Here is a 72089-nt window from a genome sequence, read left to right as displayed (position 1 = left end):
AAATGCTATTAAAGTACCGGTTTTTAATAGCTTTTTTTCTAAAGCGCTATTGAAGTATGCATTTTGTGTGTGTTTTGATTCGATTTTGACAGCACTTTCAAACTAAGTGCTATTAAAGGGCACATGTTTGATAGCAATTTTAAAGAAAGCGCTAATATATGACTCATGTTTGATAGCACTTTTAAAGAAAGCGCTAATATATGACTCCTGTTTGATAGCACTTTTAAAAAAATCGCTAATATATGACTCATGTTTGATAGCCCTTTCAAAGAAAGTGCTAATATATGGTACACTTTTTTTTTTCTTCATAAAATCATTCTATTAATCGAAAAGCTACATTTAATTATATTCAATACCAAATAACACTTTAAGTTACTCATTGCATACATATTATGATCCATCAATACCAAATAATATTTTAAACCAAATCCTCTTGTTTACAAATATCATATGTATTTAGTGTACTTAAAAAAAAGAGTGCATTTGCATAGCCAAATTTGTAGATGCATGCATTCCATCTAAGAGTACTTTAATCCAAATTCCAAAACAAAAAGTCATATTCTCTAAATAAAACACCTAAAAAACAAGAAACGACAACAAAACAACACCAAGTAGTAACCACACTTCAAGAACCAAAAACGTTGATCCCATAGGTACAATCATTTAGCTAGGCAAAATAACCGCTTCTTGTTTTCCTGTATCATAGAAGAAATATTGATTATGTATTGTAAAATAAAAACCAATTCAAGATATATAAAATAATCAAACAGTTAATGTGTATCTAACAAGTCTTCTTCGAATTATTTAACCAAACAAAAAAAATATATTTATAATGTGGTGATAAGATTGAAAGAAAGTTCTTGTCTCTCTTCTTCAGTTAGAGCTTCTGTTAACTTCTCCTGAGATTGATAAGAATGAAAGAAACAACCAAAGTTTAGGATATGAAATTAATAATAATTGAAAATAATATTGAGACTAATGATGTAGTATCAAGGTCTCTTAGATTGTGAACTTTAGCTTAATGACACTTCCAACACTTCGTGAACTTCCGAACATTTACATTCTCCTTTCTAATTTCACACATATTAATATTAATTTACAAACTTCCATGTCTTTTGTGTTTAGGTGATATAAGTGGTTGTAAATATGCGTGTACTTCATTGTCAAGATAAGATATATTTTGTTGTACATATGGTTAGATTTAATGATGTCACACAAGACACTACAAGACTTTGGTTTGTTATAACTAATTAATCATTCAGTTTCAAAACATAAGGATTAAGGTTTTTCACGTAGACTAAGAACACCCATTAATGAATAAATAAGAGAAATAGTTTATTAGAATGGTTCTTAATAGTTATTGACTATTAAAAATTTATTTTTAAATCCTAGCATCTGTGTGTGACCCACAAACATGTATTATTTCTAATTGCAGTTTGTTTTGGTGCAGGCAATCAACACTCATAGTCAATGAACCTTCCCTAACAAAGTGACAGTATTATAGATGATCCTACCAGCCCAACTTTAGAGGCTCATTTAATGCAATGTTAATGAACAACTAGCTCAGCCACAAAAACGGTGCTAAACACAATTATCAGCCACCAATAATCTTGGAAATAATACAGGTATAAGTCACTTATGTACCATTAATTATTATTTACACTAGCTTATAGTATAAATAATGCATGTTTATGAGAATTGCACAAAAAACAAAAAATTGAGAACTAACCAAAATATTAACATTCGACTTACACATTGATCCAAAACTCTTTGAACATTCTCATTATCAATCACCCCATCCTTATAGACGCGGGCAGCCTTCCACACTTGACTACGACTTATCTCATCAACTTCCGACTCTTCTATCTGTATATACAATTTGACAAATTAACATAGCAATTAAAAAAAATTATAATCTTATACAATACAATTAAAAAAAGTAAAATTCCCACTCAATGTTCATTAAAGTATCTATTCAAGTGTTTATTTTTCAATGAATAAAACTAGGAAAAACAAGATAGATTTTTTTGATAAAAATTATCAAATCTGTATGTTCTTTTCTCTGCTAAGTAACAGTTTGCAGAGTCTCATACCAGGAAGAAAATTACTATTGCAGCATCCTAATAGTCCATACTAGTACACAATAATTATCTACACAACTAAGTGAAAGCAAATTCATGAATCTGTATACTACAACTGAGTGCATCCCAATAGACCATTTCAATAAAGTGAGTGTGGATTCAGAAAAGAATATTGTTTTATCAAAATCATACGATACGTCACTAAATAAAGACGAGTATCCAAGGAATAAAAACGTTTGTGATGTTTCTACTGATGAAGGAGCACCTTTCACTTCTGGAAGTGATGTCTGACAAACTGTTGAAATGGCACCACATTCATATTATGACTCTGCTGCAACAAACAAGTATACAGCTAATGTTCCATATCATCCTTTAGTTCTTACGAAAGCCAGAGCCAAGGTGCTACATCAAGAAGAGACAGGTAAAGAGTTGTTACATGGGCATTTGGACAATGGGACCTCCTTCAGTTCTTACGAAAGCCAGAGCCAATGTGCTTTAATTCACTCTCTCTTCAATGGAGAGGGGCTGTTACCATATCATCATGAACAAAAAGGAGCCCCGTTGGATTTTCAGACTTCAAACAACATTATGATGGGAGATGGCCAATGTTCCAGTCATTTCAAGGAGCCCTTGCAAATACCGCTGACGTAAGACCCAGTGCAGAGGAGAGTTACCGAGGTTTACATGCCAGAAAATATGTCGGAGAATATTCATTCCATTGCAGGAGGAAGGTACTTAATCCCTAGGCAAGATCCATTCATCCCCAGGCAAGATTCATTGGTTGTAGCAAATGAAACCGATTGGGTGCCTAATACTGCTTCCATGGAAACACCATCCCAATCGCACTTGAATACGGGTAATTTTATAGGTCGTCATTGCCCCCCAGCTAACCACCACATTCACGGTGGCTGGAACGGATTAGATGGCAGCAGTCTTTCAAGTCAAAGTGTCGGCACTGAATCAAACTCTGATCAGAGCTTAATTAGTATGCTATCACATTGTAACCGACTACAACCCGGTAGCTCTTATGATTCCGTCCGAAATCCAGACCAGTTTCTTACTCCAAGAACTTATGGAGTAGATGCAGGCATTACCTGGGTGAATCCGGATGTTTTACCACAGGCTTCCCATCCACTAGATTACTTCACCGCACGCGAGGCAGCGCCTAGTGTAACTGATTCCCAAGTGACAGTAAAGCTTGGATTGTGAAATGGAAGAATTTTACCAATTATGACAACACCAGATATTCTAACCAATATTAAATTATCTTAAAAAAGGCTTTGTTTCCCCTAATCCACCTCCCCTGCTTTCTCTGTTCTACTTCCTAACATCAAACTCATGCCTCCATGTGTTCATACTCCTCGAATAACAATGAATTCAAATGCAAAATCGAAAATACTCCCTTCCCTAATCAAATATCAACTCCAACTTCATAGATACATCATCAATCTCAATTAAATCTGACCAAAGATTCTAAAGCCCTAGAGCTACCAAATGAAATCAAACAGCATACAATAGCATTTTCAAACAATTGATAGAGGAATTTGAATCAATAATAGCACTTTTAAGGGAAATGCTATCCTAGTTAAAAATATTAAAAGCATTTTTAAAAATAGTGCTATCTTTTTTAAGTTTAATAATAGCATTTTTTCAAAAAGTGCTATCAAAATCGTACAGTTAGCCTTCTATGATAGCGCATGACGTCAAAGTGCTATTACAATATTTTTTTTTCCTTTTCAATAGCACTTTCCACAAAAGTGCTATCTTTTTTAAGTTTAATAATAACATTTTTTCACAAAGTGCTATCAAATTCGTATTGTCAGCATCTTATGATAGCGTTCAACGACAGAGTGCTATTATAAACTTTTGTTTTCCTTTTCAATAGCACTTTCTTCAAAAGTGCTATTAAATTAGGCGATACCAAATATCAAATTTGGCATAGTGTCACGATCTAACACGATGGACTTTGGGACACCATGGAGACGACAAATTTTGATGGAAAAACAGAGAGCTAGGTCTTTCGCTGAGAATTTTGAAGGGAGTACAATGAAGTGAGAAAATTGCGTAAGCCTATGACAGATCACTTAAATAACGCTGTGGCCGAAAAATTTAGGTAAGTGAGTGACAAAATACATGCTTAATATCTTTCATACTTGTGTAGGTGTGGGAGTCATACCCCAATTTTTGACCCTAAGATTATCCATTCATTTGTATTCTTGTCGTTGATCAAGATCACAATATTGAGGGTATTCTTTTGATGTTATGCTCACCTTATCTTTAGGGGGAACCATAAAGAACCTATGTTTTATTTTGTATATATATCACACTAAGCAAAATACCAAAATATGTCTTTTTCTTCAATGTTTTTTTTATGCAAGGTAGGTGTTGAAGCAAGTGCATCAGCATCATTCCTAAATTAGGGTTTTAAAGGTAATCTTCCATTGACTGAGCATTCATTGAAGCTAGATGGATTGAATTCAACAGGGACTTCTTGTCATCAAGTGTCATGTTCTAACTATTTCCACACCTCATTTGCTCAAGCTCATCTCAAGATGTGTGGTTTGATTCATCAAGGAACTTCACAGGTTCATGTGTTTATTTTCATGCCTTCTTCAACAAATTTCATCAAGCTATGAAACTCACAATTAAATGTACTTCAAGATAATATCATTTCAAGTTCTTATGTACCTCCTCATGTTTTATCATGCAAGAAAGCTTCCAAGGATTCCAAGTTGATTTAAAAAGATGGACCTAATAGGACAAGTTCTTGGTTTTATGGTTAGAAGAACTTCTCAATTTTCAACATTTTGTAGTGTTTCTTTTTGAAAAATACTCCCCTTGACATCATCAACAACTTCTCTTCACAAGTAAAGAAGAACTTCTATGAAGAAAGTCCTCAAAAGTTAGAAGACATTACAAGTCTCCTTTGAAAGTTAAAGAATTGGGTACCACGTGCTCCAGGCCGAGAGTAGTTGTGTCATAGACAAATGTATTCATCCAAGTGCTCCGGGCCAAGAGCTTAACAACTGGTATTCCGAAGATGTCATCACGGCCACTCACCTTTAGGAGTAATTTTTTTCCTTGTTTTAATCATGATTAACTCCTACGCTTTGCCCAAGGCGTTAATGAATCATTGTAGGGCTTCTTTGTTTCATCTGCAAGTTTATCATTAATAAAAAGGACGTTTTTGCATTCAAAATTTTTGTTCTTTTTCTTTCTTTATCTCTCATGATTAAAAAAAAATATAAATATAATAATAATAATAGATAATAACAAATGGCAATACAGTTTCCTCTTTGTTTCTATTCATGCTAAAATAAAAACATAAATCATCTATCGTGAAAATATATTTCTACTCCATGATGTGGTACAAGACTTTAAGCATGCTTGGAGACTTTTTTCTAAACATGGAGAACTTGCTTGTTGGATTTTTGTTGCTTTTTCTACATAGGAGACATGGGGGAGGCTCAAGAGAATAGTGGTTGTGATTAAAGTCACTTTACTAGAATGGAAGTGTTAACTTTGTTCCATAAAGTGTGTAATTCAATGGGCAATGGTGAAAGCACTTGGATCATAGCTCAAAAGTAAGTGAAATCAACTTAGTTTGGTGCCTTGACCAAGTTAGAAGGGCTGCAAGAAAGGAATGTTTGCATTTGAAATGGTTTTGCTTCATAACTTCTTCATGTTCATGGAGTTTTTCAAGTGTTATGGTGCCTCCTTCACAAAATCGTACTCCTAGCTAAAGCCATGGAATTTCATGCTAATATTCTCTTTGGAAAGCCCTTGCAACATACTTCAATCCACTTGTTAAAAGTTTTCTCAAACTCTTTTGGGATCATGGAGAAAAATGAACACAAAGTTGGAAAAAATTCAAGTGAAAACACTTAGGGTCCTTTTGGTTGGGAGTAGGTGCAGGGGACGGGAGGGGATAATTATAAAAATATGTGTTTGGTTCCCTTGCAACATACTTCAATCCACTTGTTAAAAGTTTTCTCAAACTCTTTTGGGATCATGGAGAAAAATGGACATAAAATTGGAAAAAATTCAAGTGAAAACACGTAGGGTCCTTTTTGTTGGGAGTAGATGCAGGGGAGGGGAGGGGAGGGGATAATTATAAAAATATGTGTTTGGTTCATTTTTTATAAGGGAAGGGGAGGGGAGGGGAGCAAAATCCCTCCTAGACTCACTTTTTGCTCCCCTCTAAATTAGAGGGATTTGGAGGGGAAGGAAGATTCAATAATCATAATTTTATTATTTTTCCTATTTTAACCTCAATTATTTTTTACCTCGGACGCAAAAAACTTTTAACCATGACTACATAAGTGAGGTAACGAAAGACCTCATGAAAAGTATCAACTCTGCCTCTCGATTTTTAAAACACCAAGGAGAAAATATTTATGCACATGGGTTCGAAATCCACATTCTGCACTTTTAATATTTTCAAAACAAACGAATCATACCTCTCGGTTTATCAATAACATAAGGGGTTAAAATTCATATTTTGTAAATTCGTTACAAACTACAAAATACTAATAAATTAATTATTTACCCATAATACTACATTTTTTACACAATATTTCTGTAAATATACATAAAAAAATTTGAATCTGATTCATCATCATCACTGTTGGGAAAGATCAGACGTTGGATCCTCATTAAACCAAAATGTCGGGGAAGATAAAATGTTGGATGTAATATATTTCAGATCCCTTTTTTATTTATTTTTTTATGATGTAAAACAAAATAAGGGTTAGTTAAATGAATGAATATATGATTATTGAAGAACACCGTAACAAAAAAAGATTATTGAAGAACAGAGTTTTCATGTGTTATATGTTTCATGTTATATGTTTGATTAACAATTATTGATATCAAAGTAATTTTATTAATGTCTGTTAGATTTCACGAAGATCACTAATGGAAGTGTCATACCCGTTGATGTTCATTCTCTCTTGTAATTGTCGCTTGAGGTCAAGCAACGGTTTAAGTTTGGGAGAGTTTGATCAGTGGTTTTTCCACGTGTGGAAGAAAGAAAAACCTCAGTCTGCCAAAACGCATCCCCACACACATGTGCAACAAGAAAAGCACCAGACACTGTTAGGACGCGTCCCAAAACGCCTGCCCAGACTTCACAAGCATTCTAGGACGTGTCTCCTACTCAAACGCGTCCCCAGACATGTCCCAGACCCTGCAAGACGACTTCCTCTGCCCATACGCGTCCCCAGATGCGTGCTTGAGGTACAAAATAACACCAAAATTTCCCCCTCTACCCATACGCGTCCCTAGAAGCGTGTCACTGAGCCAAACGCGCCCCCACACGCGTGTGCACGTGCTGTCATGGGCCTGATGGTCTGAAATCCGAGAAACGCTGAAATAAAAGAAGGAAAACGTGTTGGGCAAGGGTGGGACGATTTTGGAGGCTAAAAACACAGTAGAAGGCTTGAAAACACGCGTGTGCATGAGCTTTTTCCATTGAAGATCTGATTTCCTTCATTTATTTGTAATATCTATAATTCAAACTATGTTTTCTATTATTGTTATGAGTAGCTAAACCACCCATTGCTACGAGTGACCCTGATTATGATTGTAATGAATTTATTCAATTGATGCAATAATAATTTGGTTTTCATTAATGTTGATTTGTTCTACACTATTCTTAATGCTTTAACCGTCAGACAAACAGATTCTGTATGTTGATGAATAATTTGAGCTGGACAATGATTGTTTGTTGATCTGTGTAAGAACATAGGATAATGAATATCACCTAGTGATGGATAGAAAAACACTTAGAAATGGGGGGTTTGAATAAGTGTAGTCTAAAAACTTGAACGATAAAAACAATTTGCACAATTATTTTTATCCTGGTTCGTTGTTAACTAAACTACTCCAGTCCACCCCCACGGAGTGATTTACCTCACCTGAGGATTTAATCCACTAATCGCAACAGATTATAATGGTTTTCCACTTAGCCCACGACTAATCTTCTAGAGTATCCTGATCACAACCTGATCACTCTAGGAACAAATGCTTAGACACAAGCTAAGACTTTCTTAGAGTATCCTGACCACCACGTGATCACTCTAATTACAACTGCTTAGACACAAGCTAAGACTTCCTAGAGTATCCTGATCAACACTTGATCACTCTAGTTACTTACAAATTAATGTAATCAATTCTAAGAGTATTACAAATGCTTTTGAAAAGCTATAATCACAACATTGATATTTCTCTTAACGTTTAAGCTTAATCTCACTAATATATTACAACAGCAATTTAGTGAGCTTTGATGAAGATGAAGTTTATTCCGAGCTTTGAGTTGAACAGCGTTTCAGCAAGTTTTTCAGAATAAGTTCGTTCAGAATCGGTAACCTTGCTTCTCATCAGAACTTCATATTTATAGGCACTCGAGAAGATGACCGTTGGGAGCATTTAATGCTTTGCGTATTCCGTACAGCACTGCATTTAATGTTTCACGCTTTTGTCAACTACCTCAAGCCTTGTTCATGCTGTGTCTACTGACGTTGCCTTTAATAGCTTCCAACGTTCCTTTTGTCAGTCAGCGTAGCCTGCCACTTGTACTTTCTTCTGATCTGATGTTTGTGTATACAACGTTTGAATATCATCAGAGTCAAACAGCTTGGTGCATAACATCTTCTTGTCTTCTGATCTTGAAGTGCTTCTGAGCGTGATACCATGAGAACTTCAGTGCTTCTGCTTCTGAACTCAAGTTCTTCTGATGCTTCCATAGACCCATGTTCTGATTCTGCCTTGACCATCTTCTGATGTCTTGCCAGACCATGTTCTGATGTTGCATGCTGAACCTTCTGAGTCAAAGCTTATGAGCGCTGATTTGTGCATACTCTTTATATATTTCCTGAAAGGGAAATTGCAATGTATTAGAGTACCACATTATCTCACACAAAATTCATATCCTTGTTATCATCAAAACTAAGAATATTGATCATAAAAAATCTTGTTCTAACAATCTCCCCCTTTTTGATGATGACAAAAACATATATAAATGATATGAATTTGCGATCAGAAAAAGCAGACGGCTAAAGACAATTTACACAGCTATAGCATAAGCATGAGAATATGTCTCCCCCTGAGATTAACAATCTCCCCCTAATATGAATAATCTCCCCCTGAAATTAATACTAGAAGAATTTTATAAATAAAAGACTTCCCTGAGTATTTCAATAGAGACGTTCACATATGCTTGATCTTCAGAACATTCATGACTTCTGATTTCTGCTTCCATAGGACAGCTTCAGAACATTGAATTTCTTTAGATCCTCAAAACATTCACAGCTTCTGACTTCTGCTTCCATCGAGGACAGCTTCAGAACATGAATTTCTTTGATCTCCAGAACATTCACAGCTTCTGATTCCTGCTTCCATTGGACAGCTTCAGAACTTGAATTTCTTTGATCTTCAGAACATTCGCAGCTTCTGATTCTTGCTTCCATTGGGACAGCTTCAGAGCTTGAATTTCTTCTTACATCACTTCTTGCTAGATTGTATCAGAACATTGTTGAATGTACCAGAGCATCATCAGAGCATCTATACATCCTGAAATGTTACAGAACAAAACTAAATGACAAAAGTCAGCATGAATGAGTCAGAACATAGAATATGTTTCAGAACACATAATATGTATTAGAGCCATATAAAATGTATCAGATCCATATAAAATGTATCAGAACAAATAGACATAATTTTTCAGATCATATTCTATCATCAGAATATCTGAACATTCTTCCTTCTTGCTTCTTGCTTCTGATTCTGAAGCTTCATAGCACTCAGCTTGCTTCAAGAATCTAAAAGCTTGATTCATCTTGTTGCTTCTTATGTTGATCTTAAATCTTCAATTCCTGCAACAACACAACTTAAAGCATAGAACTTTGCAGTTCTGTTAGTAATGTGGGGCCTTTTTACCCGGGAATTGATAATATTAATCAGATCATTTATCATATATTTTCTCCCCCTTTTTGTCATAACATCAAAAAGAATATAAAAGATTCAGATGTAGAAAACGACAAAGGAAAGAAAAAGAATTAAACTTTTCATTGATTAAGCAAATAGAATTACAAAAGATGTATGCAGAACAAGCAGATGCAACAAGGAAAGAAAACTACAAAGACCAAAGACTAAGACCCTAGCTTAGACAAAATCTGCGCCAGAATGTCATGAACCCCGTCAGTGCTTGCAGTCTGCCTTGCCATGAAGGAGCGAAATTCAGCGTTGGCTGCTTCTTGCGCGTCCAAACGAGAAGCCAGCATAGCTTGATTCTGATGCAGAGCTTCCAAGGTCTCTATCAGAGCTGAGGGTACACCAGAAGAAGAAGCACCAGAACTTCTGCCAACAGGGACAGCAATCTCAGCAGGTCGATCTTCTGGAAGGTCTTCAGCTTTTGTACCTTCCATCTCAACATCTAAGTCTGACTCAGGAGCAGCCTCAGCATATTCTGGTTCAGGCAACTCAGAAGCTCCAACTTCCAACGCCTGAAGAATAGCTGCTAGGTTTGTTGGAGGAGTAGGACCATCAACTTCAGCAGGATAAACCACTTCTGGAAAGACCATGTGAGGAGCACTTTCAGAAGGGTTCATTCTGAACCAATCAAACAACCATTGAAAATCTCCAGTCAGCACAAGATACCTTGGTTTCCATACCACGATGTCTCTGCAGAGATTTTCTTCTACCATCTCATCTGCAGGTATCCTCTCTTCAATAACTCTTCTGTTCCTGATGAGATGGTGATAGCTGCTTTCACCAACTTCCAAGAGAAGACCGCGAGCCCCAGGTGCTTCAGTCATGATCATTCTCTGAACATCCTTAGCCCTAACCAGAAAATCCTGGCGAAAGGCTTCCCAGAGGTTGCAGGTAGCATACTCATCCAGATGATTAAGGTGAGCAGCACCCAAAATCTCCAACCAGCTATTTACATCTGAGTGTAAAAGCTCTAGATAAGCATGGGTGGTAGGTGTAGGAGGGTTGACATTGAATCTGGAGTCAGGAAACACAAAACTGTAGGGGTTAGGTGTTCTGGTGGGAAAAGGGTGTGAGAGCGGTGAGGAGATATCTGTGAAATGGGTTGAGGGGGAAGGGATATCAGATGATGGAGATGGTGGTTCCAGAGAGGTGAATGAAGAGGAAGAGGTGGTGGAAGTCTGTGAAGAGGGAGGTGATTGAGGGATACCATCAAGGGGTTGATACACACGTCTAGAGTAGTTTCCAGACATCATAGCTTCAAAGGGATTCACCTTGAGAGGGTCATAGGTGATCCTTACTCTTTTTGGTTTGTTTTCTGGTTCATCAGTTGCCTTTCTCTTTTGTTTACGATCAGTTTCTTGATTTGCAGAACTTGACAAAGGATTCACCTTGCAGATAGTGAAAACTGCTAGGGTTTATGATATGAATGCAAAGAGAGATAGAGAGCGAAAAAGAAACTGAATGCAAGAGAGAGCAATATAAGAGGGAAAAGAAACGTTTGAAGAGTATTAAAAGAAAAAGAAATAAAAGGAAATGATGGATAGCATTTAATGTTACGTGACGTAAGGAGAGATAATAATGACAAAAGAAGTGATTAGCACAGTTACCTAAGTAGGCGCCCCCTCAACTGCACGCACGCTTGTCCAGAAATAGTGAACACGTGTTTACCATCTGGATAGCCAGTTACAGCTGTTTTACTTTTAAAGAGATTCTGAGTCAACTTAGACAATGAAACGTTAGTAATAACAGACACTACAAGAAAACAACACATTAGCGTCGGCCAAAAGCCGTCGCTAAACTAGGAAAAACCGACGCTACCAACGTTTAGCGTCGGCTTCGCGTCGGTGTCGGGGTTGTCATTAAAACCCTCGAAGCAAACAGTAGCGTCAGGCCGACGCTACCTTAGTGTCGGCTAAAAGCCACGCTAAGTGGGCCACTAATCATGATCCAAAGTTCTACAATTTACATCGTTAGCGTCGGTTATGTGTAACGCTACGGTGTGATACGTGTTCATTTATGATTGGTAAACCTTTTATGCTGATGCCACATCTCATTATTAGCGTCGGCTACGTACGTCGCTACCGCACGCACGTGTTCACTTGCAATTGGCTAACCCAGAAGAAGAAAATTTGTTTTCCTATTAGTGTCGGTTTTAGCCGACGCTAACGTTTTTTTGGTTTTTTTTTTGGGTCTGACCAGTTTATTTTTAAACCTATATATTATAAATTTTAATTACACCTTTAAATTATAAAATGTGATACAATACTATTAATAAATATAATTTAACCGTTTTGAAATAAAAACAATAAATTGAAACAACACATTATAATACTGATAGAAACGGCACATTACAATAAGTCTTCATAGTGATACATTACTTATAACAAAATCCTATAATCATAAGAGTTTACTTAAACATGCCAAGGTGTACCAAAATAAGTCTAACTAAAACAGCACATTACAATGCTGATAAATCTTCATAGTGATACTTTACTTATAACACAATCCTATAATCAGACAAGTTTACTTAAACATATCAAGGTGTACCAAAATAAGTCTATTTATAAGTCAAACTAGACATAAGATTAATCATAACACATCCTCTTGCAACATCTTCCTCATCCTACTGATCATGATCATCAGCAGCAACATCTTCATCCTCCTCCTCATCCTCCTGCAACATTTAAAAAAACATTTAAGGCGGCTTGCACGCCTTCTCTTTAGCCTTTTGCAATATATCACGCAGTCGTGCAGCACATCTTTTATGAAACAAGTCTTCCATTTTAGCATCATCGCAACGGTCCCAGCTTACAAGCGACTGATAAAGATACAAATAATAAATTAAACTCAAATATACATTATAATCAAACTAGTAAGAAAGAAATTACATGTCTTACTTTAAACATATTGAACCATTCCTTTCTCTCCTTTTCTCTTTTCTCGCGTTTAAGCTCACTATAATTAAAAAAAGTACCACGGTAAAGCTTTTCTATAACTTTTCTGCACATTTCGGCAACAAGATCACCTGGACTTAACCTACAAAGTAAAATGTTCGTTAATTAAAACACATATATAACCAATAAACCATGTATTAAATCAACAGGGCATTGAATTAACTGCAATGCTATTTCTTTATAGCTAGGCATCTGTTACATGTTCTTAATAAGACCTCTGAATTGTGTGCTTTAATGTGCAATTGGCTGAACGCAAATTGTGTTATACACAGGAAGATTGGCAATTGAATTGACTGTAATGCTATACATAGGCAGAACACTGTAATGATTTTAACAGATACAAATTAATAAACAGCAGGCAGCCAATAGTATAAATAAGTCCCTAGTATAAGTCCCTAGCAAAACATTGTAATGATTCTAACATATACAAACTAATAAACAGTAGGCAGCCAATAGTATAAATAAGTCCCTATTATAAGTCCCTAGCAAAACACTGTAATGATTCTAACAGATTGTGTCTTATGACATGTCGATTGAACACTTATATAATAAGTCCCTTGTATAAATAAGAGCATAATTGTTCGTAAATAAGCTATAGAATATTTTTACAGCAGGCAGCCAATATTGATAAACTACATAGTTATTAAAGGAATTGGAATTGGATTCCTGTGATATTGAAAGTATAACTTGCTGTGTTTTCTAATCTTCATATCTTATAAAGTGAAATATAATACATGAACACACACAGATGGAATTGGATTCCTGTGATACCAGAATTGCACAAGAAATATATACAATGAATATAAACACAAACTACACACTTATGTAATGATCAACAAAGGTAATTTATTTAAAGCGTGCTTACGCAGTATCTTCCACAATATAGATCTTCGGTCTTTGCCCATCTACTTGTTCTTCTTGTTCCTCATTAGAAAGTGCTTGGTCCCCCTCTTCTTCAACACCCTCTTCTGTGGTGTGATGGGGAGGACTTTGCAAAACACGATGAGTATATCCCGGGGTAGGAATAAATCTGAATTCCTCAGAAGTCGGTATTGATGGTTGAGGATGATCAGTAGGTGGCGGTGTTGGGTTTGTCTGAATCGGTGGTGGTGTTGAGTTTGTCTGAGTCGTTGAAGTAGGATGGGAAGGAGGCGGTGTTGGGTTTGTCTGAATCGGTGGTGGTGTTGGGTTTGTCTGAATCGGTGGTGGTGTTGGGTTTGTCTGAGTAATTGAAGTAGGACGGGAAGGAGGCGGTGTTGGGTTTTTCCGAGTCTTTGATGGAGGCTGCCAAGGTGGTGGTGTTGGATGTGTTTGAATCGGTGGTGGTGTTTTAGTTGTCTGAATTAGTGGTGGATGTTTTCTCTGAGTAGGTGGTGGTGGTGGGTTCTTTGAACCAGGTTTCATATGGACCGTGCGAGAATTCTTTATAGCAATACTTCCAGGTGGAATTTGTCGTTGACGGCATAACCTGTCAACAAAACTTTTGTACACAATAGACATTATCATTAACATTAGCAAAAATGCATCAAAAAATATTAAATTGCAAAGATACCAACTAGTGAAAAGGTTAAGCCATCTTACTTAGTCGTTCCCGATGGTGCTTTTCTCTTTCCGTTTTGTCCAGTCATTTGAGAAGTGGATGAAGATGAGGAGGAGCCTTGGTGTAGCCTTTATCCAGAACTCTTAATCCAGCAGTTAGCGTTTGAAATCTTGAGAACATCTTCTCAATGTTTTCATCATCCTCCATCTTGAAGGCTTCATATTTCTGGATTAGAGCAAGAGCTTTAGTCTCCTTGACTTGAGCATTTCCCTCATGGGTCATTTTCAATGACTCATATATATCATAGGCCGTTTCCCTGTTAGATATCTTCTCATACTCAGCATGAGAGATAGCATTCAGCAAAACAGTTCTACATTTATGATGATTCTTGAAAAGCTTCTTCTGATCATCATTCAGTTCTTGCCTTGTAAGCCTTACGCCACTAGCTTTCACTGGATGTTTGTAACCATCCATCAGAAGATCCCATAGTTCACCATCTAGACCAAGAAAGTAACTTTCCAGTTTATCTTTCCAGTATTCAAAGTTTTCACCATCAAATACTGGTGGTCTAGTATAACCATTGTTTTGCTCAGCAGAGCCAGATGTAGATGCAGGTGGATTTGTTGGAATTTCACCAGCCATCTTTTACTGAAGCGTTTTTCTCTTCCTGAATCTTTTCTAAACACGGTTAAGTGCTTGCACCTTAGAACCGGCGCTCTGATGCCAATTGAAGGATAGAAAAACACTTAGAAAGGGGGGGTTTGAATGAGTGTAGTCTAAAAACTTGAACGATAAAAACAATTTGCACAGTTATTTTTATCCTGGTTCGTTGTTAACTAAACTACTCCAGTCCACCCCCACGGAGTGATTTACCTCACCTGAGGATTTAATCCACTAATCGCAACAGATTACAATGGTTTTCTACTTAGCCCACGACTAAGTCTTCTAGAGTATCCTGATAACAACCTGATCACTCTAGGAACAAATGCTTAGACACAAGCTAAGACTTTCTTAGAGTATCCTGACCACCATGTGATCACTCTAATTACAACTACTTAGACACAAGCTAAGACTTCCTAGAGTATCCTGATAAACACTTGATCAATCTAGTTACTTACTAATTAATGTAATCAATTCTAAGAGTATTACAAATGCTTCTGAAAAGCTATAATCACAACAGTAATATTTCTCTTAACGTTTAAGCTTAATCTCACTAATATATTACAACAGCAATTTAGTGAGCTTTGATGAAGATGAAGTTTCTGAGCTTTGAGTTGAACAGCGTTTCAGCAAGTTTTTCAGAATAAGTTCGTTCAGAATCGGTAACCTTGCTTCTCATCAGAACTTCATATTTATAGGCACTCGAGAAGATGACCGTTGGGAGCATTTAATGCTTTGCGTATTCCGTACAGCACTGCATTTAATGTTTCACGCTTTTGTCAACTACCTCGAGCCTTGTTCACGCTGTGTGTACTGACGTTGCCTTTAATAGCTTCCAACGTTCTTTTTGTCAGTCAGCGTAGCCTGCCACTTGTACTTTCTTCTGATCTGATGTTTGTGTATACAACGTTTGAATATCATTAGAGTCAAACAGCTTGGTGCATAGCATCTTCTTGTCTTCTGACCTTGAAGTGCTTCTGAGCGTGATACCATGAGAACTTCAGTGCTTCTGCTTCTGTACTCAAGTTCTTCTGATGCTTCCATAGACCCATGTTCTGATTCTGCCTTGACCATCTTCTGATGTCTTGCCAGACCATGTTCTGATGTTGCATGCTGAACCTTCTGAGTCAAAGCTTTTGAGCGCTGATTTGTGCATACTCTTTATATATTTCCTGAAAGGGAAATTGCAATGTATTAGAGTACCACATTATCTCACACAAAATTCATATCCTTGTTATCATCAAAACTAAGAATATTGATCAGAACAAATCTTGTTCTAACACCTAGGACTAGGGATACTTTATATTAACCGAAAATTCTCGATATTGGAATGCTTGATCATAACCGTAATTGCCTACGGACATAATACTTAGGTTGTGATGTCAAAGTTATTTTTACTAAGGACTTATGATTAGATACTCTAGAGAACTGGTAATCAACTGATGAAAATAATGTTGTTGCATTGAGAAGGCAAAGTTCTTACAGGAAGAATCATTCACCAAGCCCTAGCAATCTACTCATCTCTGTCATCGTTTCAATATTTTATTCACTTACTTTAATTGGAATTTTTTTCAAAACAACTAAAAACTCTTTGAAACTTTTGTTTAGTTGAAATTATCATATAACTCTGCATCGTCAAGCAGTCCTTGAGATTCGCTACTTGGGATTTTCCCATTACTAATACATAGGCAGAATAGTACACTTGCTATTTTCCCTATCATACGCATACACATTTGATATTGCTTTTTGTAAGCGTGCAATTATAGGCTTTCAACCAAATTAGAAAGAAGAAAAGCGTAAAGTATTTTCATTCCGCACATTTCCCAAAAGTTGCAGCTTTACAAAATAAATAAAAAATGTACTAACTCTATCTTCATCAACTCTTACCTTCACGTACGACTTCTCACCTTGCCATCACTAATATCAAACCGAGCTAAGTTGTTTAAGATTCTTTGAAATGAAAAATTGTAGAGTAAAATTATTGTCTTTGGTTGGAGGATGATTCTAAATAGGCTTTTGACTAGAATAAATTTGGAAAAATGAAGTATTTTTGTGGGGGGACATTATATGATTTTCCCTTTATGTTTTGAGCACTAAGAATATTTGGAGCACCTTTTTGGAGGTTGTTGAGTTTCAAAACTTTGGTGGATCAATTTTTATCATTGACGTCGTGTAGATCTTTTTGACTTTTCCAAGTCGTTTGTTGCTCTATTGCAACCTTTACAGGTATCTTGTCTATCTCTCTTTAATTGCGTTTTAGATTGGTTGTTTGGTTTATCTTTTTGTTGGATGACTTGGAATTGTAAAAATCTGATTCATTTTGAAAGAGGAGTGTTGAGCAAATTCGATAGGATGTGGATGCTTAAATTAACTTCGTGGGAATGGTTTCTTATGGGGAATACCTATTAGGGCCTTTGTATTGTGTAGTTTTTTGGTCATTGTTTTTGTATAGGTGTTTTGTTGTATTGATGGGTCGTGTACCCTTTGTGTCGTGTATTAATTCATCTTTTGATTATAAAAATTAACAAAATAAGGGACACCTAAAAATGGTTGACTAAATGACCATAGTATAATGATGTTACAAAATATATATTTGTAATGGCGTATATAGAAAATTTTATAAATGTGTTGTCTTGAATGCTTCACTTAAGTGAATAATTTAGGGTTGTCTCTATAGTTGACAACACTTATAAACATTGTCTTAGATGCCAGAGAAAATGTCCCCCATTGTTGCACTTTAGTCGATGTTCATATATAGTGTGTCCAAATGAATGTTTTAAAAACTAGATCAGAGATCGAATCGATGAAGCTCTCCATTTAAGGTCTAATTGATTCAACCGGTTAAATCTATGATCGAACTATTTACTAAATAAACTAATAATATGAAACTATTTTTTTATAAATATGTCACACATAATCGTTTATTCACAATTTAATAAAATAAATATTTAAAAAAATCAATTACAAACTTAATACAATAACATCGATAATACATATAATAACACAACGTAGTTGAACACTTCATTTCAACCTTCATTTAAGAATCATTTGAACAAATTAAAGAATTACAACAAAATTTATTAAATTAATTCAAACCAAAAGTAAAATAATAAAACATAATAATTAAAATAAAGTTCAAATAATTAAGAATACCCAAATTAAAAGATAAAAAACAATAAATAAAATATACAATATACTTAATTAAACAATAAAAAACAAATTCGAGTTGAACAACGACAGTCATATGATAAAGTATAAACAAAACTTTGTGACAAAAATTTAAAATTTGTATGTTGGTAAGAAAAACACTAAGTTTTTTTTTTTTATGATTGGAGAATGTTTGTTAAATTTTGATATTTACATATTAATTTTTTTAAAAAAATAAACAAAATGGCCAATTTGAACCAGCCGATTTTACAAAATTGGCTCCGGTGTGAATTGTTTTAGACAGTTCAATCTGACTTTTCCAATTCTACTTCGATTTTGACCCACTAGCAGTTTTGTAAGATTGACTTAACCGAAATCATCTCTGGTTAAACTGTCTGGTTCAGTCTGATTATTAAAACAATTGTTCAAAGAGAAAAAAAGAGGGTTGTTTAAGACAATAAGCAATGTTCGATTAAAAAACATTTGAAAATCGTTAAATCGTTATTTATTCTTTTAGGCAACATTATTTATATTTCCGACAAAAATGTTTAAGTGTTATACGAAGCAATTAATCTTGTAGTGTGGGTTGGTTGTACGAATTCACGTACTAAAGTGAGCCCAATTCATTCAATTTAAAAAACATTAAAAAATATATGTGAGATATTGGATCGAACTCTAGTATTGTCGAAGGGTAGCTTCTTGGTTCGACAGCTCGACAGAGTTAAGCATGAAGTCGAAGGATTGTTCGTATGCTGGTGTCGAAGTGTGCATGCTGTAGTCGAAGATGGGTCTAGCATGCAGATGTCGAAGATGCTAGGGTTGTTAGCATGTTAAATTAGGTTTTAGTGTTTAAACCCTAATTTGTTAAGTTAGCTTGTTTATTAAGTTGGCTTGTGTAATGGGCCTTGTTGAAAAAACCCATTAGTTAGTATGTTAGGTTTTATTATAAATAGCATACTAGTCTCTCATCATTGCTAAGCTGCAAATCCTGATTTAGGGTGAGAGAGGTTATTTGTTATTCTTGTAAACTTGTAATCTTGTTTTAAGAGAAAGTGAAAGAATAGCAGTTATAACCAATTCTTGTGTTCTTCTTCTCTTATCTAATTCCCAATATACTTTGTTATTGGTATCGTTTTTCACAACAAATTGGTGCGGTGAGCGTGGAGAAGATGCCTTCAACAAAGTATGAGATTGAAAAGTTCACTGGAGTGAAGTATTTCGGTCTGTGGCGTTTGAAGATGAAAGTCCTACTGGTTCAGTAGGGTTGTTTGGAAGCGTTGAAGGGAGAGGCAGCCATGAATGCAGAATTGACGGCAGCGGAGAAGACGAATATGATCGAGAAAGCACACAGCGCAATTTTGTTGAGCCTTGGTGATAAGGTTCTCCGGCAGGTATCGAAGGAGACGACGGCATCAGGGTTATGGGTGAAACTTGAAAGTTTGTATATGACCAAATCGCTGGTAAATCGACTCTACCTGAAGCAAGCTTTGTATTCATTCAAGTTGATTGAAGACAAACTATTGGCTGACCAGTTGGATATGTTCAACAAGCTGATTCTTGATCTTGAAAATATTGATGTCAAAATCGATGATGAAGATCAAGCGCTGTTACTATTGTGTTCTTTGCCTCACTCACATGCTCAGTTCTAAGAAACTCTCTTGTATGGAAGGGAGTCCGTGACGTTTGAAGAAGTTCAATCAGCCTTGTACTCTAAGGACTTGAATGAACGAAAGGAGCATAAACCTTCGACTGTTGGCGAAGGGTTGGCCGTTAAAGGAAAACTCTTACGAAAGGATGGTAAGTTCGACAAGAAGAAAGGCAAAAGCCAGTCGAAGTCTTACAGTGGCGAAGCATCTGGCATTCGATGCTACCATTGTAAGAAGGAGGGTCACACAAGAAAGTTGTGCCTTGAACTTCTGAAATATCATGGAGGTAAGGATAATGGCAACGCTGCCATTGTTCAAGATGATTTCGAATCATCTGATGTTCTTGTGGTTTCAAGCAGTGACTCTAACAAGGAGTGGATTATGGATTCAGGTTGCACTTGGCACATGACTCCAAACAAAGACTTGTTCGAGGAATTATGTGATCAAGATGGTGGATCAGTATTGTTGGGAAACAACAAGGCTTGCAAGATTGCAGGTGTTGGATCTGTGAGATTCAAGCTCCATGATGAGTCAATAAGGTTGTTGACTGAAGTCAGGTATGTTCCTGATTTGAAGAGTGTCATACCCCAAAATTTGCCTTCCATATTTCATTCACAATGATTCAAAGTTCAAGATTCAGTCCCAAAGATTACCCATTCAAAGTCTAGATGATCCACAGTCAACTGGTTTGACCTAAAAAGTCAACCATAATCAGAGCATAGTCAAAGCCTCCCAACTTTGGTCAACATCAAGTATGTGAAGTATAACCATCATTTGATCAAAGATTGATCATGATTCCATTAATAGAAACTCAGAGATGAACAAATACAAAAAGGTTCAAATTAGGGTTTCTTTAGGAGAAAGTCAACCCAACTTTGACTGGGCATAACTTTCACATGGAACATCAAAAATTCCCCACTCAAAGCCTATTTTGAAGGAAATTGGATTCTCTACAAGTTTGTCTCTCACAAGCTAGGGCTAGAAATGCTTCATTTGAGAGGTACAGTACAAAAGATTACAGGTCATTTTCAGGCATCATTCAAAAGCAGTTTTTTGTTAAAGAAGATATGATCAAGATAAAAGCTCCAAATGAAAAATATGTTCCAAAGTGGCTTGTAGAGGACACTTTGACGTTCCAAAACCAAGTGCAAAATTTCAAGGAAAATTGAGAATCGGTTTGAAAGATTCAGAAGGTTTCAACAAGATTGGAAAAGTGCAAAGGCTTCTCTGAAGGTTCTTGAACGTATCTGGATCCCTACGCTGCATCAAAACCCCCAGATTACTCTCCAATAAGCCAAAGTAAGTCACTCTGAACTTGGGATCGAATAGCGAGATACGTGCATAATTACGTTGTTTTGATCATATATTTGGCTTTGTTTGATTGTTGTGAATGTTTCTGGAGCGTTAATTAAGCTCTCGTGCCTTCTAGCGTGATCGGCCATTAGAGGCCGAACGAAGGTTTTAGGGTTTGAATTGGGGGCTTCTTGTAGAGGTAAAATTAAGCCAAAATTGGGGTATGGTTAGGTTCGCGTGAGGGAGACGAAGGATCCTGATAGGTCGCGCCCCATTTATATGTGTGTATGAGCAAATCGTTATTTCTCAGGTACGTTTGCTATGAGGCGAACCGCAGCAGATTCATAGCTAAAAAAATACAAGTGTGTTGCAGGTTTGTGAGGAAGACGACGACGTGTCTTCAAGTTACTGGCGTGTTTCAAATTGCGCCCGCGTTTCAAATGTTTGTTTCTTTGTTTTTACATATCTTATATGGTGAGCGATGGTTCAACACACATGTCCCATGGTTGAGTTGGCAAGCGAACGATCTGAATCCTGGGGGCGTGGGTTCGATACCCAGCTCCCACATATATTTTTTCTTGAATTCTGACTTTGATCCTATGAGCGCGTGTCTATAGGGTTCTTCATAAACCCTCCATATCCAACCATGGGATTCCCACTCATCTTAGATCTACGTCCCAGATCTGATCCCTATACCATATACCTTACTAACAACCACACCTAATCATAACCCTAATAACTAAATTAATTTTAATTAATTTATTTGATCTATTTAAATCATTTTAAAAAACATTTGTTTATATAATAATAATAATTTATTTTTATAAATAGGTTAATATATATTATAAAATGTTAAAATTTCAATTTATTGTTCGTGCCGATTAAATCGATTAATCGCTATGGACAATAATAATTTTAATGTTATTAAAATGCAATTAATTTCTATTTGATTAAATGGTTGCAACTATCTTATTAGTTGTGATGATTAATCCTTTCTTTTTTTCTAACTTCAAATTTGTTATTCTTTTTAATCGAATCAATCGATTGCGAGGGGTAACAATGCAAATCAATTCATAAAATTATAAAAAAAAAATACCATAATTCGTTATCAGTAATAATCAAATCAATTGATTAAAATTGGTAACGATACAACTTCAAATCTGTTAACTATGGCGATTGAATCTATTGATCGTTGCGGTTAATAGTGCTAAATCAAATCAGGGTTGTACGCCCAAAACTCTTAAAAAACACTAAACCACGATACTACGGTGTTTCAACACTGCGATGTTCACAACTACGATAAGGTAACTCGAAATACCTTCGAGCATTCGCATTTCAAAAATAATTTCAAAACAAATTCAAACCACATTCAATTCTAAGGCGTACAATCCTGTGCCCGAACTACGTAGACTCTGATCCTCCATAAGGAGGTACGTAGGCACTTGGCAACAAGGCGAGTCCCCTCCCCTATAAATCTCATTTTTCCCTATTTTATTTCCTTAAATCATAAACCTTTAATTTTGATAATATTTGCCTTAACCCTATTAACTGTCTGTCACCTTTCTTTATGTTAGCCATAAACCTTAGCTTTATAATACAAACCTTAGGAAAGGGTTGAGGGTGCCTAACACCTTCCCTCGACCTGAATATAGTATCTTACCCCGATCTCTCGACTACGTAAGGTTTCCAATCGCCTTGGTAGAATAGGTGGCGACTCTCTAAGTTATTAATTTTTTAGGCAGGTTGCTACAGCTGGCGACTCTGCTGGGGATAACTATAATGGTGAATACTATGCTCCTATAGGTTTTGGCAGGGTTTAGGTTTGGCAAGTTTTTTTTAGGGTTTGGCAAACTTGCCATTTTTAGGGTTTGGGGGAGGTTCATCTTTTTTTTTTTTAATAAATATTAAATTATTTATTTATTTGTTTTGTTTTTTTTTGATTAAATGTTTATTTATCTGCCTTAAAATGTTTGATTATATATTATATGCATTACTGGTATTTTTTATGTTGTGTTAAACCCTAAGTGTGGGAGTTAACTTTGAGATCAATAGGGGAGTATGAATCGCCTACGAGTCTCATTGATAACTCCACTCAGAGTGGGTTGAGTATTCAGAAATGTCCAAAACGAGGCTTGACTTTATTGAGGGCAGGACTGGATATTTGACTGATCTCTCCGGGAACCTACCCCAAAAATTCGAACCTCATGGATAAAATGAGTTGTTCTAAAATCCAAAGAGACAAAAAGTCTCGGAGGCTACGAACGACCCCATGAGACCTTCTAGAACCCCCCTATAAAAAGGTTGGCTCCTAAGAGCCGCTACGTCGGACCTATGAACCTGGATTTCTTGAAATATTATGATATGATTTGCTTTTTTGCCTTATATGATGTGTTTTTGTTTTGTTTGTTTGTTGCTATATCTTTGTGTTTGTATGCATCATTCCTCATTTGCATTCTTGCCTCATGTCTTATAAAAAAAAAGAGATTTTTATTACATTTAATCCATAGATGTGGATAAAGACATCAATACAAACAAAGCATATCATGCATGGCATACACATCATTTTCATGGCATTAAGAGAAGATTTCTCTTCTATCTCCAGAGCAAGGGACCATTGGGAAGGATAACCGAACGTCCCGACCGTCTTATCAAACAAGATTTCAGCAAAAGAAATCGATGGAGCAGCTAGAACAGAATCAAACCTCCCTTCGTGAGGACGTGGATCAACTAAAGGTTAGTATGGAAGAGGTTAAAGGAGGTATGGCTCAGATGCTAGAATTCATGAAGGCCCTCATGGACAACAAAGAAAAGGCAAAAGAGGTTCAGTCTAGGGATACCCTGGTTCAGGATGAGATCCCCAATGACGAAAACCCGCTGCTAGGATTTGTTCCAGGATTTGGCCCTGCTAAGGAAAGACCTCAAGCCTGCTCTGTTAGGAGAGCTATCCAATTCCAAGAGAAAGGAGAAACCTCCCAAGAAGGATTTGTCCCCACTCTACAAACGAAAGGGACGACCTGCACAGTTTGCATTCCTGCTGACAATGTCCCTAAGGACGAAGATTACCTGGATCTACAATACGGAGTGCAAGAGGTGGACGATACAAACCAAGCACCTCAGACGCAACAGTCTAATCCCGACTCTAGGGAAGACTCCAAGGATAGTGAACAAATCAAAGCGCTGGAAGAGAGACTAAAAGTGGTAGAAGGATACGATGCCTTCGATGTGGATGCCTTCGAAATGAGTTTGGTCTCAAACTTGACTATCCCTCTCAAATTCAAGATTCCCGATTTCGAGAAATACAAAGGACTCACATGTCCGAGGAATCACTTGCGCATGTATGTGCGGAAAATGGCTGCCTACGCCCACGATCAAAAGCTAATGATACATTTCTTTCAAGAAAGCTTAAGCGGAGCGTCTATTGACTGGTACATGCAACTGGAGAAATCCTATATCAGAAGCTGGAATGATCTAGCTAACACATTCTTGAAGCAATACAAGTACAACTTGGACATGGCACCCAATCGGATGCAATTACAAAACATGTCACAGAAGAAGGATGAATCATTCAAGGAGTATGCCCAAAGGTGGAGGGAAATGGCTTCTCGAGTCCAACCTCCCTTAATGGAAAAAGAACTGGTGGACATATTTATGAGCACCTTGCAAGGACCATACTACGACAAGATGGTCGGAAGCATATCTTCAGGGTTCTCGGACTTGGTAGTCATTGGTGAGAAAATTGAAGATGGAATCAAAAATGGGAAGATACAAGGGGCACCCTCAGGTTCCTATCACACAAAGAAGTCATATGACGGAAAAAAGGAACCCACTACTGTTGGAGCAATCCTGGTTAATCAGACACCGACACTACAACAGAAGGATCAGCAAAAACAACAGGGTGGCCAACGCCCCTGGAGGTCCAAGCCAAAACGATCATTCACCCCGTTGCACATGCCGCTGTCTCAAGCTCTGCAACATCTGCTCAGTCAGAACTTGGTTACTCTTCTGCCTCCATACTCAGCTCCGGCTAACCCCGCTCCCGGGTACAAGCATCATGCTAGGTGCGTTTATCATTCAGACAGTCCTGGTCATGATACAGAGGATTGTGGGCCGTTGAAGCACAAGATACAAGATCTAATTGAAGAAGGGCTCATTGAGTTCGAAGATCCTAGCAAGTCTAAAGCCATAGGTGGTTAGAAGGAGGATTTCTTAGATTATTAGTTTTGTTTTCATTCGCAATTTCTTTCCGTTTGTTTAAACATTAGTCTTATGACATATGCTATGTACTTTCAACAATCATTAATGCATTGCTTACGTTTGTCTTGATTTACTCCTAGTGTTCTCACTATATTTAAAACTGTGTTTTTACTCGGTTTTCTTCTTTGTGATATTCAACTCTCGATTAAAGTCGTACACCTTTTGAGGGAGAATGACGAAAACGATACCACAATTTCATACACTACGCTTTCGAACAGACCGTGTTGACGATGTACAGGCATTTGTTCAATTCCTAAACAACGGAGATATAAGGATGTTAATCCCTCGTCAACCCCTTTGAGCCTAAAGAAGTAGGAGTTTTCCTTCATATAAAATAAAAACCTTTCATATATAACCTGGGGTAGGGTAGCTGCTCAATTAACTTAATCATTCCAAATTGTTCCTTTGAACATAATCACCGATGGTTCCCCATCATCATTAAATCCGGCAGTCAATGTCCACGAAAGCAATACAAGAGCCTGCTAAGTCAAAACCTATTAGGGAGACTTAGGCAAAATTGGGGCATCCCGCTGACTGTAGTTTCAAAATGAACAGTTCAGGAAAAACTTAGGGATAACAAAGTCGAAAAGAGGTCACTATATACCTCGACAAAAAGGAAAACCTTACAAGGAAAATGATTGCCTTCGCAAATAAACTTGTGGTTTTTGAACCATCGTATCACAATTCCCAAAGTCTTTTGGAACTTAAACGCATAGTTAACCGAGCGTAGGACTGGAGAACATCACGAAGATGGGGATGGGTACAAATAAACTTTGAGCCTCTATCTTTTGTTTCTTTAAACCGTGAACCAGGCCACGTTACAACCCTTAAAAGTCCTAATTGAAGCATGGTTAGTTCGAAAGTATACTGTTACCAAAGGGATCCCGACTCCTTAAGGTCTACTATAACTTTTGAGTTGATATCACTTTCTCACAAAAAAAAAAAAAACTTCGTTTTATTCAAAAAATGTTTTTAAACTTTCAAGACAAACATATGCATTTGCATCTTATGAATTTCACTACAAAGTACACTTGTCTATGTGGATGCAGATGTTTAAACATCAGGGAGAAGTTGCATGGGGCATGGCTAATGGCTAAAAATCCTACTGACTGACGAAGTAGCCTTAAAAACTCGTCAAAAGAAGAAATACCCCTTATGCATGACTGGCATGGCTAATGTGTACACATGGCATAACTCGTCATTATAACATTTACATGGGGCAATCTAATCAAGATTCATAAAATCTCTCAAGGACGCTGAATAGCCCATGGGGCAAGTCCATTACCTGGGGGCAGGTTGCAAAGGTCACTTAGTATCAGATGGTGTCAATAACACTCTCACATCCTTTCCAGGAACCTTTACAGGATATTTCTCAATCTGTCCATATAGTCTTCTTTAAGACATGTTCAAATACTTCTCACCCTTTTTAGGAGCCTTTTTCAGACAGTCTTTTAAAGACCCACCTTCCTATCCTTTCTATTTTCAAACCCTTTCAAACAATCTTCTCTAAGACATATTCCTTTCCAAGAACCTTTTCTAAGTAGTCTTCTGTAAGACATCCCTTAATTTTTTTAGTTAGCCTTTTAAGACATATTCAAACTTCTCTTATGCTTTCAAGAACCTTGTCAAACTTTGTTTAAAGTACAAAGTCTTCTCTAAGATAGTTCACCATCCTTTCTAGGGTGATCTTCTTCAAGATATTTTTCCCTAAGTTTTGTTAAAAACGACACATTCCTTAAAAACAGTCTGTATCCTCTATAGGAATATTTTGACCCTCTGCACAAACATACCCCTTTAAGCTTTGTTTAAAGCGCAGTCTTGTTTAAGACAATTTCCCATTTCTTTCAAGGACCTCTTCAGGTAATCTTATAGCAGACATCATCTCATTCTTGAGCACCCAGCAAATCACTGTCCGTCGGGCGTGACCGAAGCGCATGACTCACTCTGAAAAGAATCTGCTTCACATTCAAACCAATACTTACAATCAAGAATCCTATTGACTAGGGCCATATCTTTCAAGAGTTCAAACACTGGGGCAAGGCATATCAGGTTCATGGTGTGACTTGATAAAACTCGAGTTCTAAAGATACTTCCTTCAGGTTAAGGGACACGTCTTTCAAGACTTCCGATTTCAGAGAGATTACTCTAGTACCACACAAGGAGCATGGTTGCGTAATTGGCCTTCTTACGCCTGCATTACTTACAACCTACAATATGGAATCGGCATATATGCATAATTCTCATTTATTTTGGGAATCTCATTACATGACACATGCATCATAACATTGCATAAAACTAACACTACCTTTTCAGGTCACTTCATAATCAAAGGATGTTATCATCCAAATTACAGTACAAGTACGATCGTATCAACGATTCAATCTCAACATATACAAGTCTAATACCTCATTCGAAGTCTTTCTTCAAAGACAATCCAGAAACAACCAAAGAATTTCTTACCTCTCCAGGTAGTCTTGTCCAAGACAATTATCCTAATCTTTCCAAGCAGTCTTGTTTAAGACATATCCTAACCTTTCTAGGTAGTTTTGTTTAAAATATTACATAGTCTTTATAGGAACCTTTTTAGGTAGTTTTGTTTAAAATGATTCGTATCCTTTATAGGAATCTTTCTAGATAGTTTTGTTTAAAATGTATCGTATCCTTTATAGGAATCTTTCTAGATAGTTTTGTTTAAAACGTATCGTATCCTTTATAGGAATCTTTCTAGATAGTTTTGTTTAAAACGTATCGTATCCTTTATAGGAACCTTTATAGGTAGTTTTGTTTAAAACATATCATTCCCTTTATAGGAACCTATATAGGTAGTTTTGTTTAAAACGCTTCATATCCTTTATAGGAACCTTTCTAGGCAATCTTGTTTAAGACGTATAATAATCTTTCTAGGCGATCTTGTTTAAGACGTGTTATAACCTGTATAGGTAATCTTGTTCAAAACATTCCCATATCCTTTCCAGGGACCTTTTTAGGTTAGTCCTCTTTAAGACATTCCATATCCTTTCTATAAAAAGAACCTCTCTATGTGAATCTTGTTTAAGGTGTCTCATATCTTTTTAGGAGCCTTTCTAGGTGAGTCTTATTTAAGACATATCATGCCTTTCTAGGTAGCCTTCTTAAAACGTTTATCCAATCTTTTCTAAGACACACTTAGTTCTTTTAAAGGACCCCTCAATTAGTCTTCTCCAAGACATTCTTCCTAAGCATTGTTCAAAACCTAAGCTTCTTCGCATCAACTTTCGATATACCCTATTCAGGAACCTCTTCAAGTAGTCTTATGTAAGACATTACTTCCTCTCTCCTCAGATATGATCAATATAATCCTGGTATGAAGAGCGTATGCTCTGGACAAGCATCTTGTCAAACAAATAGATGGCATCTATAAGCCCATCTCCCACAGAACTCTTTCCCTACGCAAGCAAATTTCAGGGCATTTCAGTGTCCAATCATCTTCTACCTCTTCAGGTTCAAGAAGATTGAACAGGGGCAGCTGTCATACCCCAAAATTTGCCTTCCATATTTCATTCACAATGATTCAAAGTTCAAGATTCAGTCCCAAAGATTACCCATTCAAAGTCTAGATGATCCACAGTCAACTGGTTTGACCTAAAAAGTCAACCATAATCAGAGCATAGTCAAAGCCTCCCAACTTTGGTCAACATCAAGTATGTGAAGTATAACCATCATTTGATCAAAGATTGATCATGATTCCATTAATAGAAACTCAGAGATGAACAAATACAAAAAGGTTCAAATTAGGGTTTCTTTAGGAGAAAGTCAACCCAACTTTGACTGGGCATAACTTTCACATGGAACATCAAAAATTCCCCACTCAAAGCCTATTTTAAAGGAAATTGGATTCTCTACAACTTTGTCTCTCACAAGCTAGGGCTAGAAATGCTTCATTTGACAGGTAGAGTACAAAAGATTACAGGTCATTTTCAGGCATCATTCAAAAGCAGTTTTTTGTTAAAGAAGATATGATCAAGATAAAAGCTCCAAATGAAAAATATGTTCCAAAGTGGCTTGTAGAGGACACTTTGAGGTTTCCAAAAAGTATTAGAACTCCCTCATAGCTAAAAAATTGAGTGAGATATGCTTGGTCAAAGTAGGGTGATTTTGGAGGACCAAATGTGAAAAAGGAGGTTCAAATTGGATTTCTTGCAAATGGGCCTAACTTTTAAGTCTTAATCTTGATCCACAAGTTATCTAAGTTAGCAAGACCAATCGCCACGAATTAATAATTTTTATTTGATTTTATATGATATTTTATTCATTTAAATAATGATTAAAAGTTATATGAATCAATAAAAATCAAATATTTGGCCATGGGCTTTATAATTATCATTCCAATCAACATATATTTCATATTTTATAATAAAAATTCGTGCATAATTCAATGGGGAATGATTGGAGCATAATTGATCAAATTAAGAAGGATCCATAAACTAAATTTCTCAAATTTGCAATATTGGATTCAAAAAGATTCTTGCAAGTTTTATTAACCTAATAGGCTCTCCTATAAGTAGAAAAGGGAGGGCAATTCGCGGAGGGAGTTTGCTGGCAGTCAAGAACGTTCCAAAACCAAGTGCAAAATTTCAAGGAAAATTGAGAATCGGTTTGAGAGATTCAGAAGGTTTCAACAAGATTGGAAAAGTGCAAAGGCTTCTCTGAAGGTTCTTGAACGTATCTGGATCCCTACGCTGCATCAAAACCCCTAGATTACTCTCCAATAAGCCAAAGTAAGTCACTCTGAACTTGGGATCGAATAGCGAGATACGTGCATAATTACGTTGTTTTGATCATATATTTGGCTTTGTTTGATTGTTGTGAATGTTTCTGGAGCGTTAATTAAGCTCTCGTGCCTTCTAGCGTGATCGGCCATTGGAGGCCGAACGAAGGTTTTAGGGTTTGAATTGGGGGCTTCTTGTAGAGGTAAAATTAAGCCAAAATTGGGGTATGGTTAGGTTCGCGTGAGGGAGACGAAGGATCCTGATAGGTCGCGCCCCATTTATATGTGTGTATGAGCAAATCGTTATTTCTCAGGTACGTTTGCTATGAAGCGAACCGCAGCAGATTCGTAGCTAAAAAAAATACAAGTGTGTTGCAGGTTTGTGAGGAAGACGACGACGTGTCTTCAAGTTACTGGCGTGTTTCGAATTGCGCGCGCGTTTCAAATGTTTTTTCTTTGTTTTTACATATCTTATATGGTGAGCGATGGTTCAACACACATGTCCCATGGTTGAGTTGGCAAGCGAACGATCTGAATCCTGGGGGCGTGGGTTCGATACCCAGCTCCCACATATATTTTTTCTTGAATTCTGACTTTGATCCTATGAGCGCGTGTCTATAGGGTTCTTCATAAACCCTCCATATCCAACCATGGGATTCCCACTCATCTTAGATCTACGTCCCAGATCTGATCCCTATACCATATACCTTACTAACAACCACACCTAATCATAACCCTAATAACTAAATTAATTTTAATTAATTTATTTGATCTATTTAAATCATTTTAAAAAACATTTGTTTATATAATAATAATAATAATAATTTATTTTTATAAATAGGTTAATATATATTATAAAATGTTAAAATTTCAATTTATTGTTCGTGCCGATTAAATTGATTAATCGCTATGGGCAATAATAATTTTAATGTTATTAAAATGCAATTAATTTCTATTTGATTAAATGGTTGCAACTATCTTATTAGTTGTGATGATTAATCCTTTCTTTTTTTCTAACTTCAAATTTGTTATTCTTTTTAATCGAATCAATCGATTGCGAGGGGTAACAATGCAAATCAATTCATAAAATTATAAAAAAAAATACCATAATTCGTTATCAGTAATAATCAAATCAATTGATTAAAATTGGTAACGATACAACTTCAAATCTGTTAACTATGGCGATTGAATCTATTGATCGTTGCGGTTAATAGTGCTAAATCAAATCAGGGTTGTACGCCCAAAACTCTTAAAAAACACTAAACCACGATACTACAGTGTTTCAACACTGCGATGTTCACAACTGCGATAAGGTAACTCGAAATACCTTCGAACATTCTCATTTCAAAAACAATTTCAAAACAAATTCAAACCACATTCAATTCTAAGGCGTACAATCCTGTGCCCGAACTACGTAGACTCTGATCCTCCATAAGGAGGTACGTAGGCACTTGGCAACAAGGCGAGTCCCCTCCCCTATAAATCTCATTTTTCCCTATTTTATTTCCTTAAATCATAAACCTTTAATTTTGATAATATTTGCCTTAACCCTATTAACTGTCTGTCACCTTTCTTTATGTTAGCCATAAACCTTAGCTTTATAATACAAACCTTAGGAAAGGGTTGAGGGTGCCTAACACCTTTCCTCGACCTGAATATAGTATCTTACCCCGATCTCTCAACTACGTAAGGTTTCCTATTCGCCTTGGTAGAATAGGTGGCGACTCTCTAAGTTATTAATTTTTTAGGCAGGTTGCTACAAAGAGAAATCAGCTTTCTCTTGGTGAATTCGACAAGAAAGGATATGTTTTCCAAGGAGAGAAAAGTATCCTAAGAGTCATGAAGGGTTCGAAGGAAGTCTTGAGAGGCGTGAAGAAACAAGGCTTGTATACCCTTGAGGCTGAAGTTATAAGTGGTTCGACAAATGTTGCATCCACGAAACCTTTGTCGAAAACAGAAATCTGGCACATGAGATTGAGCCATGTCAGTGAAAGGGGTCTGGTCGAATTAGGGAAACAAAATCTGCTTGGTGGAGACAAAGTCGAAAAGCTGAAGTTTTGTGAACCCTGTGTACTTGGAAAATCTTGCAGAGTGAAGTTCAACAAAGGCAAACAATGAACACATGGATCCGTTGATTACATCCATGCTGATCTTTGGGGGCCTGCAAGGTGTCTATCATATTCAGGAGCAAGGTATTTTCTATCCATAGTAGATAATTATTCCAGAAAATTATGGGTATTCATCCAGAAGACTAAGGATGAAACTTTTGAGAATTTCAAAAGTTGGAAGACTCTGGTTGAAAATCAGACTGGCAGAAAGGTCAAGAGGTTGAGAACCGACAATGGCCTTGAATTTTGCAATGAGGCATTCGACAGTTTTTGTGTTGCCTCTGGTATTGCAAGGCATATAACTACTGCAGGTACTCCACAGCAAAATGGTTTGGCTGAAAGGTTTAATCGAACTATTTTGGAGAGAGTCAGATTCATGTTGACTAGTGCGGGGTTAACGAAGGTGTTCTGGGCTGGGGCTGTTTCGACAGCAACATATCTGATAAAAAGATGTCCTTCGACAGCGTTAGATATGAAGACACCTGAAGAAGTTTGGTCGGGACATCCACCAGATCTCGACAATCTGAGAGTATTTGGCTGCGTAGCCTATGCTCACATTAGGCAAGACAAGGTCGAACCTAGAGCTCTGAAATGTATGTTCATGGGATACCCTGAAGGAGTCAAAGCTTATAGGCTATGGTGCCTAGAGCCAGGTCACAGGAGGTGTATCACCAGTCGAGATGTAGTTTTTAATGAAGCTGAAATGGCTTTTAAGAAAACTGACGATGTTGGTCGAAGTACAGAAACATCTGACGAAGAGCTGGAACAGGTAGAGATTCCTGTTGAGGTGGAGCATGTTGATGCTGAATTGCATATCCCAGATGAAGTAGAAGAAGAAGCAGAAGATGCTGAAGTTGAGGAAACTGACGATGACTACCTATTGTCGAGAGATAGGTCGAGAAGAGTCATCAAGCCACCTCAGAGACTTGGATATGCAGATCTTATAGCTTATGCCTTAATCTCTGCAAGTGAGGTTCTAAACGAAGAACCTAGAGACTATAAGGAAGTTATGAGGAGTCGAAATAAAACTGAATGGATGAAGGCCATGGATGATGAGATTAAATCTCTTCATGATAATCATACTTGGGAACTGATCAAGAAACCTGCTGGGGAAAGGTTAGTCAGTTGTAAATGGATTTTCAAAGTTAAGGAAGGAATTGAAGGAGTGACGTCGAAAAGATACAAGGCAAGGTTAGATGCAAGGGGTTTCACTCATAAAGAAGGTGTCGACTTCAATGATGTGTTTTCTTTTGTTGTGAAGCATAGGTCCATTCGAATGTTGCTTGCCATGGTGGCACAGTTCGATCTTGAACTGGAACAGATGGATGTGAAGACAACGTTCTTGTATGGTGATCTAGATGAAACGATCCTGATGAGGCAACCTGAAGGGTATGTCGAAAAGGGGAAGGAAGATTATGTGTGCAAGTTAAAGAGATCTTTGTATGGGCTGAAACAATCTCCTCGACAGTGGAATAGGAGATTCGACAAGTACATGGCACGCATAAGTTTCATTAGAAGTCAGTTCGACCACTGCGTTTACATCAGATTTCGACCTGGTAATTCATTTGTTATTTTGTTGCTTTATGTGGATGATATTCTCATAGCAAGCAACAGTGTTGAAGATGTGATGAGGGTGAAGGCTGAACTCAATAAAGAGTTCGATATGAAGGATCTGGGAGCTGCTTCCAGGATTCTTGGAATTGACATTCGAAGAGATAGAAAGAATTCGAAGTTATGCTTATCTCAAGAGGCATATCTACGAAAGACTCTCGAAAAATTTGGTATGTCGAATTCGAAGCCAGTTGTGACTCCAACAAACCCTCAATTCAAGTTGAGTATTGATCAGTGTCCCAGTACTGATGTTGAAAGAGCCTATATGAATAGCATCCCATATGCTAATATAGTTGGTTCTTTGATGTATGCTATGGTCTGTACTAGACCCGACATAGCATATGCAGTAAGTCTTGTAAGCAGGTACATGGAGAACCCTGGAAAGGCTCACTGGCAAGCATTGAAGTGGATTTTAAGGTACATAAATGGGTCTCTGAATAGAGTTGTAATTTATGGTGGAGCCTTGGGTGAAGATAGTAAAGCAGTAATAGAAGGATATGTCGACTCTGATTATGCAGGTTGTATGGATTCCAGAAAATCTATTTCTGGATATGTTTTCACTATGTTTGGCACTGCAATTAGTTGGAAAGCAACACTTCAGAAGGTTGTTGCTCTATCAACCACTGAAGCGGAGTATATTGCCCTAACTGAAGCTGTGAAAGAAGGATTGTGGCTTGAAGGTTTTGCGAAGGAGCTGAAACTTCAAGGTCGAGGTATCACTGTTAAATGTGATAGTCAAAGTGCAATACACCTGTCGAAGAATTCAGCCTATCATGAGCGAACTAAGCACATCGATGTGAGGCTGCATTTTGTCAGAGGAGTAATCGAGCGTGGAGAAGTCCAAGTGCTGAAGGTTTCGACTGAAGACAATGCTGCTGATATGATCACCAAGACATTGCCGAGTTGCAAGTTTTTCCACTGTATGCAGTTGATAAAGCTGCATGAAGAAAGCTAGTTTGTTCCTTGACGTTGTAGAGTTAGGTCTAAGGTGGAGATTTGTGAGATATTGGATCAAACTCTAGTATTGTCGAAGGGTAGCTTCTTGGTTCGACAGTTCGACAGAGTTAAGCATGAAGTCGAAGGATTGTTCACATGCTGGTGTCGAAGTGTGCATGCTGTAGTCGAAGATGGGTCTAGCATGCAGATGTCGAAGATGCTAGGGTTGTTAGCAAGTTAAATTAGGTTTTAGTGTTTAAACCCTAATTTGTTAAGTTACCTTGTTTATTAAGTTAGTATGTTAGGTTTTATTATAAATAGCATACTAGTCTCTCATCATTGCTAAGCTGCAAATCCTGATTTAGGGTGAGAGAGGTTATTTGTTATTCTTGTAAACTTGTAATCTTGTTTTAAGAGAAAGTGAAAGAATAGCAGTTATAACCAATTCTTGTGTTCTTCTTCTCCTCTCTAATTCCCTATTATACTTTGTTATTGGTATCGTTTTTCACAACAATATATATATATTGAGTGCAAAGAGTCTCAAATATATTTAACATATATTATTATATTTCACAAGCCACAAAGACATCATGGAGGATTGCAAGCCCAATTCAAATTTATTCAAGTCAATATATGATATGATTGCTTATTGCTTACACTTAATATAGTGAGCTTTTCATTTTATTATGCAACCAACTGGAGCATATTTAACGATGCAATTATGACTTTAATTCGATTTTAAAACAAGTTTAGCAAGATGTTTAATATCTATTGGAGAAGTTATCTCTGGGTTTTTTGCACTGTCGTACGAAACAGATGCGAAGATTTTGTTCGCAGCAGACGTGGGATGAATTCCATCATAAAAAACGTGTTGATTTCTATTCAGGCATGGTTTTGAATTAGGAACACAGTATCCATCTGACTTCATTGGACAACAAGAAGCACTAAAAACCTTAAAACCTGAAAGCAATAGATCATATGGTATTAATTGAATATTATTGAGAACCTGAATCATATACATTTTCATTTGTTTTATTAGTAATTTAGGAAATGAAATGGTGTTAATTGGAATTTTTACCATCTGAACCGTCTAGTCTGATAGTTGTAGTATTTATAAAAGTAGATTGTGCATCTGGAAATTTGGCACTGAATTGAACTGTTAGAGATCTGTACTTGTGATTAAATATCGCTACAATATCATTGAGATTTTCATCACATGATCCTTTCACGTGACTAGTAGCGAGGACCATTGGAGTGCAGCCTATTTTTCCCAACCCAACTGCAACATATTTTCTTGCTCCAAGATTATACAAAACCTGTCAACCAAACACTAAATAAATCAGATGGTAGGCCTCTGTCACTCGGTTTGACCTATATCAGCCCTAATGCAAATAAGATACATAACTATTAGAGACAAAAGAAGATATATATCTGTACCTCTCCATAAACAAATAACTCGTCAAAAAGAACTTGAGCATACTCCTCGGGGTTATAGGTGTGACTTGTTGAGTATAGTTTGGGTTGGAAATAATTTAAGGAATAATCATTGGTGCCTATATTAAAATAATACAAGCACTTTTTTAGATATTGTGTGGCATGTTTAACACCTCCAAGTTTCTTTGCAATTTGAGCAACAATTGTTTTATGATTTTCTATCTGTTGTCCAAGTGCGATATTAGTACCCTGTACATATTAAGTAAACTAATTTAGTGACAAAGTCATTGAAAATTTTAATGACAATATCATTGAAAATTTTAATATTTATAGTATCACATAAATATTAAAAATTAATTCATTGTAAAGAGATATAAGAATAAGGAAGGATATAATTATATAAAATACCGCTGTACGTTTGCCTGTTTCATTGCGAATTCCGGCTGAAATAGATGCGTAGTTAACTCCTTGAAGTATATCCGAGCCAATAGTATTCGCAAACGGTGGAATGGGTTTGTCAAATCCAAGTAGTTTGGCTACAACGGTAAAATGTTAGCTAATAGTTCAGTTCAACAAATAAACAAATTGTTTTAATTTAAATAAAAATTAATCTATATATACCTGTAAGATGACATATTTAAACCTTTTTATAATCATGATATTGAGCATATTCTCAAAAATATGATATGCAATTTTAATTATGCATGAACTATTAGGTTTTTGGTGAACGTAGTTCCAAATTTACAAACAATTAACAAACGAGCTCATAATAATGTATATAATTCTTACCAACTATGTCAACTGTTGTTTCCCCATTGGTAGTTCTACCGGTCGGCCCTTTGGGAAAGTCGATCCCATATGGCTTATAATTAGCTTTTGCTTTTGTTGGAAGATTGTTGTTATTCCCATTATCAGAGAAGTCATCTCCAAATATAAAAAGACAAGGCACTTGAGGTGAGTTTCCATAGACATAGTGTTGCATGTAGCATGCTACAAAGAGAACAAGAAGTAAAACTAACCATGTTTTAAGCTCACTTGCCATTTTTATATGTATAAAATGAACTAAGATATAGGAAAATGAGACTTTTTTTATGATATGTATATTAACAAGATCAAGGGTTTATATATAGGTTTTTTGCTGACAAATTTGTCTAAACAATTATTATTGAAGGATGAATGAAGGGTTTAACAAGTTATAATTCTAAATTTGTCAAAACTTATATTTATCAAGGACCACAAATGATGACAGATTTGGCAAGTTTTGTAATTTGTGATTTGTCAAATAAATAGTAATAAAGGACCACCGATGATTTCAATTTTGCATGTATAATTATGTAATCTTTAGAGAAATGTTGGTAAATTTATTTTAGGTTTGATTTTGAAAAGATAAATTATTTTAAAAAAAGTTCTATGAACCAATATTATGTAGTTTGATTTCCAATTATATTTTTATATAAATTACAACAATAAAATATTTAATAAATTTGTTATTATTATAAAGACACAATAATATTGCAACCAAACTATATAAAAATTTGATATTATAACATGTTTGATACAAAATATGTTTTATAATATCCTAATAATTATTATTATGGAATGAGAATAGTTGATTAAATTTGAAATATACAAAATAAAATTATAAAATAATACATTAATAAAACATATTATAATAATAAAATATTTATTAATTATTAATGAATCAGAAAATGATTCTAAAATACAATTCAAACTGTTCTCATAAATAAACATCTAAATGAAATTCAATATTATTTTTATGCATGCGGATTTCATTTATTTTTAAAATTGTTTAGATATAAACAATCAAACCAAAAAAATTGTGTCCACTATGTTAGGTCCACTATGCTTTAAATTCTTATTTGTATTTTTCCTCACCTACCTATTTGACACTAGAGAGTTTGGCAGCCAATAATTGATGATATAGTAACACACGCTACATATGGGAGTGTCTTATGATTTGTTATGTTGTGATCGGGCCCATATTAAAATTTCCAAATGATATTATATATGGGGATGAAAATTTTATCATCTTCCATGGATATCCTAAAAAATATCCATAATGGATAGGATGAAAATTCACAAAAATGAATACGTGTAACAATCGTTTTTCTTTTAATTATTTATGTCATTGTGTGTTATGTGAAATATTTGATAATTATGTGTTAATTATGTGATTAATTGGTTTTGTGTTATTTTATTGGGAATTATTAGTAAATAACATGAGTTAGTAAAACTATTAGTAGTTGAGCGTAAGTTAGAATTAGTAATTGAGAGGTGCTAATTAGAGCTCATTAGCATTTTGAGAAGTTAGTAAGGTTTTTCAAAAACAAGGAAATTTAGGGGAAATAGAAATTAGAAGCTCAATTGGTGAAAGAAGAGAAAGGGAGAAGAGTAGAGGAGAAAGCTAGGTCAACCCCAAGATTGAAGATTAGAGTTGTCTTCAATCCAAATCCAATGTAAGGGTGAGATTCTTTCATGATAAGGGATTGTATGATAGTAGTTTATCGTGGGGATTGATTGTATGTTTGTTATCCATGAATGTGTGAATTGAAATTGTTAGGGTTTGTGATAGATTTCCATGAAATTGTGCCTTAATCATGATGTGATGAAGATTATTGATGAATGATGTTAGATGTTGGTTATATGTGCCTTAAATTGTTGTTTTAGAATGGTTTTGGTTAGTGGAATAGTGATTTCGAAGGTCTGATATCGATGTTGTTTTTCTGCAAAATCGCGCGTCCGCTAAGCGGAGCTGCGAAAACTGTTCACTTCTAATTAATGTATATTTCGCTTAGCGAACCTTGAGCGCTTGAGCCCGCTTAGCGAACCTTTGCTGTTGAAAACTTTTTTTGAAACTTCTAATTAATGTATATTTCGATCCGTATATCCTTTTTTAGCGCCGTTTGAACCTCCGTAAAACTGAAATCAATGTCTAACTAATGAATGTGATTGGAATGACTCTTTAGAACCTTCTTGAATTGTATTTTCTAATTTAATGATGTTTTGTCTAAGTTGAATATTTGTGTATAATTGTATATCGTAAAGACGTGATTGAGATTTGATAAATTACTATCATAGTAATGATATGGTTATTGCCATAGAACCTTGGCACTGAGTTGATGTTGTTTAGAAGATGTTGTGACTTGTTGTTTATGTTGTATTTGTGGATGTGCATCATTTGAGTCGCATTCATTGCATGAGTGTTTATTAGCCTGAAAATGGCAACGACTATTAGCACTGCGCCAAAATTGATATTTTGTATCGCCTAATTTAATAGCGCTTTTAAATAAAGTGCTATTAAAAAGGAGACAAGCAGCTTTATAATATCACTTTATGGTCGGGCGCTATTATAAAATGCTGATAATATGATTTTGATAGCACTTTGTGGGAAAACACTATTATTAAACTTTATTAAGATAGCACTTTCTTTAAAACACTTTTAATATTCTTCATTATAATAGTGTTCTGTTTAAAACGCTACTAATATTTCTCAACTTTTTTTTTGTCAAGAAATATTTTTCATTAAATAGCACTTTATAAGAAATGCTATAATTTAGCATCCCAATGTTAGCATTTCTTACTAAATGTTACAGTTAAAGTTAACAAAATAAAAAATTAAATAAGCGAACTTTTGTCATTTTGGCGCATAACATTAGGGGAAATTTTAATGTTGCCTCCAAATCTCCAAACTCTTTTGCTGAACTTTTCATCTCTCCTCCAATAACCTTATCTCCAAACCTTCTCTCTCACGCCGATTTCTCTTTTCTACCAAGCCGTTGAACCCTAGTCACGCCGTCAAACCCAGCAACACACTCTTCTCCAATTGTCAAACCCAACCACACACTCTTCTCCAATGTTTCACCACCAGAAAGAGGATCAAACTACCTGAGACGGTACCGGAGTTGAAGTCTTCGTCGGAATCTTTGAAGGTAGGTTACGAATTCTTCTTTATTTTGAGCTTTTTTCACTTGCAATCATGTTTGGTTTGGTTTGAATCGGAAGTTTAGAAACATACGGAATTTTTATTTGTGCAATTTCTTCGATTTGTGCGAATGGACTATTTTATTCTTGTGTGTTTTCATGTTTTGTTTCATTTGATTCTAACGACATGTGTTTATGATCTTTATTTTCAAAGTTGTGTGCTGTGTTATTGTTACATTGAGAGTTGAACATCTTAATCATTGCAAGTGTTTTTCTTGTAGCTGTTACATTAAGATTCATGTTTTATTAGTTCTTGAAAACATATCAGTAATGGAAACTTGCATTGTGTGATAAAATAATTAAGGGTTGTCTTCTCTTTTTATTCTAAATAGATTATGGCTGATTGTTCTTTTGTTGTAGTCTTATTTGGGTCTATTAACTTTGGTTTTTCATATAAAAGTCAAGGTTGTTCTAATTGTTGTACATTTATATTTCAATTTGTTTTTTCATATTTTATTCTAAAGTGGTCCTTCTTACCTTTCTGTCGTGAAGAATAGGTGTATGTCTGATCCTTTCATATGCATTTTATGTTGTAATTTTTGTACTTACTGATGCAGCATATTGACATTTATATTATGATTAAACTTGTGCATTAACTTATTTTAAGAAAAACCCCACCAACCCCATTCAAACGGCCTATATTTATGACAATAATGAGTTACATCAGTCAACATTTTCATTCATATTCATTTTGAATAATCTCTTTCATGTTCTATCTTTTGGGATTACATTGTATGTTAAGCCTATATCCAGATAATCATCAGAACTGCCAAATATAATTCACTCAACCAAGTTTTTATGAGACTCAGTTTAGTCACGGTTTTGGTAATAATCTGGTTCACACGCCTTCAAAGCATGCTCTCCTTTTGCAATGACACTTTTGTTTGTCCTGTGCATGGTTCCTCTATCACTCAATTACTTTTTGTTTAATTTGAAACCTGGTTCTCTCTTCTGGTAGAGCAGAGCTTAAGATACCAAAGGAAAACAGGTGGATCCTTTTCTTTTCTTACCATTTTCATTTCTTTGGCCTCAGGCTTATAAGACAGTTGCTGGATCCTCTTAAACATATCCATTAAGCTTCAGTGCTCGGTATATATGTTCTTTTTATAACTAATGTGAATATTGATTTTTGTTTGTGTATTTATTAATGAGTACTTTATTAAACTATTGATTATCATTAATGGGTCAAGTCAAAGCTAACTTTACCAACACATGAGTAAAAGCAAGTAATGTTGTGTAAGAAAAAGCATGAGAAAATGAGACTCTTTGTTTTTTGAAATTTGTTTCATATACCAGTGCAGTGTAAGAAAATATATGGAAAAATGACAATACTCTTGGTGTTTCAGTCATTTGACTTAAATTTTATGTTATATCTCTCCACCAGGTTACTAGGTAAAGTGGGTATAGTAACTAGTGGAGCTTGAATACATGATTGCTGTAGGAACTTGAATACCTTTGTGATTTTTATTTTTACACCTTTGCGATTATTTGGAATTGTTCTTAATTTGTGTTGCACCAGATTGGAGTCTAGGAGAGAGATGCATGGATTTTCAAAGTGTTTTGATGTTTGTAGAATTTGTTTCTGAAAGATTAAAGCTGTTGGGCTATCTTAAGTGGATTGCATATCGACTTCTAAGAGAGTTGCCATTTTGGATTTGCTTGGATCTGATTTCCATTGTAGCAAAGTGATTATATATCTGGGTTCGGAAGTGCTTTGGTTCGGGAAGTGATTATTACTTGATGTTGTTTTGTTGTCCTTTCTTATTTTTTTAGATGTTTTTTCTTTAGTTTAGAGAATATTCCTAACTAAGTGATTGTACTTTTGTTTGGAACTTAGTTTGTTGTACTCTTAGTTGGACCAAATTAATAACTTGTGGCAAAAGTTGTAGTTTATTTTCATTAAATCAATGTTGAATATTGTTTTTTAATTTGTTCATTTGCCACTATTATATAGTGTATATTGATCTATATAGTTGGTTAATATTTTTTTAATGAAATCTTATGTCATATATATATATATATATATATATATATATATATATATATATATATATATATATATATATATATATATATATATATATATATATGCACCAAAAGAATAATTTTGTGTAAAAAAAAATACTACAATAGCATTTTGTATAGAGAGTGCTATTAATGAAACATACTATAATAGCAGTTTTATTGAAAAGCTCTATCAAAGACGTGTCTTATAATAGCATTTTGTTTGAAAGTGCTATCAAAATCATAGCAAAATGCGTATTATAAAACCCAATATGTCTATTTCTGTAGCGCTTTTCAAAAAATACTATTAAATACTTGTACTATAATAGCGCTTTTTGGAAAAACGCTATTAATCACCAGTACTATAATAGCTCTTTTAAAGTGCTATCAAACAAAAATATTTACAATAGCAGCGTGTTTAATAGCGCTTTTAAGCGCTATCAAAAACAAAAAACGTTATTAAATAGCTTGTTTGTAGTAGTGTAGCCTGAAAATGGCAACGACTATTAGCCTGAAAAATGCAATGACTATTAGCCTGAAAATGAAAACGACGATGGCCCAAGTGGCAATGTTTGAGACGGGAGTTTTACTCCAAATTGTACCACATGCATGTGCATAATGTCAAGTAGCATTTTGAATTTTTGTGATTATGAAGTGATTGTTATCATGCGTGGACAACATAATTGTGAAATTGGATATGTTATTGTGAATAGTTAATAACATTGTTGTTGTGATGATAGTTGTTCAGAGATGATAAGTGGTGAACGATGTATGATCTTTTCTTTGCTATAAGTATTATCTTACGTTCCTTTATACTATTTGATATCTCACCCCTTATGTTTGAATGTTACCCTTTGTTGGTAACGTGCAGGTATCCTTGTGGAGTATCCGTTTACCTTTGTAGCTCGAGTCGGTGTCTATTACTCTGATACGTAGCACTCGGGGGATTTGTCGCTTGCTTTACCTTATGTTGTTATGTTTTAGTTGGATTTTGATATCGTTGTTTGGAGACAAGTTGTCTAGTTATTGTCATGTTGACACAAATGCTATAACTTGAAGTCTATAAGTTTTGTGAATTTCACTGCGACGTTTAGAAGATATTTTGATTTTGAAAGACTATTGGATTATGATTCCTCAGTTGATTGTGTTATGTATCTTAATTAATGAGCTTGTATGGGATTTTGTTTAAGTTGAAAATATGACGCCTCAAATGTGTTATTGTCTTTGAGATGTTGCACTCTGATTTCTTATTAAATTACGGGGTATATTTGGGGTGACATTAGTGGTAACAGAGCAGGTCGGTCCGTCCGGCCAAGTGTCGTGTCGTAGTGTAGTCTAATAATCGAGTATTATTATTTTGTGCTGATTGCTTTCGCGTTGTAGTGAAGAGTTGTGATGGCTGGAAGGAATGATGCTGCAATTGATGCTTCTTTGGAAGCAATGGCTCAGGCTTTGGAACATCATCTGAACATTGGTGAGAACGCTGCGTCTCGCAATTTGGCTACCTTCAAAAGAGAGAATCCACCTGTCTTGAAGGGCACTCATGATCCTGATGGCGCATTGACATGGCTAAAGGTGATTGAGAGAATCTTCCGTGTGATGGATTGTACTCCGGATCAGAAGGTTAAGTATGGGACTCATATGCTAGCAGTCGAGGCTGATGACTGGTGGCTAGAGACTCGTTAGAGGTTGGAGGTTAATGGCGAGGAAGTCACTTGGGTTGTGTTCCATAGGGAATTCTCGAGGAAGTACTTTCCTGAGGATGTTCGTGGAAAGAAGGAAATCGAGTTCCTTGAGTTGAGACAAGGGAATAAGTCAGTTGTTGAGTATGCTTCTATGTTTGGAGAGTTGGCTAAGTTCTACCAACATTATGATGGACCAACTGGTGAATTTTCGAAGTGCATCAAGTTTGAGAATGAATTGCGCCCGAAAATCAAGAAGGAGATTAGTTATTAGAAGATTCGTGTCTTTTTCAAATTGGTTGATAGTTGTCGAATCTCGGAGGAAGACAATAATGCTCATTATCAGGTTATTAGTGAGAAACAGGGGAAGAGTCAACAAGGTCGTGGCAAGCCTTATGATGCTCCTGTTGGAAAGGGTAAGTAGAAAGCTACTGAGGGTAAGAGAACTAGTAGTGGAGATGCTCCTGTTGGTATTGTGCGCTTCAAGTGTGGCAAAGCTGGTCACATGAGCACTATGAGTACTGCTGGTACCAAGAGGTGTTTCCGTTGTGGTAAGATTGGACATGAGGCGCCTGAATGCAAGCATAAGGGAGATGGTTTGTTTCAACTGTTGTGAAGAGTGGCACATTGGGAGTAAGTTTCAGAAACCCAAGAAGGAGCAAGCTAGTTGGAAGGTGTTCACGTTGTCGGGAACTAAGACCACTAGTGAAGATGCACTCATCATAGGTACATTTTTCATTAATAGCATCCCTTTAATTACTATTATTGATACTGGTGCTACTAATTGCTTTATCTCTGCTGATTGTGTTGAAAGATTGTGTTGAAAGATGGTGTTTTCATTGAATCGTAAGTTATATGTTCATTCATAAGCTTATAAGCATTGAGTGACAGTGTTTTGGAAGTGTGTCTTCTAATATTTTGTAAATGATCATCAAGATTGTGTTTGAGAGGGGTTGAGGAGGGCCTTATACCTAGACGAGTCTTAGGTATAAGTATAGCACGAGTAGTGATTAAGCGAGAAGGCTATAAACGAAAGGTTGTTTATATGTGAACTAAAGGTTGTTTGCATAGTACTTCAAATTGATATTATCATAGTGGACTTATCCTTGGCTTGGTAGCCCCCATAGTAGGTATTGCTGGTATCAAACTAGGTGAACAATTACTTGTGTTATTTAAGTTTCTACACTGCACTTTTATGTACCTTCTCATTGGGTGTTGTTTATAGATGATTTTCTCGACATCTCTTAGGATATCTAAAATATAAACACCTTAATTTCAATAGGTATCCAAGCAGGCATCCTGCTCCGACTCAGGGTGAGATTCAAGGAAGTTACTTTCTGGTACAATGGACAAGGAAGGAGGAGGGTTCTTAAATATACCACCTATGCTTGATGGAACCAATTATGACTATTAGAAAGCTCGCACGTTGGATTTCATTAAGTCCATAGATGGCAAGGCCTGGAGAGCGATCGTCAAAGGTTGGAGTCCTCCTGTGGTTTAAGACAAGGACGGTAACATTACTACCAATGAGGAGGCGGACTGGGATGAAGAAGATGATAAATACGCTCTAGGTAACACAAAAGCATTGAATTCCCTATTCAATGGAGTGGACAAGAATATCTTCAAACTGATAAGTTGATGTACTATTGCCATAGATGCATGGGAAGTCTTAAAAATACACATGAAGGAACCTTTAAGGTAAAGATGTCAAGACTTCAACTTCTTACCACTAAGTTTAAGAACTTAAGAATGAAAGAAGATGAGATTATTCATGACATTCACATGAATATTATGGAAATTTCCAATGCCTTTGGTGCACTTGGACAGAAGATGTCTAATGCCAAGCTGGTTAGAAAAATTATGAATCTCTACCTAAGAGGTTTGACATGAAGGTCACTGCTATTGAGGAAGTCCAAGATATAAACACCATGAAGGTTGACGATCTTATGTGATCTCTTCAAACCTTTGAGTTGGGACTTCATGAAAAGTATGAGAAGAAACAGGGGATAACCATTGTATCCAATGCTGAAAGTTCCGAAGACAAAGGTGAAGATCTATCTGAAGACCTTGTGCTACTTGGTAGACAATTCAATAAGGTGTTTAAAAAGATAAACTAGAAGTCGAGACCAAATGTCAAGAACAAGTCTCTCGACAACCACAAAAATTATGATGCTGATAAAAAGTTTAAGACTGAAGAGAATCCTATCAAGGAAAAGGAGTCCAGTGTCATGAGTGTGAAAGGTATGGACACATAAATGCTGATTGTCCTACTTACCTCAAGAGGCATAAGAAAGGGATGGCTCTATCATGGTCAAAAGATAAGTCTGAAAGCGACTCTAAAACTACCAAACATGTCACTACCCTATCTAGAGTTTGTGATGAAAAATCAGACTATGAAGAGCTTGATTTTAAAGAACTCTCCACAACATACAAGGGATTGTGCCAGAAGTGTGAAAGATGATCAACAAGTTGATGATCAGAATAGGGTTATTGCAGAGCTCTAGAATGAGAAGGGTAAGCAACTATCTACCATCTTTGAACTAAAAGGGGGACGTTATATTGCTCAATTCAAAATTGGACAATATGACTAAGTCTGTTAGAATCCTTAACTGTAGCTCTAATGTGCTAGACAAGATTCTTCAAATTGGAAAGAATGCTGGTAATAGTAAAGGCATTGGGTATATTCATCCAGGAAAGGCCAAGAACAATGTGACAGAAGTGAAATTTGTTCCAGCTGGAGGAAAATAGAAGATGTTAGATCAAAGGCTCCGACATGCACAAAGACATTAGAAGAATTTCTCAAGAAATAAGGATCTAAGATGCCATTATTTTTGAAGATTTGGTCATATAAAATCCTTCTGTTTCATATTGCATGGCTATCCCAGGATGGTTTTGTTAGTGCTTTTATTGGCTGTTTGGCATCTATGTTTGGCTAAAACATAATAGCAGTAAAACATAATACGATGTGTAATCTTGCAAATATAAAAAGAACAAAACAGGTACATGCAAGAAGTTATATGGAATGTCATGACATCAACTCATGACATCGGGCTTGCAGAACTGGAAGGAAGATTCAGTTTGTTACTCAACAGATACAGGATATTCGTGGAATATTTTGTAATCCTATGTGGCGCAAATTTAAAGGTCAAGAATATTGAAGAATCAAATCAGAAGATTGAAGATTTAAGAAGAATCAGATTAGAAGATTGAAGATTCAGGAAGAATCTGATCAGAAGATTGAAGATTCAGCAGTTTTTAATTTAGGGGATAAATTAGGAAACTCGTGATTAAAAAGACCTTGATTGTAGCACAAGATTTCTGCAGATTTGTAACAGCAAGGATTGCTGTGATTTGTAAGCCCAAGTCCAATTGGGAATAAGTTATAAATAGAAACCTTTGTAACCTAGTTTTATATAGAAACCCTTGTTTAGAAAAGATGTAATCAATGGGTTTCTATAGGTAGACCACCCAGGTTGTGGGATGACTGTCATGTCCTTCTCGAAACCTGTAGGTAAGAGAAGTGATTGTTCTCACTCGAAACCTGTACGTAAGAGTTGAGTATTGTGTTCTTGATTGAAACTGTGAAGCAAGATCAAGTTATTGTTCATTGTTAATTGTGTAAATAGTTGTTGCAGGGTTGTAACAGTTAGGTATCAATAGGGAGTGAGCAGAGGATCTCTTGTCTTGGATGGATGTCTGAGATAAAGGTTGCATTGGGTAGTGACTAGGTAAACCAGAGGTTGTTTATCTGTAAACATGAGGTTGTTTACATAAAATAGTACTACTGATAGTGAAATCTTCTTCCTGGCTTGGTAGCCCCCAGTGTAGGTAGTTAGACCGAATTGGGTTAACAATTTACTGTGTTATTTATCTTCTGCATTATGTTGTTTATTCAGTCATGGATATTATGACATCATGTATAAAATTAGGTTCAGAAGTGTTAGCTATTCCTTTACAGAACCATGTAAAATCTACAATCTGGGTATCTTGACTAAACATATGTCATCCCAGGTCTCATTGACTCCTTCTTAGGGGTAATTAAAATTTGGGGGATCTTCTGTTCTACCTCTGCAACATTAATAACAGATCAGATGTCTTGACATCGTGAATGGTATCCTGAGTGTGTCATACCAAAATTTTAGGTTTCACAACCCAGAAAGGAATAGACTAGTGTTAAAGCAAGGAAGAAGTGGATTCCCAAAAAGGATGTGAATACCCTCCTAGCTCACACTTCTGTCAGAGCCACAACTAGAAAAAACTAATATTTTGATAGTGGGTGCTTTAAACACATGACAAGTATCCATATATTCTTGGTAAACATCAAGCCGCGTTCTACAAGGTATATCACTTTTGGAGATGGATTAAAAGGTGAAATAAAAGGTGTGGTTAAGCTGGACCATGCAGGATAGCCAGGTCTTGACAATGTTTTTCTTGTTAAGTGGCTAACTACTAAGATGATTAGTATTAGTCAACTATGTGACCAAGGTTTAAAAGTTAACTTTAACAAGTCGGAATGCCTTGTAACAAATGATGGAGGTGAGGTTATCATGAAGGGAATCATATCAAAATATAATTGTTACTTATGGAGTCCTCGAAAAACTGAATGGTTCTCTACCTATTTGATGTCAAATAAGGATGAAGCTAACCTATGGCCTCAAAAAATTGGGCATCTACACTTAAAAGGTATGAAGAAGGTCTTATCAAGTGAAGCTGCCAGAGGTGTTTCCCAATTAAAGATTGATGAAGAAAATATTTATGGTTAATGTCAAATTAAGAAGCAAACAAGGATGTCTCGTAATCATCTTCAACATCTTACTACCATGTTTAAGGTCCTTGAGCTACTTCACATGGACTTAATGGGACCAATGCAAGTTGTAAGTCTTGGAGGAAAGAAATATGCTCATGTAGTTGTTGATGACTTCTTAAGATTCACTTGGGTGAGTTTCATCAGAGAGAAGTCTGATGTCTTTGAAATCTTCAAAGAACTGGGTCAAAGGCTCCAAAGAGAGAAAGGATGCAATATGGTCAGAATCAGAAGTGACCATGGGAAGGAATTTGAGAATAGAAAATTTAAAGAATTATGTTCTGCTAAAGGTATTAGTCATGAGTTCTCATCACCCATCATTCCTCAATAAAACGGGGTGGTGGAACGCAAAAATAGGACTATCCAAGAATGTGCAACGGTCATGCTTCATGCTAAGAAACACCCATATTATTTCTAGGTTGAAGCTATGAACAGTGCATGTAATATCCACAATAGAGTAACTATCTGATATGGAACTTCGGCTACTCTCTATGAACAGTGGAAAGGAAAGAAACCAACTGTGAAATATTTCCATGTTTTTGGAAGTAAATGTTACATTCTTGATGATCAAGACTAGAGAAGGAAAATGGACCCTAAAAATGATGAGGGAATATTTATGGGACACTCTACCAACAATAGAGCATATATAGTGTTCAATACAAGAACAAAGGTGATGATGAAGTCCATAAATATGGTGGTTGATGACTCACCTAAAGAAGTTGATGTCGTAGATGATGTTGAAACAATGCTGAGACATCTTCTCCTACAGAGAATTTTGAAACATCCCATCCTCTAATTGGTAATGGCGGTGACTCCAATGTAAATGTTGAACCACATACATTAAGATAGCTGATAAAGGACCCTCTATCAGGATTTAGAAAGATCATCCTAAGAAGCATATCATAAGAGATATGAATAAAGGGGTAACCACCAGGTTAAGCGAAGTTGTGTCAAACTCCTTCTTTGTTTCAAAAGTTGAACCAAAGAATTTCAAGGAAGTCCTGACTGAGAGTTCTGGATTATTGTTATGCAAGAATGTCATACCCCAAAATTTGCCCACACTTTTCAAAAATCTGAAGCTATTTCAAAATTTGGGTTTTATAAAAATTTAGGGTTCATTTACATTGATATCCTATTTTTATAAATATTCAATTTAATGTCTATTTTAAAATATAACCATTTACTCTTAAATTATTATATTTTAATAAATAGAAGAATGCTTGCATATGCTTCATACACTTTCGATTGGCTTTTTATTTCAAACAAATAACATAACTTAGTTGGTTAGGAAGTAAGGCTTGCACACAAAAGGTAACGGGTTCAATTCCCGCTTGGTGCATTTCCATCTTTTTAAACTATTTTTGATCCTTTTTTGCACTTGGACGCACCTGGACACAAGTACGTCCAGGTTCTTAATCTTGAGGACCAAGAAGGTCCATGGGCCTTTGGGTTGAATCTTTTCCTTTTTAGGATTGTTTTGACCTAATAATTGAATCAAGCTCTCCTCTTCAAATGAATGATGTGAGTAAATTATAATAAATTATTGGAGACCCTTGAACTACGATTTGAGCCATGGGATCTTGTCCTTGTCAAAAGTCAACTTTCTAGGTGAATTAGGTCAAAAACCCTAATTGTGGACGAGATGAATTTGGGAGTTGTTGAGCTTGAATTGAAATACATCTTGCATTAGATATTGATGTGGGAATTATTTGAAGATGCTTGAGCTCTTTGAATCATTCTTTGAAGCTTTATGAGTCTTCCCAAGTGAAAGCCATGATAGGCTCAAAACCATAATCTGGTGCCTTGATGGACTTGAGGATTGATGCTTTGAGATTGGACATCAAGTGTAAATTCATGGAGAATTTTGAGCTCTCTGATTATGTTGAGGATCAATTTCAAATATTGATTGATCCTTTTCCTGAAATTCCTGGCTCGAAACCCTAATCTAAGTACTTGGTGAACAAGTGACTCCTCTAGATATCTGTTTTGAGATGATGGAGTAGTTGAGATGTTATATGATGTAACATCTCATGGAGGTCTAGAGTTAGGGTATGACAACATGCTTAAATCGAATTTCGGATCACAAATTACATGTTATGAAATAAACGAGACAACAACACACATGAAGAAACGCATACGAAATCGCACTGAAATAGAAATTTAACAACACGATTTGTCATTAAACGCATAAACAAGTATAAGCAACCAACAAGTGAATTTCCAAAAGTAAACTATGGAACATTTCCAATTCCGGGAAGAAATGACATCATGCATTAAATTCCACCAAATTCGACATTAAATACCGCAAATTAGTGCATAAAAGCATGTAACGGTTCAAGTTAAATCGACATCAAAGCGCAAGCATATTGCAAACAGAAATTTCTCATGAAAAGTACCGTTTCGAGCACATAAATCACATAATTATGGAATTTTCATACATTCAACAATTGTCAATCGGAATAAAAAATTATCAACGAAATAGTACTCAACAAAGCAATTAGCAATCGAAATTCAAGATTATCAACATTTAACCAAATACAGATTTTTACAACATTATTGCTTCAAGAATCAATTAAGTGCATAATTAAAAAAAATCGGCAATTTGATTCAACATCAATTCAATAACTCATGTTCGCATTCAAAGAATCAAGCATAACCTAATCATCAACACTTCAACTCAATCATCATGAACAACAATTATTAGCATCAATATTTGAAATCAAGCATAAAAAATTATTCTCCCTCAACAATTTATGCTCAAGAATCAACAACAATATCTCAAGAATCAACCACGATTAAGTTCAATAATTATCATTCACAATTTAATTCAAGTAAACGTTCAAGCAATTAACAAAATTGAAGCACCAAGGAACTTCCAGTCGAAAGTTATGAATTTTGCACACGCCGTAAAACTAACTTTTGATCCAAAAATATCTCAAAACTGCGGAAACTCTTGATTTCTTATGCGTTTCAAAGTACACCGGAGTGAGAGGTCACTTTCTATGATAAGGGTTTGATCGGTCCCTGATGAGAGGGCTTGAGAAAAACTGCGGACTATTCATTTCACTATATCTAATTCAAGTAACCTGAGCTCTCACTTCACTATATCGACTGACAGAAGATTCATTTCTCCTGTAGCTTTTGAAAGAGGGAACCTTGATCCCTTGATTTTGGAGCCAATGACATGTATCTATGTATATGGTCTAATGCAAAGCGTATGTCAATTAGAAAAGATAGGAGGACAAATTTAGGAATGCAACGTTTAGTTTATTTCAATATTTAATTTTTAATTTTTTTTTTTGTAATTTATTATGAAAATAAAACGATTGGAGGATGAGGAGATAAAAGAGAGAAAATTTTGGAATGTAAATTGTAACTAGTATACGAAAGCATAAGAAAGAGGTGATATTTCTCATGGCGACCTTGTTTGGATGAAAAACAATGAAGATAAGGACTTATTCCGTACGATAATATAGGTCACAAATTCATAAGGTTTGTTGGTAGTAGAATTTTTTATCCTAGTCAAATAAAATAGAAACCTTAATATAAATAAAGAAGATAAAAAGTATTGATTACATTTCATGCGGTATGTGAAAGATCTTTGCGAAAGTTCTCATGTAACAATATTTGTGAAAGTTTTGTCTCTCAAAAATAATAAAATAGTTGCAACTTTTTAAAGGATATGTTTTGGACAAAAGTATTGTAAGTGTTCAACAACTGAATTTTATTACACATAAAAACTTATAGATGTCTGTTTAAGAATTTACACTTTTAAGTTTTTTGTCTAAGTTTATTAATCATTTATACATGCTTTTTAGTTTTGTTTAATATAGGTCGTGTTCAAGATAGCCATCTTCAAACGGAGCCTTCACGGTGTCTAGTGTGTCGCACTTGGTCTCAAATCCAAAGGAGCTAGCTTGGCCAACTTCAATTACCAAGTTGTTGGAAGTCATTTGGAAGACCAGCATTCCGGAAAAGATCATGATTTTTGCGTGGAGATTCTTCATCAATAGGTTACCTCTAAAAGACCAACTCGTCAATAGAGGTGTGCCTTCTCTTTATTCCATAGATTGCCTTTTTTGTTCAAATCATCCGGAAACTTTGGATCATCTTTTTTTCCATTGCCATGCCACAAAGGCGATGTGGAATAGAATTTATATGTGGTTGGGGCATGTTTTGAAGCTTTCTCTAGAGGAGTTCAAGGGTTTTGGGAGCATCCAAGAAAAGGTGAAAAACATTAACATTAAAGTTATTCTAAATTCAATTTGGATAGCCTTAATTTGGTGTACTTGGAATATGAGAAATACAATGATTTTTGATGACGGCACCTTTAGCTTCGACGAGGTGATATCAAACATTATGTTTTTTTCATGGAGATGGGCTAGTAACAAGGAACTTCCTAGTAGGATAAATTTCTATGATTGGTATAAATTTCCATTACTTTGTAACAAAACTTTCTAGTGTATCTTCGATGTAAGGGTTGCACCCCTAGTGCGATATCTTATATTCAATTGCTTATTAAAAAAAAATATTCGGTGATGTTTTAAAATTCTATTGATTAAAATGAAGGTTAGTTAGGTAACAAATAATACGAATTAATTGTACACACATTCCATTCCATGACACGCTTCTTTGCTTCACCTATGAAACCATATTGAAATCCCATTACTAATTGAGGTAAATGGTAATATCACTTATTCGTAGTAATATCGGTAACAAGGATACAATCAAACTTACTGGTGGCCTCACCGTTAAGTTGGAATTAGGAAAAATTTATTTATAAAAGAAAGGGTATAGTAACTTAATTTTAAAAAATTATTATACCGAATAAATTTAGTTACTATATTAATTAACATGTTTCTTTTAAGATATGTCAAAAAAGAGAAGCCAATGGTATAATTTTATTTCAACTTGTTTTGTACAGTCATATTCAACCATTTTTTCAATTATGATAAAACAAAATAAAATTGAACACAAATCTTTATTAAAGATAAAAACAATATTACAATGAAACGGAAATAATTCCAACATCAAAACACTCCATCAAGACAACATTAAGGACTAGGACATCAACCCTAATCTTTTTTAGGCAATATTGATTGAAAACAAACACGACTGCTTATTGTTCACACACGAAATTATATAAAGATGCAATTCAAACTAAGTCTCCTTTCCATTAATGAACTGAGCAAGTTTGTTGATATCCATTGGATAAGTCACATCTGGATAAGAACTGCTATCATACGAAGCTAATGCAACAAGGTTGTTCACGGCTTCTGTGGGGTGAATTCCATCAAAATAAACATATTCATTCCTATCGGTGCATGGTATTGAATCAGGAAAACAAAATCCATTATCCTTCGTCGGACAACATGAAGCATTTGTAACAGTAAAACCTAAAACACAAACGATCATTGGCATTATTGATAATATTTAAGAATCAAAATCATAGATATTTTCATTTGTTTCATTATTAATATTAAAATATAAAATGAAAATAATTAAAATGTTTACCAACTGAGCTGTCTAGGGTGATTGCAGTGGTATTTATGAAGATAGTTTTGGAAAAAATACGCAAGGCATTGAATTCATCCACAAGAGATCTAAGCTTTTGACTAAATATTAATGCAGCAGCATTCTGTTCTTCAACACATGATCCATTAAGTTTCCCCTCATTAGCAATCTCAAGCGGAGCGCAACCTATGTTATCTAACCCAACTAGCACGAGTTTACTTGCCCAAGTCTTATGCAAAACCTGTCCACCAAAAATACCAATTTATTAGAAACATTTAAATTATCATTGGCAGTTTTATATCATTGAATTTTATATACAATTTTAGTACATATACCTGTAGGTAAACGGATAATTCGACGATAAGAGCTTGAGCATATTGTTCAAGGGTATAGATGCTACTTGTTGGATAGAGATCTGGTTGAAAATAATTTAGGGCATAATCGTTGGTGCCTATATAAACATAATACAAGCACTTTGACAAATGATTTTGGGCTTGTCGCAAACCGCCAAGCTTGGCGACAATTCTGGACACTGTGATTATGTGATTTTGTAACTGTAATCCCAATGCGATATTATTAATCTACATAAAAATTGCAATACACTACATTAGTGACATTCATTATCTTTGAAAATATGAATATGTTATCAAAACATAATAATCATAAAACATACCAAACACCAATATAAACCCTTAATAGTAATACAATATAAACACTTACCATATTTTTTTTTTTTAAAGGCAAGAGAAAGATGTATATTAATAAGAGGGAGAACTAAGGGTTCTCCAACCTATTTACAAAAGGGCCACAAAGCCAAAACCCCACAAAAAGAAAATTACAAACCAATTAAAATTATGAGAGAAATAGTATGGGATCTCTACTAAACTCATAAAAAGAATAATTGGCATGGGTAATTTTCCCACAAAAAGACCACTTCCAAACTAAAGTCTTAATATTCCAAACTATATCATTGAAATTCCATCCCTCCTCCCGAAAGCAAACACCATTCCTAACACCCCATAAAGACCAATTAGTCGCTAGCCACACAACATCAAGTTTGCCTTCCTTCACCTTATGAGATCGAAAAAAATGATGCCAATCCATAAAATTAGGAAGACACTCTTCTTCCTTTCCATCCACTTTACCCAACCAAAGAGCTATTTCATTCCAAATCTCTTTAACCACTTTACAACCAAAAAAGAAATGGTTACTATTTTCAACCTCAATATCACACAAAGTACAACGGGAATTCTCAAAAGATAAAGGAATACCTCTACGGACCAAAAACACTTACCATATTTAATAAAAAAAATTTTACAAAACAGAAAAATGATGAACAAATATAATATTTTATTTAAATTTACTATGAATAATAAATACCACTCTCATTTATATATAAAGATGAACCATGAAATACCGCTGTTTTTTTTCCTGTTTCGTAACGAATTCCAGCTGAACTAGATGCATAGTTGACACCTTTGAGTATATCATAGCCAGTAGTATTTGCAAAAGGAGGGATGAATTTCTTAAATCCAAGTAGTTCTCCTACATCAATTAACAGCAAACGTTAGCTTGTCTTGATTCAAAATAAAATTATATACGCCATTTATGTCAATTGTTCTTAATAGTGCAGATAATTGTTACCAATTATGTCAACTTTGGTTCTTCCATTGGTAGCTCTTCCGGTTGGTCCTGTTGGAAAGTCGATACCGAATGGCAAATAATTGGCCTTTGCAGTGGTTTTAATATAGTTGTTGTTTCCACTGTCAGAGAAGGAGTCTCCAAATATGAATAGGCAAGGCACTTGAGATGAATCAACACAATGCTGCATGTTGCATGCAGCCAAGAAAACAAGATACAAACCAAACCATGTTTTAGTCTCGCAAGCCATTTCTCTACGTAGAAAAATAAGTATGAAATAGGAAAATGAGAAATGGCAAGTGTGTATTGATCTCACAAAATGTAGGGTATATATAGGAAAATTGGTATATGATATTACAATTATAATACCAATTATTTGTTTTTTTCTTAATGAGAACAAATTGAAGTGTCCCAATTTTTTAAAAGCATTTTAACAGAACTAAAGACTATTCAATGTTTGGGGAGAGAAATCCACAAATTTTTTCTCCTAATTGTTAAAAAATTGGAATTTAAATCCTTACGACTTATGTCACCATGTAATTGAAAAAATTTGTTTCCAGGTTATTTCACACAGTGAATAAATGCAAGTTGCAAATGTGAAAATCAATAATTTATGAGATGTGAATTTAAAATTTTAGAAGTAATGAAATAGTAAATTTTTTTTATTTAGTAAAATACTAGAATTTTAATAAAATATTATTTTTTAAAGCCACTTAAAAGTGTGTATTATTGTTTGGATGATAATAACATATGGAATATAAAATAAACCCAATTTAAAGTTTGTAAATACAATAGTAAATAAAACCATAAATAAATTATTAAATTATTTAAAAAATTATGAATAAAGTAGTAATTAAAGGGAAAAAACATTTGGCGGGTGCTATCCTGCCGACTCGCTAGAAAACGAGGTGAACTTGAATTTTGACCTCTCACTTCTAAGTAGGTCCGTCAGGTCCGTCCTACCACATCCCGATTTTGGACAGATTTAAATGAATAGGCCTAAATGGGACGTAATAGAGTTTGACATAACTCATCCTTACAAAATCTATTGGTAAGGTGAAGAGTGTCACTCTATATAATCTCTTTCAATGTTCTATCTCTAATCAATGTGGGACTTGACTTTAGAATTTTCCTAATATACCCCCTCAGACCCAACATTCTTTTTGGACTTGATGCGTGGATATTAACGGTCGACGTCCCATGATCAGATCAATAGACTCTGATACCATATTAGAGTTTGACCTAACTCTTCCTTACAAAATTAGTTGCTAAAGTGAAGAGTGTCACTCTATATAAACTCTTTCACCGCTCTATCTCCAATCACTGTGAGACTTGACTTTAGGATCTTCCTAATAGGGCGGGCCGCCCACTTTTCCACCCCTAAATTCTATGATAAATTAAATATTATTTTCTAAAATGCATTTATTAATACTTTCTCCATCAAATAAAAATCTATTTTTTAGAATTCTTTTCCTTATTCAAAATAATTTTAATATATATTTACTTTTCATTTTCCTCTTTTACATTTAATAATTGGAATATACATTTCCTTTTCTTTTTTCTTTTACCTTTTCTTTTACTTTTCCTTTTCATATTTAAAATAAATGTAATATAAAATAATTGTAATATAGATTCTTTTCCTTTTCTTTTTTACATTTAACATCAATTTTCACAATAATATACATTTACATGGTTTTTTTAAAATTAACATATTTCTCCACTATTTTACAAAACTCATGTTTTAAATAAAAAAATTTAAGATGCCTAACACAAGTCAGTTAATTTGGCGCATACAATAAACATTTTAGAAGGCAATTCAAGTGAGATGGTGCCTCCTATAGGCCACTCCAATCAAATTAACGCCCCCAATACGGCAAGTCAGTTTAAATGAATTTTTTTCTAGGACATCTTTTGTAATTCATCTCACTGGTGGTTACCTAAACCTACAAAACTAAAATATATTATTTAGATTTAATAACTACAGTAAGTAAATAAAATAAGGGTTAAATATATTTTTGTGCCTATAATTATTTTAACTTTTAATTTTAGTCTCGATTAAAAAAATAATATATGTTAGTACCTACAAAATTATTATGTATGTAATTTTAGTCTCTCCTATTAAACCAATGTGTATTTTTGAATGATTATTTTGAAGACATGTTTAGAACGTTATAAAAAGTTTCTCTAAAAAAAAGAAACTCAAAATTTGATTTCTAAGTCGAGATTTTTATTACTTTTATCATTATCTTTTGAAATTTAAAAAATTCATATTTAATTCTTCTTGTTTAAAAAAATTTTAAAATTTGAGAAAGAAATGTTTTATTGTATTCTAAACATGTATGAAAAAAATTACTCAAAAATTATAAGTTTAAGCTAATTAAACAGTTTTTGAAATTTTAGAAAATAGCAAGGATTAAAACTGCATGCATGAAATTTTTGTAAGGATTAAAATATATAATTTTTTTAATAGAGATTAAAAATGAAAGTTGAAATATTTATAAAGACCAAAATCATATTAAATTTACTTTGTTGTGTAGGAAAATGTGAAGCTGAGGTTAACAGAACACTAGGGATCAATGGATATTACAATACATCTAACTCTTTTATTGTCATTAATCTCCCCCTCTAACGAAAATATCAAGTCCTCTCATGTTGTTCAAAACTTCGGATGATTCTAAAACACATCTTCATCGGAGACTTGATACTCAAATAAAAAAACATGTCTATGTCTTTTACTATTCATGTTTGAACAGATGGATAAATATTAAGAAAATGAAAAGATGTATGAAACAATTAATTCACATCACATCTCTATTCATCCTCTTCGGTTGGCGGGTCATTCACAATAGAATTTCCACTAAGGATCTCTTACATAAGAGAGGTATTTTGGATAATAACAACTTGCTTTATGTTTTTTGTTCATCGGAGGAAGAGAGTTTATCACATATTCTCGGCGGTTGTCGGGTGGTCGCGACCATATAGAAGAAGGTTTTAGAGTGGATTGGATACAGCGCCAGGTTAACCTTGGAGGAATTTCAGGTTTTCCCTTTTAATTTTGACAAGGTGAGATTGTTGGTTCGAAGGGAGATGTAGCGGTAATTTGGCTAGCATCGGTGTGGTGTATTTGAGTGAGGCGAAACGCTATCATATTTGATAATGGGTCCTTTAGTTTTTCAGAATGTATGTCGGAGATCATTTTCATTTCGTGGAAATGGTTATCCACTATCTATAATCTCCGTCTGTATCGGGAGGAATATCCCTTATTCTCTCTTTCTAATACCATTGCTTATTGAAACAAAAATCTATTTAAAAAAATGCAAAGTGTTGTTGCAAGATGAACTGGGGCCTCCTTTGAAGATCAAAATGTAGCTTCCAATTAGAACGGTTTGTCCTACTAGAGACGCCTATTAGATTTCCTTGATCCAAAGGAGGGGCCAATTCGCTTGGTTTAGCTTCTAAAATGTCTAATGCGCGTGGAAATTCAATTGGGTTGAGCTATGCATCTGATTTTTTTTTTTGTTTGTGATAAAGTTTTTGGAAAAATAGTGGAGAAACATATGAATATTTGGATTTTTATTTGGAAAAAACACAACTATAAATAATAAATGACGAGTTTATTTGTTATGCACTGTCAATGAATCTCAACCACTCGATTATATTATTTTTTTAAAAATTAAAATAGAAATTAAATATTTCCAACAAATTAACGGTTGTAAATCACTAAAGGTATAAAATTTCTTTGCAGTGTATTCCAATCAAATTCTTTTATAAAAATTTTTAATTTATTACATTTCACTTTAATTAACTATTTTACAACATTTTAATACATCATCCTTAACCTCAATTTGATAAGCACATTAATGTGTCTACTATATATGCTGCTGGTGAAAAAATAAGATATTGACAATGAAATGTCTTAGGGACCATTCATAAGCATTGCAAGTGGTCCATATATAAATGACAAAAAATGGAATAAAGTTAGAGGGAAATTTAAGATAAGAATAAGATGAAGCAATGGAACACTTTTTTTATTGTTATATTTTGTTGCAGTGAAGTCGTTATCCAAACTGGCATATATGAATCTCAGTTTTTTATAGCTTCATGTTTATAAACTATAAGATGACATAAATACCTGGTAATTCAGAAGCCTTTGTATGTACTTTATTACCTCAGCAGTTGGATAAAAGTTAAGTAGCCAAAAAAACAAAACCAGCTAAAGGCAATGGAAGAATACACTTTAAAAAAACTAAGAATAGAAACAAGCTACCCTAAAAAAAGTAAAGAATATCCATTACTTGTATTACTGGATTTCAATGATGAATGAGAATAGGGGACGAGAATGGGGTTTCAACACCCAAAATCTTCTTTCTTCTAACAAAATTATGTTAAACAAACACTAACCCAGTCTAACAAAAGGAGATTCAAAAGAATTTTAAAAATCTTAGTAAAACATTACAGTTATGCAAACTAATTAATGGTCGAAGGGTAGGATGATCTATGGTTTAGTAAAAGAACAATGGAAATGAAACATGTGATTGGGATATATTATGCAGAAGAGTCACTAACCCATTAATACTTGATTTTATTTTTTTTAATAAGCAATGAGATTAATAAAGGGAGCAAAAGAGATACTCCGCCCAAACAAACGGATAGCTCCTACAGCTCGAAACAAAGGAGCGGAAGGATATTCCAAGTGTGGTAATTACAAAGATCTCCTCACTTATAGAAAGATAAAAGCCAATTCCAAGAGGAACGGATAATCTCCGACATACTCTCCGAAAAGCTAAACAACTCTTTTCTTAAAATACAAGCATTACGCTTCAACCATAAACACCACGCCGTCGCCAACCAAATCACCACCATAATAGTCCTCTTGGTAAAATTCTTCACTTTATTGCAATGGGCAAAGAAACCTACAAACTCATCAAAGGATAACTCCATACCGTGACCAACCCACCGAAACACCCTCCTCCAAATTCGCAAAGTTATCTCATAATCTCCCAATAAATGCGATAAGGACTCCTCCCTCTTCAAGCACATAGCACACAATAAATCGTTAATATCCACAAAAACTCCTCTCTTGAATAATTGATCTTTAGTTGCAATTCTATTATGAATTAGACGCCAACCAAAAAACAGGATTTTTGCGGGAGCTTTGACTTTCCACAAGAAATTCACTTCTTTGACCAAGTGTGCATTAAGAGGAGGACCCGAGAGATTAGATTTGAATCGATCGTAACACGACTTAACCGTGAACACACCCATCGAAGTATCGCGCCACGCAAAGGAATCAGCCTGCTGCTCTCGGAAACAGCACTGCTGCAGCCTAACAGAGAGCTCCTGCGCCAGGGCCGCGACATAGCTGCTGTCCGCAACCTGCACAGTACTCACGGCCAGCAGTTCCGTTACGTTCCAGTTCCAGCCTTCATCCCCTTTAAAACCAGCTTCGGCAACAAACACTAGATGATTATCCGCCAAAGCAAACAGGTCCGGGTAAGCCTCCAAGATAGGCTGCTCATTCAACCAACTCGCGTACCAAAACGGAATCTCCTTACCATTTCCCACGTTGCAATCCACCGCTCTCGCAAAATGCTTATCATCCAATCTCTCATAGTTATCCGAAATCAAAACGTCTCTCCACCATATCGAGTCATGCTTACCCACCACCGAAACATCTCCCATACATAATAGCGGAAATGTTGTTTAGAGAAATCAGTGTTGTATTCTAACTTTTCTGTTAGATCTTGCAGAATAATAACGTTACCTTTTAGGTAAATAGTGTTGTGTATTAAACTTAGAGGATATGATTGAAGATAACTCTCCGATAAAATACAATACTTTATTTATTTTATATAAAACATTCTTTATGGAAGGGACTGATAAAGTCAATGAACAACATTTGGAAATTTAAGAACTTCATATTTGGAATATTCCTTTCAATTTTAATGAAAACACATGCAAGTAGTTTTGTTACCCAAAGTGAAGTAGATTCAAAACCGAACAATGCATTTCATTTTATTAGAAACCTAAAGAAAAATAAAAAATGAAGCAAATATATCAAACATTATGAGAAACAATGGCTGAAAATGTTTCTATGCTCTAGAAAGATAAAATGTCATCAGTGCTTTGTATATCAAATAAACAATGGTATAAGAACAACTTCAACCATAAAACGTAACTGCTCATGGTCTTGAAAGTAAAATGTACCAGTTACATGAATAAATATAACAAGACAACATTAAAGTATAAAGAGTGTCCATAAACACTAGATACGATCGAAGACATTTAACATATTACGCCGGGAGCTACGATTTCAAAGATTAAGGCAACAAATTTTCTTAGAGATCAGGCAACAGATTTTTATACAGCCTCTTTATTGCGGTTTTAGGCCCAATTCAGTCAATACTAATTCTATTAATAGATTGGCCTAAACAAAGTTTTAAGCGGAACTGCTTTTTGTATTTTTAGGGTTCTGGGGATCCTTATTTTTGTGCTTTAAGTTTCATGTTTGTTCATTCACAAACCTGTAGGTGTTGAATGTTGTTTAATCTCCGAAGCTGTTTAGCAAGGAGAGTATTGTCAATTCTCATAAGCTTTTAAGCATTGAGAATTGTGTGTTTGGAAGAGTGTCTTCTACTTTTGATTGTTTGTGTTGTTTGTCACGGGTTGTGACTGAGGGGATTTGAGGAGGGCCTCATACCTAGGTGAGTCTTTGGTAGAAGTCATAGGAAGGGTAGTGATTAAGTGAGAAATTGTAAACGGGGGAGTTTAACTTCGAATTGATACTATCCTATATTGATTTCATCCCTGGCTTGGGAGCCCCCAGAGTAGGAAGGTTGTTCCGAACTGGGTAAACAATTCCTTGTGTCTTTTAGCTTTCTGTACTATTTTTCGTTATTGCTACCATCTTGTTCCATAGTATTTATCAACAGATATTTGTGTCGTGACATATCATTCGACATCACATATTTCTCCACTATTTTACAAAATACTCATGTTTCAAATAAAAAAAAATTATGATGCGGAACACAAGTTAGTTAATTTGGCGCATGCAATAAACATTTTAGAAAGCAATTCAAGTGAGATGGTGCCTCCTCTAGGCCACGCCAATCAAATTAACGCCCCCAATACGACAAGTCAGTTCAAATGAATTTTTTTCTAGGATATCTTTTGTAATTCATCTCACCGGTGGCCACCTAAACCAAATAAACTAAGATACGGAAATCTAATAGACAGAATTCTGTTCAAGAAAAAGGTTGGAAGGAATTGCAACAAGTCTCAATCGTGGCGAGACTTAATGGTTTTAGGGAATTCGTTGGACAACACTAGTTTTACTTCACTCATTTCTAGCAGGATTGGTAATGGAGTGTCTACTCCGTTATGGGAAATTCAATGGGGCATGGAGCTTTTAGAGTTACTTTTCCAATTTTATACCAATTTGTTACAGATGATAAATGCAGTGTTAGTAATATGGGATGTTGGGTTGATAATAATTGGGAATGACAATTTGATAATTGCTTCACGGTTCTTAACGCTGAGGCTGCTTCTGAATTAGATGATCTAAAGGCGGTGTTGGCTCATATTGCGCCTTCTGGTCAAAATAATGATTTGATTATTTGGCCGTTTCAAGGCACTAAGTGCTTTTCGGTGCGGTTCTATTATTCAAAATTACTTCAAGACTCGGTGATGGAGGGTGGAGATAATAGGGTGAAGACTGCTTTCGCTGAGTTATGAAAAGCAAAGGTTCCATCAAAGGTGCAAATTTTTGGTTGGCGTTTGGTGCGGGATAGGCTGCCTACGAAATTCTAATTGGTTAAACGGGGTATTATATATGAAGATGTAGAATCTTTATGTTTGTTTGGTTGCAACCAGGTGGAGGATGTTAATCATTTATTCATTGGCTGCTACTGTGCTAGGCGAGTTTGGAGGAAAATTTTCGGTTGGCTGCAGTTGGATTATGTGGAAGAAGCTTTGTGTTGTGACCATTTTCTACAGATGGTGATTGTTTTGAAACCTTACTGCACCAACAATCGCATCGGGGAAATCTGGCTGGTCGTGTGTTGGTGTTTGTGGCGTCATCGTAACGATATTATTTTCAATAATGGGGTGGTCGATCCGAACGAGAGTGTTCACAATATTTTGATGTTCTCTTGGTGGTGGTTAGCAATAGGGGATAGGAAGAAGATTCATTGTAATTTCTATGAATAGTTCAGGAATCCCTTAGCTTATTTGTAGGTGTTTGTTAACGGGCTGGACTGTTTGTTTTCTGTTTCCTTCGTATTTGGGTTTAAAGTACCGCATAGTACTTTCTTGTAATACATTATTAATTATAAAAAAAAAACTAAAATTTAGACTTAATAACTATAAGTAAGTAAATAAAATTAATGTCATAAGTTTACTTTGTTGTGTAGGAGAATGTGAAGCATAGAATTTTTGTCATAAATTTACTTTGTTGTGTTGGAGAATGTGAAGCTGTTGAGGTTAATAGTACACTAGGGATCAATGGAAGTAAATGAAAATAATGTTACAATACATCTAACTCTTTTATTGTCATTAATCTCCCTCTCTAACCAAAAGATCAAGTCCTCTCATGTTGTTCAAAATTCAAAAACACATCTTCACCGGAGACTTGATACTAAAATAAAAAATATGTCTATGTTTTTTACTATTCATGTTTGAACAGATGGATAAATATTAAGAAAATAAAAAGACGTATGAAACAATTAATTCACACCACACCTCTATTTATATATAATGATGCCTATTAAACTATAATACAATTGATATTAATTTAAAAAAATGCAAAGTGTTGTTACAAGGTTAACCGGGGCCTCCTTTGAAGATCAAAATGTAGATTCCAATTGGAATGGTTTATCCTACTAGAAACGCCTATTAGATTTCCTTGATCTAAAGGTGGGGCCAATTCGCTTGGTTTACCTTCTAAAATGTCTAAGGAAGGACAAATTCGCTTGGTTTAGCTTCTAAAATGTCCAAGGAGGGACCAATTCGCTTGTGGAAATTCAATTGGGTTGAGCTATGCGTCTGATTTTTTTTTAATAAAGTATTTAAGAAAATAGTGAAGAAACATGAATATTTGGATAATTTTTTTGGAAAAAAGTATAAATAATAGAGTTATTTTAAAAAAAAGTAATTTTATAAAAAACATAAATATAAATAATAGAGTTAAAAGGTAGTGCACTGTGTAAAATAGTTTTACACTGTCATCCAATAGAAAGCTATCAATAAGTCATGTCATTAAATTATTTTTTAAATAAAAGAGTGATTTAATTGGATACATTGTGGTGATTGGTTAACAGTGTAAAAATATATTACACTGTCAGTGCATGACCTCTTTTCTCTAAATAATAAATGATGAGTTTAATTGTTATGCAGCGTAAATTTTTTTACACTATCAATGCATCTTAACCACTCGATTATATTATTTTTTTTAAAAATTAAAATAAAAGTCAAACACTTCCAATAAATTAACGGTTGTGATTCACTGACGGTGTAGAATTTTTTTACAATGTATTCCAATTAGATTCTTTTACAAAATAATTATAATTTGTAACATTTCACTTTAATTAACTGTTTTACAACATTTTAATACATTGAAAGAATAGATTTTAACACAAAGGATGACTGAGAAGATTTTAACACAAAGGTAGTGTTAGTTCTGTTGTTTTTTTGTCGTTTTGAGATTAATTCCATTACCTATTGGAAAAAAAAAGGATAAATTAATCCTCACTACACACGAAATATACGTGAGTAAAAAACCCACCTGAGTAAACATTGGATAATGAAAAATTGCTCATATTATTCATATTTCTTTAACTAAATAAAATAGTAAATGGCAAGGTTTGATATCATTTTAATATATAGAAATATTATTTAAAATGTTGAAAAAAATATGATTAATATCCACCTTGATGCAAGACCTAGACTTCTGTTATCTACGTTGAGAAAAATATGATCAACCTATACATCATCCTTAACCTCAATTTGATAAGCACATTAATGTGTCCACTATGCTGCTGGTGAAAAAATAAGATATTGACAATGAAATGTCTAGGGACCATTCATAAGCATTGCAAGTGGTCCATTTATAGATGACAAAAAATGGAATAAAGTTAGAGGGAAATTTAAGATAAGAATAAGATGAAGCAATGGAGCACTTTTCTTTTTACATTTTGTTGCCGTAAAGACATTATCTAAAATTGCATATATTAATGTCAGTTTTTAATAGCTTCATGTTTATAAACTATAAGATGACATAAATACCTTGTAAATCAGAAGCCTTTGTATGTACTTTATCACCTCAGCATTTGGATAAAAGTTAAGTAGCCAAAAAAACAAAACCAGCTAAAGGCAATGGAAGAATACACTTTAAAAAAACTAAGAATAGAAGACAACCTACCATTAAAAAAAAAGTAAAGAATATCCATTACTTGTATAACTGGATTTCAATGATGAATGAGAAAAGGGGACGAGCATGGGTTTCAACACCCAAAATCTTCTTTCTTCTAACAAAATCATGTTAAATACTAACCCAAACTAACAAAAGGAGATTCAATATCTAAAAGAATTTTAAAAATCATAGTAAAACATTTTTATGGTTTAGTAAAAGAACAATGGAAATGAAACATGTGATTGGGATATATTATGCAGAAGGGTAAATAACCCATTAAGACTAGATTAGAGAAATCAGTGTTGTATTCTAACTTTTCTGTTAGATCTTGCAGAACAATAACGTTACCTTTTAGGAAAATAGTGTCGTGTATTAAACTTAGAGGATAGAGGTATTTAAGGGATCCTTTTCTATCTTTGAAATATGTAAATTTAGCTAGTGGATATGATTGAAGATAACTCTCAGATAAAATACAACACTTTGTTTGTTCAATATAAAACATTGTTTATGACAGGGACTGATAAAGTCAAAGAACTACCCTTGGAAATTTGAGAACTCCATATTTGGAGCTAGAGACCAACAGGGAGAATTTAAGTCAGCTGCTCATGTTTTGTCAGTATGTTACTTACTTAACAAATAATGAAGAAGAAGAATTAGATTAATGCCAGCTGTCAAATTGGTTAGTGGAGAAGTTAGTTACTTTCAGTTAGGTTAGTTAGAGTCTGTACTCAAATATATATAGACTTGTATAACCAATGTAACCATCTCTCTTATCAATGAATAACAGAATCTACTTCTTCTCTTTACATCTTCTTCGTTCTCACGCTAATAGCTTGTAGTGCAATTTCTTCATCAATGGAGTTCACCATTACTTAGATGGTATCAGAGCAGGTTCGACCTGCTCTGCTTCCGCTGCATACGATAGGTGAAGTTGTTCATTTTTCTTCTTGTATCTTTTTCTTCTGTGATTGATTCTTCTTGAATCATTCTTTGTGTTTCGAATCTTTCTCGAAGCTTTTGTCTTGATTCGGTTTCTGATTTCGATTCTTTCTCGAAATTCATTGTTATTCATTGATCATTGTTGTGGAATCATCTTTTGTTGACATTTGGTTAAACCCTAATCATGACGAGGAACACTGGTAGTAGTGCGCAAATTGTTGATACGCTTGATCCGTATTATGTTCATCCTTCGGAAAATTCTGCAACTGTGTGTGTAACACCGGTACTATCGGGAGAAAATTATCATGCTTGGTCTATGAAGATGAAGCGAGCTTTAGCAATGAAAAATAAGTATCAGTTCGTTGACGGATCCATAGAAGTACCAGATGTCAACGATCTCAACTTCAGAGCATGGCAACGATGCAATAATCTGGTTCATACTTGGATTATCAATTCAATCAATCCATCAATTGCACAAAGTGTTGTGTTCATTGACAATGCAATTGACATGTGGAATGATCTTAAAGATAGGTTCATGAGAGGTGATAGAATACGAGTTGCTCAGTTATATCAAGAGATTTCAAATCTGAAGCAAGGAACCAACAAAGTTTCAGATTATTTCACTGAGTTGAGAAGTTTATGGGAGGAATTTGATCAATACAGGCCTATGCCAAACTGTACCTGCAGAGTTGCTTGCACATGCTTGGCTATGAGGGATAGTCGAGCCTATAGAGCTGAAGACAGGATCATTCAATTTCTGATTGGCTTGAATGAAGAATATCATGGAGTTGTATCTCAAGTCTTGTTAATGGATCCCCTGCCTCAGATAAACAAGGTATTTTCAATGGTGATGCAGCAAGAAAGGAAAATTTGTGGAGGAATCTCTATTGGAAATAACTTGGTTGAGGATAACTCAGGAATGGTGAATGCCACTGAATCTAATAAGTTGACAGGTAATGGAAGAGGTAGAGGGAATTCTAATGGAAATAACCAAAGAGGAGGTCATAGTTCAGGCAGAGGAAGAGGAAATGTGAAGATCTGCACCTATTGTGGGAAGACAGGTCACATCATTGACAGTTGCTATAAAAAGCATGGATATCCACCAAGCTTTGGAAGAGGAAATGGAGGCAATTCCTATGCAAACCAGGTAGCTACAGGAGAAGCAAATGGCAAGAACACTGAAGCATCAACAAGTGATAACATGACCCTCACAAAAGAGCAATACCAAAACCTAATGAGCCTACTTGAGAAGAACACTAGCAATGTCAACTTGACAAAAGGAGGTAACTCTTTTCTTGCCAATTTTAAATGCAATAGTAAAGTTAATTGGATTATGGATACTGGGGCTACACATCATATTTGCCATGATCTCAATTGGTTTGTGAAGTATTGTGATATTAAACCTATCATTGTTAATCTGCCAAATGGAAATACAATAACATCAAAAATATGTGGTAGTGTGAAACTGTCTAGCCAGCTTGTCATAGAAAATGTTCTTTACTTGCCTCAATTTGAAGTGAACTTGATTTCAGTTTCAAAACTATGTGCAGAACATAACTGTCAAGTTGTTTTTGAAACTAATCAATGTGTGATACAGGCAAAGAAGGATTTGAAGAGGATTGGTTTGGCTAAAGAGATAGATGGTCTCTACTACTTGGGAGCCACTGAGCCACATAAAGAAAACACCTATGATGGTCATGTTTCTAGTATTGTAGTCAATAGCAATAAAGAAGGCAGTGGAGTGCTATGGCACTTAAGGCTAGGGCATTTATCTTTTGAAAGAATGAAATGTATGCAAAAGATATATAGTTACATATCAGATAGTGTACATAATGCTTGTGATGTATGTCACTTATCAAGACAGAAAATTCTCCCATTTCCCATTAGCAATAATAATGCCACTCATGTATTTGATCTCATACATTTGGATATTTGGGGTCCTTTTAATACTCCTTCTGTGCATGGCTTTAGATATTTCCTAACTATTTTGGATGATTATAGTAGGCATGTTTGGGTTGTCATGATGAGATCTAAATCAGAAACTTCTCAAAGAATTAAAGAGTTCATTTTAATGGTTGAAAATCAGTTTGAGAAAAGGGTAAAAATAATCAGGAGTGATAATGGTTTAGAGTTTCTTATGCCATCCTACTATGCTTCCAAGGGCATAGTGCATCAGAAGAGTTGTGTCTATACTCCACAACAGAATGGGAGAGTGGAGAGAAGACATCAACACATTTTGAATATCAGTAGAGCTCTAATGTTTCAGGCTGGATTACCAAAGAAATACTGGTCTTATGCAGTGCTACATTCAGTATTTCTTATGAATAGAATCCCTACCAAACTACTCCAAAACAAATCCTCATATGAACTCATGTACAATGAGTTACCTGACCTAACTTGCTTGAGAGTTTTTGGATGCCTCAGCTATGCATCCACCCTACCAGCCAACAGACACAAATTTGATCCTCGGGCAAGGAAGTGTGTCTTCTTGGGATATAAGTCAGGAATGAAAGGGTTTGTTCTCCTTGATCTTTCCAATCATGAGATACTTGTATCAAGAAATGTAAAATTTTTTGAGTTGGAGTTTCCTTGTCACACTAATTCCTCTACAGATACACCTCATGACATCTATGTTAATTCTCCCATTGAGAATTTGGCTTCCAATGTTCCTGAAATTCATGATGATGATGTGAGCATCCCTGACATCCAGGCTGATTCAGCTGAGTCTGAAGTAGTTGAGCCTCATGGATCTACACCACCTGTTGTGCATTCCAATGAGGATACTCTTACTCACACTCATGCTCCTATTGTTATTCGAAGGTCTAGTAGAAATGCTGCTCCTCCAGCACATTTGAAAGATTACATCTGCAGTTCTATTACTTCTACTTCATGCCAGTATCCTATCCAAGATTACTTATCCTGTGCTAACATTTCTTCATCTCATCAGGCCTATATTCTAGCCCTGGGATCTGAAACTGAGCCTACCAACTACTCTATGGCTTCAAAAGATCCTAGGTGGGTTCAAGCTATGGAAAGTGAAATTGATGCTCTTCATAGCAACAATACTTGGGAATTTGTGGATCTTCCTCCTAATACTTCTCCCATTGGTAGTAAATGGGTTTATAAGATCAAAAGGAAAGCTGATGGTTCTATAGAACGATTCAAGGCCCGGTTGGTTGCTCAAGGGTTCACTCAAACTGAAGGCCTTGATTATTTTGAAACTTTTTCTCCTGTTTCCAAGCTTTCTACAGTTAGGGTTCTCCTAGCTCTAGCTTCCATCCATGGCTGGCATTTACATCAACTCGATGTTAATAATGCCTTTCTCCATGGAGACTTACATGAAGCTGTTTACATGAGGATACCTCAAGGAGTTGTTCCCTCTAAACCAGGCCAAGTCTGCAAACTCATTAAGTCACTATATGGATTAAAACAGGCAAGTCGACAGTGGTTTGAAAAACTTACCAAATTTCTTCATTCTCAGGGGTTTGTTCAGGCACATGCTGACCATACTCTCTTCATTAAGTCTGACTCCACATCCTTCACAGCACTCCTTGTGTATGTGGACGACATTATCTTGGCAGGAACTTCTCTACAAGTCTTTGATGCTTTGAAAACATCCATGAACAAAGCATTTCGCATAAAAGATTTAGGGCAACTGAAATTTTTTCTCGGCCTTGAAGTAGCCAGATCCTCCTCTGGAATTACCCTTTGCCAACGAAAGTATTGTTTGGATCTTTTAAAAGATGCTGGTCTCATTGGCTGCAAGCCTGTCTCAACACCTTTAGACACTGCCACACGTTTGTCACATGACAATGGATCAGTTTTTGCTGATGTGACTGCATATCGTAGACTTGTTGGTAGATTAATCTACCTAACAACAACACGACCTGACATTGCGTTTGCCACACAACAACTCAGTCAATACATGAGTGCTCCCACTGACACACATTACAAAGCAGCTTTACGTGTGCTTCGATATCTTAAGAGATCTCCAGCTCGTGGCATATTTTTATCTCACTCCTCTGACCTTCAAATCCTTGGATTTAGTGATGCAGATTGGGGAGGTTGTATTGATACGCGCCGTTCTATTTCTGGTTATTGTTTTTTCATAGGTAAATCATTAGTTTCCTGGAAATCAAAGAAGCAAGTGACTGTAAGCTGTTCATCCGCTGAGGCTGAATATCGGGCTTTAGCATCTGCCACCCGTGAACTTCAATGGATGTGCTTTCTTCTTCAGGATCTTAAACAACAACCATCACGCCTCCCTGTGCTTTACTGTGACAATCAAAGTGCTTTGCACATTTCAGCTAATCCGGTGTTTCATGAGCGTACTAAACATCTCGACATTGATTGCCATCTTGTTCGTGAGAAGCTCCAGGCTGGTCTCATGCGTCTTTTGCCCGTTCCTTCTCATGCACAAGCTGCAGACGTTTTTACTAAAGCTCTTGGACCAAAATCTTTCTTCAACTGCCTGTCCAAGCTTGCCTTGGTAGATATATACCAACCCCAAGCTTGTGGGGGGGTAACAAATAATGAAGAAGAAGAATTAGATTAATGCCAGCTGTCAAATTGGTTAGTGTAGAAGTTAGTTACTTTCAGTTAGGTTAGTTAGAGTCTGTACTCAAATATATATAGACTTGTATAACCAATGTAACCATCTCTCTTATCAATGAATAACAGAATCTACTTCTT

The 72089-nt window shown here is 35.3% G+C and overlaps 3 protein-coding genes and 1 pseudogene across 3 annotated transcripts; 1 reads left to right on the top strand and 3 right to left on the bottom strand.

Annotated features, from left to right (window-relative positions):
- Positions 1-12768: 12768 nt before the first annotated feature.
- On the bottom strand, positions 12769-14527 carry LOC131594073 (extensin-like). Its single transcript, XM_058866213.1, has 3 exons — positions 13893-14527; positions 12971-13109; positions 12769-12891 (listed from the first exon to the last, which is right to left on the bottom strand). The coding sequence occupies exons 1-3, from the start codon at positions 14525-14527 to the stop codon at positions 12769-12771; spliced, it is 897 nt and encodes a 298-aa protein (XP_058722196.1).
- A 21052-nt stretch (positions 14528-35579) lies between these two features.
- Positions 35580-37476, bottom strand: LOC131622165 (GDSL esterase/lipase At5g45670-like). The gene is made up of 5 exons (XM_058893197.1): positions 37193-37476; positions 36812-36939; positions 36407-36652; positions 36048-36285; positions 35580-35929 (listed from the first exon to the last, which is right to left on the bottom strand). Exons 1-5 carry the CDS (start codon positions 37443-37445, stop codon positions 35697-35699), a joined length of 1098 nt encoding a protein of 365 aa, XP_058749180.1. The 5' UTR covers positions 37446-37476; the 3' UTR covers positions 35580-35696.
- Positions 37477-43804: 6328 nt separating this feature from the next.
- On the top strand, positions 43805-46839 carry LOC131594057 (uncharacterized). The gene is made up of 4 exons (XM_058866212.1): positions 43805-44076; positions 44143-44316; positions 44398-44507; positions 46721-46839. The coding sequence occupies exons 1-4, from the start codon at positions 43805-43807 to the stop codon at positions 46837-46839; spliced, it is 675 nt and encodes a 224-aa protein (XP_058722195.1).
- Positions 46840-54020: 7181 nt separating this feature from the next.
- LOC131622155 (GDSL esterase/lipase At5g45670-like) lies at positions 54021-56339 on the bottom strand (annotated as a pseudogene).
- Positions 56340-72089: the final 15750 nt, after the last annotated feature.

Source organism: Vicia villosa, linkage group LG1, assembly GCF_029867415.1.
Source record: "Vicia villosa cultivar HV-30 ecotype Madison, WI linkage group LG1, Vvil1.0, whole genome shotgun sequence".
Classification (NCBI taxonomy): domain Eukaryota; kingdom Viridiplantae; phylum Streptophyta; class Magnoliopsida; order Fabales; family Fabaceae; genus Vicia; species Vicia villosa.
The sequence above is the reverse complement of the archived record's forward strand: the minus strand, read 5'-3'. Positions and strand labels throughout refer to the sequence as shown.

Coding starts and splice junctions, on each gene's coding strand:
- LOC131622165 (XM_058893197.1), bottom strand. CDS start 37,445: ATGGCAAGTGAGCTTAAAACATGGTTAGTTTTACTTCTTGTTCTCTTT. Junction 36,940..37,192: donor AACAACAGTTGACATAGTTG/GTAAGAATTATA, acceptor TTACCGTTGTAG/CCAAACTACTTGGATTTGAC. Junction 36,286..36,406: donor AGTTATTTGTTTATGGAGAG/GTACAGATATAT, acceptor TTTGGTTGACAG/GTTTTGTATAATCTTGGAGC.
- LOC131594073 (XM_058866213.1), bottom strand. CDS start 14,527: ATGTCTATTGTGTACAAAAGTTTTGTTGACAGGTTATGCCGTCAACGA. Junction 13,110..13,892: donor TATATTGTGGAAGATACTGC/GTAAGCACGCTT, acceptor TTTACTTTGTAG/GTTAAGTCCAGGTGATCTTG. Junction 12,892..12,970: donor AATGGTTCAATATGTTTAAA/GTAAGACATGTA, acceptor TATCTTTATCAG/TCGCTTGTAAGCTGGGACCG.
- LOC131594057 (XM_058866212.1), top strand. CDS start 43,805: ATGGCTGGAAGGAATGATGCTGCAATTGATGCTTCTTTGGAAGCAATG. Junction 44,077..44,142: donor GCAGTCGAGGCTGATGACTG/GTGGCTAGAGAC, acceptor TGTGTTCCATAG/GGAATTCTCGAGGAAGTACT. Junction 44,317..44,397: donor GAATTTTCGAAGTGCATCAA/GTTTGAGAATGA, acceptor ATTGGTTGATAG/TTGTCGAATCTCGGAGGAAG.